The sequence below is a fragment of the Bos indicus genome, chromosome 23, assembly GCF_029378745.1.
Source record: "Bos indicus isolate NIAB-ARS_2022 breed Sahiwal x Tharparkar chromosome 23, NIAB-ARS_B.indTharparkar_mat_pri_1.0, whole genome shotgun sequence".
Lineage (NCBI taxonomy): Eukaryota > Metazoa > Chordata > Mammalia > Artiodactyla > Bovidae > Bos > Bos indicus.
In genome coordinates this window covers 28,610,927-28,681,645 of record NC_091782.1, presented here as the reverse complement: position 1 = coordinate 28,681,645, position 70,719 = coordinate 28,610,927, and the positions used below count along the sequence as shown (strand labels likewise).

Below are 70,719 nucleotides of genomic sequence, written 5' to 3'. Positions count from 1 at the left end.
GATACGCAAATGACATTACCCTTATAGCAGAAAGGGAAGAGAAACAAAAAAGCCTCTTGATGAAGGTGAAAGAGGAGAGTGAAGAAGCTGGCTTAAAACTCAACATTCCAAAAACTAAGATCATGGCATCCGGTCCCATCTCTTCATGGCAAATAGTTGGGGAAACAATGGAAACAGGGACAGGCTTTACTTTGGGGGCCTACAAAATCACTGCACATGGTGACTGCAGCCATGAAATTAACTGCTCCTTGGAAGAAAAGCTATGACCAACCTAGACGGCATATTCAAAAGCAGAGATATTGCTTTGCCAATGGAGGTCCCTCTAGTCAAAGCTATGGTTTTTCCAGTAGTCATGTACGAATGTGAGAGTTGGACTCCAAAGAAAGCTGAGCGCTGAAGAATTGATGCTTTTGAACTGTGGTGTTGGAGAAGACTCTTGAGAGTCCCTTGGACTGCAAGGAGGTCCAACCAGTCCATCTTAAAGGAGATTTCGTTCATTCGTGTCCAACTTAAAGGAGATCAGTCCTGGGTGTTCATTGGAAGGACTGATGCTGAAGCTGAAACTCCAATACTTTGGCCACCTCTTGTGAAGAGTTGACTCATTGGAAAAGACTCTGATGCTGGGAAGGATTGAGGGCAGGAGGAGAAGGGGACAACAGAGGATGAGGTGGTTGAATGGCATCACCAACTCGATGGACATGGGTTTGGGTAGACTCTGGGAGTTGATGATGGACAGGGAGGCCTGGCGTGCTGCAATTCATGGGGTTGCAAAGAGTCGGACACGACTGAGCGACTGAACTGAATTGAAGGTTTTTTAATGTCTCAAAATTATATCATTCTCTGATAATCAGTTCATAACGTATGTAAGTCAAATCAGTGTGCTCTACATCTTAAATATGTACAGTACTACTGTGTGTCAATTATATCTCAATAAAACTGGAAGAAAAATAGATTAAGGTATGAAAATAGATACATTATTCCTTGAATTATTACTACCATTTTAATTGAGTATGTTGTTTTCTTTTAGTTGCATTTTCTTTCTTTACATATCTGTCTTTCATTCATTAAAATGTAAAATAAGGGCACGATTAATCAACATATGAAAGATGTTTTGTCAAGGAAATTGGCTATTTTTATTCTTTTGGTCTAGCTGTGTGACTTGTGGCATCTTAGTTCCCACACCAGAGACCCTAACCAGCCCACAGCAGTGAAGGGGCCAAGTCTTAACCACTGGTGAAAGTGTAAGTGATTTCGTTCATTCGTGTCCGACTCTTTGTGACCCCAGGGACTGTAGCCTGCCAGGCTCCTCTGTCCCTAGAATTCTCCAGGTGAGAATACCGGAGTGGGTAGTCATACCCGACCCAAGTATCAAAGGTGAGTCTCCTGCATTGTAGAGAGATTCTTTACCATCTGAGCCACCAGGGAAGCCCCTTAACCACTGGACTGCCAGGCAATTCCCACTTTAAAAAATTATTATTATTTTTTAATAGTATTTGACAAATTTTTGATTTAAGCAGAAAAGCCCAATCTAGGAGTTTCCCAGGTGGCTCAGTGATAAAGAATCCTCCTGCCAATGTAGGAGACCCCGGTTCAATCCCTGGGTTAGGAAGATCCCCTGGAGGAGGAAATGGCAACCCAAGCCAGTATTCTTGCCTGGGTTCCCACAGACAGAGGAGCCTGGCAGCCTGGCAGCCTCATAAAGAGTGGGACATGACTGAGCATGCTCGCCGAGCCTACAAAGCATTCTTTTGGTGGTTGGACCAACACTTGTAGTTTCAGCAATCTCAGATCGCCCTCTAGCGTCCATGTCAAGATCTCAAAAATTAGATAAATCTCTTTGGTGTTTCTCTGGTGTGCTTAGTCACTCAGTCACGTCCAACTCTTTGCGGCCCATAGACTGTAGCCTGCCCGGCTCCTCTGTTCATGGGAGATTCTCCAGGCAAGAATACTGGAGTGGGTTTCCATGTCCTTCTTCAGGGGATCTTCCCAACCCAGGGATCAAACCTAGGTCTCCTGCATTGCAGGCAGATTCTTTACTGTCCGAGCCATCAGGGAAGCCCACAAGGATGTGGGCTCGATCAGGATTTGAAGCCAGGACCTCTCACACCCGAAGCGAGAGTCACATTCCTAGACCAACGTGACTCTCTGGTGTTTCTCCTAGGACACCTGACTGAAGCCATTCGCCAACACTTTCAGGGCCCTCGTTATTAGCCCATTCTGTTAACCTGTAAGTTTGTCCATGTCTGTCACCTTATGTTCCCCTGTCTGGATCAGAAAGTGTGATCAGAGCTCCTCTGTCATCAGAGGCCTAAACATTTGAGGTAGAGTAAGAGGAAGGCCTGGAAGTCAGTGTCCTGAGGGGTGAGGAAGGACCTGAGGGTGCAGGAGCCAGTCTGTGGAGCTGCAGCAGCCCCAGGTGCTGAGTGTCGAGCTCTGCTTCCGGGGAACCATCTCCGACCTTCACATCTGGTCCCTTCCTGGCTGTTTGCAGCTCCTGTGACCCCAAGGCAATCAAACACTGGGTCACTGGGGTAGGCGTGCAGTGCCAGGGTGGGTCAGGTGTGGTCCGGTTTATTCTATACCTCATAGCTCCCTTCTGATATTAGAAACCAAACTAGATTCATAAACCCTTGCTCTTCCTGCCAGAAAGTAGTTCTAGTATAGTTCTCAAAGTGCAGCCCCAAAACAGGCTACACTGGCATCAGCTGGGATGCAGTTTTCAGGACCTATCCCAGACCTACTGATGAGAACTCCAGGGGTGAGGGCCCAGGGCTTTGCATTTTAACAATCCCTCCAGCACAATTTTCCTGTTCAAATCAAGCCTTGCCCTGCCCACTCCTCGTCTCAGTATTTAGTAACTGTGATTCCTGAGCAGTCAGATGTTAGGGGCATACTTTCTCGCCAGGAAAGAAACTGGCAAAGCTCCCCAGTCAGCTTAGTCTGAGTCCTGTCCTGGCCTAGGCCAAGGAATGCATGTCCTGGATTATGAGTCATGTTCATTTGTCCTGGGTGTCCATTGGGTTCCTACTTATACTCAAAATGCAGCTCATATGCTGTCTCTTTTATAAGGTTTTTGTAACTCCTTGCTCAAAGCTCCCAGTCTACATATATGTCCACAAGGCACCTGTGCAGGTTGCCCTTACCATTTGTGTTAAAACTTCCTTACCCATGTTAGGCTGAGCAAGACTGAGCCAACCTTGAGTGCCAGGAGAGTGAGATTCCATCAGCCCCAGTACCTTCTAAAAGCAGCGGCCATCACATAGTAGATATTTAGTACATGTTTGCCAAATGAATGGTCTGTAATTGAGAAGGAATTGAAACTCGAAAGTATAAGCCAAGGATGGCTAGCAGGTTTTCCAAGTCCTTTTGTTGGAACCCAGAGCTCACTGGGCTTTGCTTTTGAAATCTTCTCACTTGTCTTCTCTCATCAGGCATTTCCATCCCTTCCCAAAGTCCATCTAGAATAAAATATCAACTTTCAGGACTGCCTTCCAGATCAGCCAAGTCCAAATGCCCAAAGAGCTTCTGTCCTGGATCCACATGCTCAACTACAATCCTGAGGGTAGTTTCACTGAAATTTAGATTACCATTTGGGATGAGTCATGGGGTGGAGTGGGGGTAGGGGGACTCGGGTTGGCCTTAATATTAGGGAAGTTATCTTTGCATTTTTAAAGAAAAGCCTGCTTGACATGGAAGGAGGAGAGAGAGAATATAGTTTTAGTATGTGCAGGATTCTTCAGGTGGAAAACTGTAGACACCTCCAAGAACGCTAGGACCCACACTCCATGGCTGAATGACTCACTCATCTGTCACTTAGGTGGTGCCTAGGTGGGCTTCCCAGGAAGTCCAGAGTCATCTAAGTTTCAAGGTCAACATTTCCTGGGAATCCAGGCCACACATTTAGTATCTCAGGGACTCAGATTCTCAAGCTGTGAAAATGAAAGAATCCATTCTACCCTCTCAGGTGTGGTGAGATTAAAATTATGTAACAATCAGTAATCAGTAGTTGATGGTAAGATCTTATGAGTGAGTGAAAATCTCTCAGTCATGTCCAACACTTTGGGACCCCATGGACTATAGCCCCCCAGGCTCCTCTGACCGTAGAATTCTTCAGGCAAGAATACTGGAGTGGTTTGTACCATTTCCTTCTCCAGAGGATCGTCCTGACACAGAGATGGAACCCAGGTCTCCTGCATTGTAGGCAGATTCTTTACCATCTGAGCCACCAGGGAAGCCCAAGAATAGATGGCATTCTTAGTGTTGCCTTCATTGCTCTGCTGACTTCCAAATCTAAGAATGGATCACGGATTGCGGGGGAAGAGTTCAATTCTTTCCCCTGGAGGACCATCAGTAGGGATTTCTGCCCTAGATGTCAGAGGAGAGATGTTCCAAGGTGAGTTGGGAAAGGAGAGTTGAATTTTTTCATTAAAACTTATTTTGCACGTTTTAATACATTATAATAAGTATTCTATCCCATTAGAAAAGTCAGGGGCTTCCTTAGTGGCTCAGTGGTAAAGAATCTGCCTGCTGATGCAGGAGACAGGGCTTTGGTCTCTAATCCAGGCAGATCCCACATGCCTTGGAGCAACTAAGCCCATGCACCACAACTATTGAGCCTGTGCTCTAGAGACCAGGAGCCGAAACTCCTGAGCACCTGTGCCACAAGTACCGAAGCCTGCTCACCCAAGAGCCCTGCTCCCCAAGAAGAGAAGCCGCCACAATGAGAGGCCCGTGCACCACAAGCAGAGAGGAGCCCCAGCTCCCGCAACTAGAGAAAGCCCGTTGAGCAGTGAAGACCCAGCACAGACAACAGTAACTGGCTAACTAACTAATCATATTTAAAAAGTAAACCTTGTGCAGTCACAAACAATATACAAAAATAAATAAAAGCAGAAAGATACGAAACCAGCTAATGTCTCCACAGGGAGGGACATGGTGAGCTCTTTGGCAGATCGTCACTTCTTTGCTACGCTTAGTTGCACAAACTGCTTCCCATGTATTTGCGTTTCTATATAGGACTGCATAGCTGTAGTTATACATTATGAATTATTTTGAATCTTATTTTTGAAAACTTCATTATAATCAATAAATAACTTTATATATTATAAACTCTCCTTAAAAACTTTTACCAGCTGTATACTATTTAAAAAAAAAAAAAGAGTAATCCCACTCTTCTGTATCTTTTTTCTACCTTTACAAATAAAGTTTGATTAATTTACTTTTTATTTTTGGTTGCCCTCATGGCTTGCAGGATCTCAGTTCTCCAACCGGGGACTGAACTCAGGACACAGCAGTGAGAGTGCCTAGTCTTAACCACTGGACCACCAGGGAATTCCTTGATTAATATTCTTACCCTGAGGGTGTTCCTCTGTGGTCTAGTTGGGATTCAGAGCTTTCACTGCAGAGGCTCAGGTTCAATGCCTGGTTGGGGAAGTGAGATACTGCTAAGCCACCTGGCATGGCCAACATTTTTTTAAAATAAAATTTGCATACCTAAACATTATTCTTTATTTTATTTTAAAATGATGGATTTCTTGAGTAAAAATTACTGGGTCAAAGAACATGAACACTTTTTTGTGGGGGCTGCATCAGGTCTCAGTCCTGGCAGGATCTTTTGTTGTGGCACCCTGACTCTTTAGCTCTGGGCGGGTCCAGGAGCTCCAGGGCTCAGTAGCTGCAGTGCACTGGCTTAACTGTGCCCACATGTGGGATACTACTTCCTGGGCCAGGGTCGCCTGGATTACATGGTGGTCTTAACTACTGGATCACCAGGAAAGTTTTGCATGAATATTTTTAAGGCTTGTCATACATGTTTTGGGGGCTTCCCAGGTGATTCAGTGAGTAAAGAATCTACTTGCAGTGCAGGAGACACAGGAGATGCAGGTTCAATCCCTGGATCAGGAAGATCCCCTGGAGGAGGGCGTGGCAACCCACCCAGTGTTCTTGCCTGGAGAATCCCATGGACAGAGAAGCCCGGCAGGCAACAGTCAATAGGGTCAAAAAGAGTCAGACACAGCTGCGGCGACAGAGCACACTGGCAGCCTACATGTTTTCAAATTGCTTTTTGAAAGCACTGTGCCAGCCTATGGTCAACCCCTACTTATTGAACCCCTACTATGCACTGGGACTGTTCTAGATTCAAGAGATAAAAGGCGTGACAAATAGACAAGGTTCCTGTTTTTCGATATATATATAATTTTAACAACTGTGCAGGTTTAAGGACCAACGGTAGAATAGAATTCTGTGATTGGTAACGTGTTGATGAACACCTTGACGTAGGACCCTGAGAATTTGGGATAATCAATATTGAAAGTGAAGTGAAGTCGCTCAGTCGTGTCCGACTCTTAGCGACCCCATGGACTGCAGCCTACTAGGCTGCTCCATCCATGGGATTTTCCAGGCAAGAGTACTGGAGTGGGGTGCCATTGCCTTCTCCAGGAGGTCCAATCAATATTGGGACCTGCTTAATATATGCTACCAATATTGAAAACCCACATCAACCACAACTATATTCCACATAATTCTTGTTAATGAGTTAATGGGAACAGATTCTTAGTTTCATCGGGGGTCAACATTTAGACTCAACTTTTATTTATTACCCTTTCCAGCTCCATCTCACCTTACCCAAGCCTTCTGTGCCTCATCACTTCTGTATTTATTTAGCCTTTTCATTCTCTGTCAGGTATGGTTGTGCCCTGCTGTAACCCACATGACACTTAGCTTTCGAGTATGTTTTCATACTCTGTCCTTCTCAGTAGTATACAGATTTTTCTTTTTCAGTCTTCTCTGCTGTCCCCCACCTGTCATGTTAGTTCACCCTGACAGATTACGCTTGCTCACCCTGACATACCGTGCGAGGCATGCCCTGTATTGGTCCAACTTGCTCAGCTCTTTCTTCTCTGAGGCATCTCTCCCACACCCTATATTTTCCTTCTCTTTCTGAAGTTTACCTCTACCAAAAGTTTACCCTTCGCTGGTCAGCCCGCCCCTCTTGGCCTGTCTCAAATCTTTCTTACCGTACCCTTTGGCTTGAACCCACCCTACATTTTCCAGTGTGTACTACTGTAACAGAGTCCAAGCTCTCTCTGCTTGCCACACAATAGGCCAATAAATCCAAGAGACAAGGTGTCAAGGCAAGGAATCCGACTTTATTTGGAGAGCCGACTGACCAAGAAGATGGCAGACTAATGTCTCTAAATAACCATCTTGTTGAGGCCTGGATGCCAGGTTCTTTTATGGATCAGAGATGGCGGTGCTGTGAGGAAACAAAGTAAAAAGACTACTTAATTCTTGCAAATATCTCTTAGAATGGCAAGCCTCAGGCAGGGGAGGTTGTTAGTTTTGCTTCCTTACAGCTATTTCAGAGGTGGTATGAAATGGAATATCTCCTGCCATATCAGTAAACAAAGATGCCACAGCTATCCGTGATTCCTGCCCCCTCCGCCCCCACCCCCTGCCCCTCATGAACTTCTGAGCCACACCAGTAAGCATCAGACAAGTGGTGCCATTTCCCACACAAAGAACCCAAGAATGTCACAGTCCCTCCACAGATGGGCAGGCTCAGGTTATCTCCCTGTGATGTAAACAAACACACTTTAGTCTAAGGGTCAGGAGGAGGAGGGACAGGGTTCCCTGAGGCAGGCTACTATATATGCCTATAGTAACAGCAATGCAGGAAACCTGGGTTTGATCCCTGGGTTGGGAAGATCCCCTGGAGGAGGGCATGGCAACCCACTCTAGTATTCTTGCCTGGAGAATCCCCACGGACAGAGGAGCCTAGCTGGCTACAGTCCATGGGGTCACAAAGAGTGGGACACAACTGAGCAACTAAGCCCAGCACATATTTCTTTATGGCTGTGCTGGGTCTTTGTTGCTGTGAGCAGGCTTTCTCTAGTGGCAGCAAGTAGGGGCTTCTCCTGCTGTGAGCACAGGCTCTAGGCGCACAGGCTTCAGTAGTTGGACACTCGGGCTCAGTGGCTGAGGCACATGGCTCAGTTGCTGCATTGCCTGAGGAATCTTCTCGGACCAGGGATGAAACCCATGCCCTCTGCATTGGCAAATGGATTCTTATCTACTGGACCATCACGGAAGCCCCAAGGTTCTTCTTTTAAAGAATATATATTTCAATGATACAGATGACAAAAACAAATATTCTGGTATCACTGATAACTGCTCTGGAGAAAATTATGGCTGGGCCAGAAGATTGGTAGTGGCGATGGCAGGGCCAATAATTCAGGGTTTGTCAGACATCGCACTTCTGAGGCCTTGACCTTGGGCCACTGGACCAGAGAACTGAATGGAAGTGGGGTGCCAACCAGGTGAGTTTCTGGAGAAGGGGTGCATTTGGGGAGTCACAGCAGGGCCAGGAGCCTGGGCAGGACCGAGCAGTGTTAGAGGCCTGTGTGTGTAGTCGGAGGAGCTGGGCTGAGACTGGTGGACTGAGGCTAGGGTGACCAGAGGGGCCCTGTCATGAGGGGCTTGGACACAGTGGTGAGGGGGTGGGAGTTCATTCTAAGAAGGGTAGACACTGCAGTGTTCTTTGGGGTGTGGTGGTGAGGACATGCTCTAATTCACAGCTTAACAGATCATGGCGTCTTTTAAAAGGTCAGTTTAAAAGATCATTCCCTGGCAGTCCAGTAGTTAAAAATCTGCCTTCCAATGCAGGAAACTCTCCCTGCTCAGGAAGCTAAGATCCCACGGGGCTGGGAGCAACTAAGCCCACAGGCCACAACTCCTGAGCTGCAGCCGCAGCTCCAGAGAAGCCTCCTGCTGTGAGAGAGCCACAAGCGGTGAAGGGGAGCCAGTGTGCCAAATAGATACTCCAGAGACGCCCTCCTGCTGTGAGAGAGCCACAGGCGGTGAAGGAGGACCGGTGCGACAAGTACATAGACACAGAGGAAGATGCCATTCATTAAAAAGAAAAGAAAATGATCTTGTCTTCTGTTATGTGGGTAATAGACAGCAGGGTAGGGAGCCCACCTGGAAGACTAGCCTGTTACTTCTGAGGAGAGGATGGTTTTCGGATGGAAGCAGCAGAGGTGTGAGAAGTGACTGGATTTCAGTGTTGATACATTTTAAAGACGATGTTAGCAGAAAGCCAGTGAAGAACTACACATCTATTCACTTAATTTTACAGGTAATTTCAGATGGCTTACTGCCCTGTCCAGCACAGTGGGTGAGAAAGACCTGAAATGGGGGCGAGCGCATAATGAAAAGACAGACACATATAATTTGGCAAGCGGGAGAGTCAGGGGGCCTTGCTCTCCATGGCAAGAAGACAAAATGGCTCTTTTCAGCCTGTACTTTTATTGGCAGAAGTCATATCAGATCATTAGGGAATAGCTATACTGGGGAGTTTGATTAGTGGACCATAAAGAGTCAAGTTAAGGCTCTGCACTTGATCAGGAACATCTTGTTTTGTTTCCATGGGGACAGACACAGGGGTAGGCAGTGAAGAGGAGCAGAGAGCACGTCCCGCCATTTGGCATGCTTACTAGGACAATCCTTACTAGGGCACAGTTTGCCGTATCCTTGATTCATGGGGCAGGTTCTGGTCTCTGCTCTGCCAGGCTGCAGCAGTTTACTGCAACAAACTCATTGTAAAATACAGGAATTATTTAAAAATCAGGGCTTCCCTGGTGGCTCAGTGGTAAGGAATCAGCCTTCCAATGCAGGAGACACAGGTTTGATCCTGAATCTGGGAAGATCCCACATGCCTTAGGGAAACAGGCCCATGTACCACATCTATTGAGCCTGTGCCCTAGAGCCTAGGAGCCTCAACTACTGAGCCCATGTGCCAGCAAATACTGAAGCCCGTGCGCCCTAGAACCTGTGCTCTGCAGCAAGAAAATCTACAGCAATGAGAGGCTTGTGCCCTGCCGCTAGAAAGTAGCCCCCATTCACCACAACTAGAGAAAAGCCCATGCAGCAAGGAAGACACAGCACAGCCAAAAATAAATAAATAAACATTTTTTTAAATCAAAATCAAAATCAGTGCCAACAAAAATATAAATTTTAAATGTTAAGTCTGGGGTTCAAGTTAGAACATTACTAGGCAAGCTGAGATATCTGAAATGTGTTGAAAAGGAGAATTTACTGTTTACCGAACCATGGATTTTATTGGCTCAAAAACTGTTAGGATTATTGCATGAGTCATGGGTGGGGTGATGGTTCAAGATCAGTTCCTGGCTTCCTGTTTCCGGTTCTTATTTAGAGTCAAAGCAAATTAATTTCAAAATATTCAAAGATGAAATCAACATCCACAATGTCACTGAGTAAATGTAAAATCCTCAGGAATTCAAGGAGATTCTACTTTTGCCCCAGGAATGACCTCACTGTGGGCAGCTGAAAATCCAGGGTCCTTTCCGAGGCTCCCAGGAGGTAGGGGCTACTGAGCTATAGCCCTAAACAGAGTTATCCTTTCTACCTAACACATCCCACAAAGAATTACAGCCAGCTTCAGAGATCTCATCTGAACTAGGATTTTGGTTTTCTGGTGTTGGTTCTGTTTTAAGCATTTGTGTGGGCTTAAAGTGTCACAAAGATTTTCTCTTAATGATATTTCTTTGAGGGAATTTGACATCCACCCTAGGTGGCTCTGGGACTTCTCTGGTGGTTCAGTGGTGAAGAATCCACTCACCACTGCAGGAGACCCAGGTTCGATCCATGGTTTGGGAAGATCCCCTGGAGAAGGAAATGGTAACCCAATCTGGTATCCTTGTCTGGAAAATCTCATGAACAGAGGAACCTGACAGGCTACTGTCCATGGGGTCGCAAAGAGCTGCACACAACTTAGCGACTAAACAACAGCAGTTCTACATCTTCATCGTGGTAATGGTCACATGGGCATATAAATTGCCAAAACTCAACCAGCTATATGTTTCAAACAGGTGTTTTATGTAAAGTGTGTAATTTCAAAGTTCATTTTTAACATATAAATCTCTTTGGAATGAGTCCTTTGGTTAGGTAAACAAAAGAAATAAGACACCTTGTCTTTTTGCTGAGAGCTATGCCTTGGACATCTGGAGGGAGAGACTGGGCAATTTACTCCCCAGTGGTTAGGCAGGAACAAAAACAGCCGTCTACTTATGCATTTAGAGAGAGATCAAACAGTTATGGCAAACTTTGAATAAAAGACAGATCTAGATAAAGAATAAATATGTTAGAAATCATAACATTACACTGTTAAAAATTCATCTCCCCTGTAGCTTTTTTCTCCCTTTCTCTTATCTTTTTCTTTTTCCACCTTTTCCCCCTTCCCTCCTTCCTTTCCACTCTCACCTTTTCAGTTTATCCCCCCATTTTCAAGCGCATGTCACTCATCTGGGACTGGTCAAGACCCAAGGCCCAAGTCAGAGCTCACTTTGGCATTTTGCCAGCATCTGCACGGCTCTGCAGCTATTGTATCGTTTCAGGAAGTCACTCTGGTCTTTGAAGAAGGTCACACGGGGTCTAGTGTGTATGTTTTCCTGGATCCTCAGTTTTTGCTTTCCTCTGGGGTGGGCGGAATTGGAGAAGGAAATGGCAACCCACGTCAGTGTTATTGCCTGGAGAATCCCAGAGACGGGGGAGCCTGGTGGGCTGCCGTCTATGGGGTCGCACAGAGTCGGACACGACTGAAGCGATTTAGCAGCAGCAGGGGTGGGCGGAAGGGATTCGAAGGCCAGCTCCGAGGCGGGCGCTTTCCTTCCAGAGGCGACGCGAGGCGGTAGGGAATGTACTTGGATCCTAAGAATTCAAGAGCGACCCCGTGGGCTCGGGGGCTCGGAAAAGTATCTCCCTATTCAGAATCGACCCACAGGGTGCTTGAAATCAGTCGGGTTCCGGGATCTCCCTTCGGACCTACGACTGGGAATTTCCGCGGATCCGGGCAGATCTGCGTTTTCACAGCCTGCAGCCTGCAGATGTTGAGCAGTTTGAGAACCAGAAACCTAAATGCAGCTCACTCCTCTCCCAACCTGCCCATAAATTCCTTCATTCTGCTTTTTTTTTTTTTTTTTTTTTTAAATCCACGAACAGCGTTTCTTCCCTTTAAGCCAGAGTTGAAAGAGAGGGGTGATCCACTAAGGGTTCGCCGAGCTCCGCCCTGGATTATGTAAACGCCCAAACCTCGGATCGTTTTCTGTTTCCTTTCCCGACCCTGTAGTGGTACCAGAGGTCAGCGGAGAGAAGGAGGCCCGTGTGCCGGTGAGTCCAGGGGTACAAAAGGAAGAATGGAGAAAAAGTAGTTTATAGAGCAAAGCAGGGGAGTCTGGAGGCCCGGTGGGCGGAGGAAAAGCACTTGGTACGCCGGCCTAGCTGCGACGTGTGATAGGGGAGGAGGCGGCCATGGCTAAATCCAGGCGAGCCCCCCAAATCTGGAGTCTTACTTCCCATGGAGAGTAGTTGGCTTTATCTCTCTTTACAATCATCCCGAAATGCTGGGAAACAAACATAGCATGTTAACGTTAGTATGAAAAGTCTTGGGGGGAGAGGGAGAAGGTTCACCTAAGTGAACCAGTTTGCTAGAGCAGCCACACCCAACAAGTCTTGGAAGGAAGATTGACTTGAAGGAAAGGGCTTGTCTAGCTGTCAGGAGAGCTGGCTTCCATCTATCTGTCTATACCTTCACTACTCATTTCTTTCTTTCTTTTTGGTTGCTCTGAGTCTTTGTTGCTGCACAAGGGGCTTCTCTAGTTGCCTGGAGCCTGTCTAGAGCTGGGAGGCGGGGTTCAGTATTTGTGGTGAACCAGTGAAGTTGCTCAGTCCTGTCCGACTCTTTGGGACCCCGTGGACTGTAGCCTACCAGGCTTCTCCATCCATGGAATTTTCCAGGCAAGAGTACTGGGGTGGGTTGCCATTTCCTTCTTCAGGAGATCTTCCCGACCCAGCGATCGAACCCAGGTCTCCTGCATTACAACAGACACTTTACTGTCTGAGCCACCAGGGAAGCCCAGCTGTGGTACAGGGGCTCAGTTGCTCCTGGGCACGTGGAATCTTCCCAGACCAAGGATGGAACCCATGTTCCCTGCATTGGGAGGCAGACTCCATCTACTACTCTGGGGGACGTCCGCTTTCACTTGTGAACTTTAGCAGTGAAAAAGAATCTCTCTGGGATGGGACAGGACCCAATCTCTGACCTGCTAAATAAATTATGATGGTCAAAGTAATTAACAAAAATGATGTGAAATCTAAGAAATGTTAAAACTTTCTGAGGCATGACATTTGGGTCCACAGCAAAAAGTATTGCATAAGGATCTTAGTGGAATGGTTAGTAATGAGAGGCAGAGAACAACTTTTTAAAAGCATTTGCAGGGACACAAACATGAAATGAACACAGGTCCTGATCCCAGAGTGACTCATTGTCTAATGGGGGGGATGTATAAAATGGTCAGATGGGGTTCAAGGTAGGGCACACTTCGTTCCATCAGGGAGGTTTCAACAAGGGCTAGACCAATTATTCTAAAACTGGAATCACTGAGGCGCTTTAAAGGATAGGAAGCCTAGGCCCAACCCAAGGGATACTAATTCAGTTGGTTTTGGCCATGGCCTAGAGATACGGACAGTAAAAATTCTCCAGGTGGTTCTATAAGCAGTCAAGTTTGAGGACCATGGTGTACATATTCCAAAGACCAAAAGATGTGCTTTGGGGATAAAGCACAGCTTTCAGTAGAAGACTTTCAGGATGGCATTATTGTTATTTTTGAAATATAGTTCATGTATCACTAAATTCACCCTTTTAAAGCAAACAGCTAAAGAAAGAAAAAAAACATAAAAGCAAAAAAAAAAAAAAAAAAGCAAACAGGTAGTTTTTAGTATGATCCCAAGGTTGTGCCACCCTTACCACCATCTAATTGGGATGCTCTTTTAGGATCCGTTGTTCTGATGGGCTGGAAGGCAGAGCAGAGTAACCCATAGGAGAGTGATGTGTAAGCAGTGGCATCCTTATTTCACAGAGAAATGGAAAATGGTGCCACCTAGCTGGTTGTGGCAGCTTCCACTTAAGATGGAGTAGAGACATTGTGTGTTAATTCTGCAGGTGGGGCAGCTGTGGATGGCTTGGGGCATTATGGTAATAACTGGGGACAGACCTGTGTTTAGGAAGCCTTTGCAGTTCTCTAGGCTGAGGTAGATGAAAGCTTGGACTAAGGTAGCTGCTGTGGGATTGAAAAGGGGTTGGAGGAGCGGACTGTGAGTCCATGAGAGGGAGGGGAAAGGGGATCAGAAGGGATCAAGCTGGTGATGCTTAAAGAGAACTAGGAGAGGCTGGTGTGTGGAGTTTGCTTGTAGTCCTGTTGGGTTTGAGGGGAGGATGGGCCCAGAGGTGCAGACATAGTGAGGCAGCTTGAAAAGGGAATCTGGAGAGGCTGATATTGGAGTGGATCATGGGGAGTCATCTCACTGAACCTGTGATTCCCCAGGGGCTGAACCAAGAGTCTCCTTGGGAGAATGCAGATACTTATAGGATGAGGCCACCAGAAGACACATAGCAGTCAGTCAGAGGAGGAGAAGGAGATTAGAGGGAGGGGATGTATGTATATTTATGGCTGAATCATGTTGTTGTACAGCAGAAACTAACCATTGTAAAGCAGGTGTCCTACAAATAAAAATAAATTTTAAAAAATATGAAAGGAGAGAGAGAAGGGTTTGGTTATTCATCTGAAGTAGTGACTTCTGAGAGGCAGAGTTGCTGAAATCTACACATCTGGTCTTAGTAGACTTTTTGTTTGTTTTCTCAGCTGCAGTGATTCTTCCTTGTGGCACCTAATCTGTTCCTTGCTTGGCTGGGCTTTCTTGCCTTGCAGAGGGTGAGGACTGCTCTCTAGTTGGGCTGAATGGGCTTCTCATTTAAGGTGACTTTCCCTTGTGGAGCAGGAGTTCTAGGGCACTCTGGCTTCAGTGGTTGCAGTTCAAGGGTTGAGTTGTTGCTGTGCACCGGCTTAGTTGTCCCAAGGCATGTGGGATCTTCCCAGGCCAGGTATGGAACCCGTGTCCTCTGTTCTGGCAGGCGGATTCTTAACCACTGGACCACCGGGGAAGACCGTGGCTGGTCTCAGTAGACTTTCGCCAGTAACTCTGCTGTGCGAGGTGGAGGGAGGTGGAGGTGGGTTGGGTTGGAAGAGAAGTCGTGACTAAAGGAAGAGCCAGAAACATTGAGATGTCTCTAAAGCTCACCCTCCGTCTCACCTCCCTGGCTTTTCTAGCCTTCAGGCTTTTAAAATCACTGCAGATGGTGACTGCAGCCATGAAATTAAAAGAGGCTTAGTCCTTGGAAGGAAAGTTATGACCAACCTAGACAGCATATTAAAAAGCAGAGACATTACTTTGCCAACAAAGGTCTGTCTAGTCAAGGCTATGATTTTTCCAGTAGTCATGTATGGATGTGAAAGTTGGACCGTGAAGAAAGCTGAGCACCGAAGAAGAATTGATGCTTTTGGACTGTGGTGTTGGAGAAGACTCTTGAGAGTCCCTTGGACTGCAAGGAGATCCAACCAGTCCATCCTAAAGGAGATCAGTCCTGGGTGTTCATTGGAAGGACTGATGCTGAAGCTGAAACTCCAATACTTTGGCTACCTGATGTGAAGTGCTGACTCATTGGAAAAGACTCTGATGCTGGGAAAGATTGAGGGCAGAAGGGGACGACGGGATGAGAGGGTTGGGTGGCATCACCGGCTCAATGGACATGAGTTTGGGTAAACTCCAGGCGTTGGTGATGGACAGGGAAGACTGGCATGCTGCGGTTCATGGAATCGCAAAGAGTCGGACACGACTGAGCGACTGAACTGAACGGAACTGAGAAGTGGACAGAGACCCGCTAACCAAGCAGAGGGGCGGGGGGCGGGGCCGGGGCGGGGCCGTGCGGCCCCGGCCAGGCGGGGGTGGATCTGCTGGCCGACGTCACCAGAGCTCAGTTTTCCGCCGCGGTTCCTGGGGTCCGCCAGCTTTTCTTCGGTCCCGGAGCCTCTGGCAGGGAAAGAAGATCTGGGCCATGGGGCTCTCTCATGTCTGGCTGTTTCTAGCCCACGCTGCCTTTTTTGTGCTCCTGGGTAACGCCGCCGGTGAGTGGGGTTCTTTGAGGTCTCAGTCCGGACGGAGCCCGGGGTGGTTTCAGGGGTTCGGGTGGTTAGTATTCTATGGGATTCGGTGAGCGTCGCGGGGATCGTCTCAATTGCGGCTGGGGGTGAGCGAATAGAGGAGTTGGGGGTGGAGATGGGAGGAAGGTGGGGGGCGGAGAGGTGTAAGGTCTAGGAGCGGCCGGGAACTTCACACGCGTGTGGCGAGCACTGCATCCCGCGTTTCAGTCTTTCCAGTTCCTAGCCTCTGCTCTCCCTGCTCCACCTGCCCTCCCCGGTGTCCTCATCACATGCCTCAGTCCTCAGATTCTCCTGATTGGCAAGGCAGCCTGGTCCCCACCCTGCTCTCTGCCGCTCCCTGCCCCCCCCCCGCCACCGCCCGCCCCCCGCCCCTCCCCCGACCCGCCCCGTTGCTCTCTTGAATGGAGTTTCTTCCAGGTCCCAGGCTCAGGCGATCACTTCTTAGCCGTCTGTGGGGCGCCCTCTTATGCCCCTGAAAGCTGTCCTCTCCTATTCTTAGCTCTGCCGTCTCTTCTCATTTCTGGACGCCAGAAACAAGGAGTTTCCAGGTTGGCGGCGCTCAGGGATCCTCAGCCCCGAGAGTTAGGGCTCTTTTTCTAGTGACCAGGGCCTCTGAGGAGGGGCAAGCTCTATGCACACTCTTCCTACTGCTATGAGCACTGTGGCGGCTCCTGAATCACTGACGGAGGTTGGGTCTGAGGGCTTTGGGACCAAAGGATTCTTCCTGCGATTTCCGTGGTCCCCCCTCCCCCACTAACGTGAACTCTAATTTTCCGCTGTGCCTGTGGTCCCACAACTGAATCTCTCCTTACCTCCTCCCTTGCTGGCCCTCGAGCCCCCTCAGGATTTGCCCTCCCCCCTCGGTGCTGCCCTCTCCCCTCCCTGCTGCCCCCTCCTCTCTACGGCTCTCTGATCTCTTCCTAAGGCGTCCCCACCCTCATCCCTTTTCCCACTACAGGTCCCTCCCCTCCCCTCATGGGTCTTTTCCTGCGAGGATCGGTCACCTGCAAGGCTCCTCCCTCCCCTCAGCTTTCACTAGCCTTACTTTTCTTGGGATGACTTTTACCCATGAATTTTCCTCTCCAGCCTCTGCGCTATTTCACCAGGGGGAGCTCTCCTGCCAATGATCCCTGGGCCTTGAGCACAGTGCCCAGCCCCTGGGGGAGGACCTGTCCCCCACTTGACACCCACCCTCCGCCCCCGTGCAGGCACCTGCTCTTGGCCCTCGTCCAAGAGGAGCCTTTCCCGCAACACGGCCCCTCCCCACTCCTGCATCCTAAACCTCACCCTCTGGATTCCTCCACTCCCCAGGCCACAGGTGCTGGACTCCACTTGCCCTGGTCCCTCTGCAGTTCCCCCCATGGCACCTTGCCCTGCTCCCACCCTTGTCCGACTGCCTTGGGCCCTCACAAAGTTCTCATCAATCACAGGCCCCATGGTGCCCAGAATCTCCACCTCACTCTCATCCTCCCTCACCCAGGGCATCCCTCCTCTTCTGTCTTTACCTTAACCCAAGGCGGGGGGTCACCCCTGAGCCATGCTCCCCCCTTGCCCCTCAATCCCAGGCCCTCACCATATCTTCTCTGCAGTCTCTTCCCTTCCCCCACAGTAGGAATACTGCCCGCGGTCCACTGCCCACCTCCTTAGCCTTCATCACCCTCTCTTTGGTTCCACGACCCCAGTGGACTCTCACTATCTCAATCTTGTATCCGAAATCCTTGTTTGTGCCACTTGGTCAGCAGGCTTTTCCTACAGGGAGTCTTCTCCCAGGCCCCCACCCCCTGCTTGCTGGCTGCCTGACCCGAACCCTCTGTGGAGGTGTGACCTCACTCCCTCCAGCCCCTCCCACCATGTAGGTGCTTCCCAGTGTGCACCTTGGCTTTCAGTTCTATCTTCCCTTGCCACTCCGATATTTTAATTCTCCATGACCCTTATGCACATGGCACTGACTCCTCTCCCAGGGGACACTGGCAGGTGCAGCCACCTCCCCACCTGGGGCCTCACCATGCCTCTTTGCACTCTGCGCCCAGACCCACTCCTTCACCTCCCCCAGGTTACTGGCCCACCTTCATCTCTCTTGGGGCCACAGCCCAGCCCCTCAGGCCCCTCTGCCTCCTACCTCACCCTCCCTGGAGCCCGCCTTGTCCATGATGAGCCTGCACCAGGGGCAGCAGCCCTCGCTCTCCATCTCACCTGGCCCCCCTCTGAGCAGGGATCCCTCTGGTCCTGGGTCTGACACTGCCCTCCCCTCCCTCTGACTCCACCTCCCCTCGCCCTGCTCTTCCTGCCTCTCCCCTTGCCCTCCTGCCTGGACCCTTAGGGAGCCGGTGCCTCCCTGTCCTGGCACTTGTCCTACACGTGTGTCCGTCTCCACCCTCTCCCTCCTCTCCTCGATTCCCCTCTCCCTCCTTCTCTTTCCCATTATCCCGTATGGAAATCCTCATTCTGGTCCCTTGTACACATGCATGTTCTGCATCCTCAGCACCTGGAGCAGGTCAGGACACAGAACTTGTCTGTTAAACATCTGATGTGCACTTGTCTCCAGAAAGCAGCTTCATCTGTGGTTCCTCCTTCCCCAGGATCCCACAGTCTTTTATACAACATGACTGTGCTTTCCCGGGATGGCTTTGTGCAGTCCAGGTTTTTTGCTGAAGGATACTTGGATCGTCAGGCCTTCCTGCACTATGATCACAAAAAAGGCAGGGCAGAGCCCTGGGGACGGTGGGCTGAAAAACTGGCAGCAGAGACGTGGGAGACAGAGACCATGGACTTGAATGAGAGCTGGAAGGAGCTCAGAAAACTTCTAGCAGAAATCCTGTCCCTGCAGGAGGAGAAAGGAGGTGAGAGTGCAGAGGGGGCAAGAGTTCTGTGGGCCATTTTCCTGGAAGGTCTGCGACCCAGAGCATGGGCCGCTTTCCTCTGAATTTGGGGGTGGGGATGAGGAAGTGGGGTCTGTGAGTTCAGCAGCACAGGGAAGACATGGAGGGGAGCAATGGGGAGCCCTCTATCTGGACTTTCTCACTTGGGTGCGAGGACAGAGGCCCTGGGGACCAGAGGAGTCACTGATGGGGGGGTGGGGATGGGGCAGGCTTACATTCCCTCCAGGAGACCGTGGGCTGTGATATCAATGAAGACAGCCACCCCCAGGGCTTCCGGCTTCTCTACTTCAATGGGGAGCTCCTCCTCTCCTGCTACCCGGAGCCCCACGGATGTACCCTGCCCCAGTCCTCGGCTCGGACCTTGGCCATGGAAATGGAGTTAAGCAAGCATTACCAGGCCCACGTGCAGGGAGAACTTTGTAGGAGACTGCGGAGCTACCTAGAATCCTGGCCGGGCTTCACGGAGAGGACAGGTACTGACTCTGGGCCAGGCCCTTCCTCTGCCCCTGTTCTTAAAACTCCCATCCCGACTTGCCCACGGAGACCCTCCCTGTCCTCTGGGCACTATGTGCTCTGTTGGCGCTGTGTCCTGGGGTTTCTTTCCTGTTCTGTTAAATCCACTGTAGAAAGATGGGTGGGTGGTGGGGCATGAACTGCCCCTGTGACAATCGTCCAGGGGAGCAGCGGGTCCTCTGACAGAAACTGTACGAGGCGAGGTGGATGTCAGGCAGCAGAGGAGGGCCTTAGATGGGGGTGGGCCTCTGGCTCCCAGCCTGCCTGATCCAGAAAATTCCCTCTGATCCCCAGGAGCCCACCCTTCACAGCCCCCTCCCAAACATCAACAGTGGACCCAAGAGAGTGAGGCCCATCTCACCCTTCCCCTTCCCCGCCAGAGGACTTGGGCCCCAGGGTGCAGAACTTGGAGCAGGCCTGGGGGGATGAGGGCTCAGCCAGAGGTAGACAGTGAGGAGGAGCAGCTCTGTGCGTTCCGTCTTCCTTCGAGGGAGCAGGGCTTGGCCGCAGGCCTCACTGGCTCTGTGCTTTCTCCCCACAGAGCCCCCAGCCGTGAATGTGACCTGCAGCCAGGACTCAGAGGGCATGGTCCACCTCACAGGCAAGGCTTTTGGCTTCTTTCCCCGCAGTATCTCAGTGGTCTGGTTTCGGGATGAGGAACCCATGAGCTGGGACGCCCAGGAGTCTGGGGATGTCCTGTCTGATGGGAATGGGACCTACTACACCTGGGAAACTGTAAAAATTCCCCAAGGAGAGGAACAGTGGGTCAAGTGCATTGTGGAACACAGCGGGAATCACAGTTCACACCTCGCACCCTTGGGTGAGACTGGGGTGAGGCTGGAGGCAGTTGTGACCCTGGGAGGGTCAGAGGCCAGGGTCAGGGAGAGGAGAGCAGGTTGTGGCTCTGGGGTGCCCGGGTTGAATATAATAAGGTCCTTTTTCAGGAAAGACCCTGGTGCACCAGAGATCACGATGGATCGTGAGCATTCCTGTTGCTGTTGTTTTTATCATCGGATTTTGTGTCTATTGTTATATTAAGAAGAGGAAGACAGCATCAGCTACAGGGAGGCCAGGTGAGAAATCTGGGCAGGGGGTGCTCTGCGTGAGATTCGGCAGCAATGAAGATTTCAGCTCCCTGCTCTGTTCTCAGCTCTCTTTGTTTTCTGTCAGGCTCACCGGGGCTTGTCTGGGGAGCATGTGTTGGATTATGTGCTGATTGGGAGGGTCTAGGTGATCCAGGAATCAATGAGAACCTTTAGTAAAGTGTCTGTACCTGGTGAGGAGGGGATTAAAAACTGAAGAGGAATTCAGAGGAAAGGTGATGATCTAAGTGCCTGTCTGCATTTCTACCCCCTGGGTTTTCAGTCATTATTAAGAATCCAAGTGAAAGTATCATAAGGCTCAAACTAGAGGTCAGTGGATGGTCAGAGCCCTGCCTGTGATGTCCCCTTGCCAGACCCCACTTGGAGATGTCTTGCAACCTCTCAAATTCCTCCGCCACGAACTAGCTTCTGAGTTCAGTTTCTGCTGGGTCACCCCCAGCCTGCACCTTTCTCAAGTTCCCATCAAGTGCCCCCATGCTAGCTGGGCTGTCCTTCCCCATAATATGGAGGACTAGTAGACATCCCTTGACCATTTGAAGAGAGGAGACCAGTCAGTCCTCAGGCAACTGGGGTCACTGATTTTATCCTGTCTCCAGGTTTTTCCTATCTAGCCCCTTGGGATTCTCTTTCGGGCAGGGCAGTGGGTCTGCGCTCTGTGGCCTCACCCTGCCCCCCTGAGTCAGTTCCCTTGCTCATGGTGGTCACTGCCTTGGAGATGTGGAGGAAGGGATGGGCTCTTTGACTACTTTCCCATAATCAAGTGGGTTGAGGGGAGAGGAAAAGAGAAGCAGAGCTTTGTGTGTGGCAAAGAGCAAAGGCAGAACGTGGAACAGTAAAAAGGTGGCAGAGACTCGGCTCCTTCTGTCGAGGCCGCCTCTTCTGTGTCAGCTGCCTTGTTGGGGGCATGGTTTCTTATCCCCAAACCTAATTCCTTTATCAGTTGGCCTTCGGCCTGGGCATATAGGGATGGTTAGTTCTCATAGCAGCAGACTCTGTCCATGTAGCACCCAGAGCAGGGACCCAGCAGATCTGTAGTTTCTCCTGTTCTTATCTGGGGAACATCAGTTCTGGTGCCTCTGGGGCAGAAATGGTTGTCTTGTATGTATTGGGGCATTTGCTGGGAAAACTCTGAAAATCATGTGCTAATTTCTCAAAATCACTTTTGAAGTTTTTAGTGTTCAATAAAATTGTTTATGATTTCAGGTGGCAAACCTTAATAGGATTTCCATGCATACTGAATGAAACAGGAATTCAAATGGGGCGCTCCCGCTGGGAGGTGGAGGATGGGATGGCAGTCCCAGGGTGTAGAGGGGGCCAGGTACAGCCTCATTCTGGGGAAATTCTCAAGAACCCCAATCCACATTGAAAAGCAGATCCCCTGCAGGTAGTGAGGGCGAGTCCTGGTTGACTCCCTGGCTGAGCAATGCAGGAGGGCCTGCTCTGCTTCAGCCCAGCCCAGCACTTGGAGTGGAGCTGGGATTCCCCAGAAGGAGCAGGAAAGGCCAAGTGCAGCCTAGGGGCCTGGGCCGAGAGTGAGGGTTGGGGCGAGGCCAGGGGTACTCCAGGGTCCGGTCAGGGGGAGAGTCAGTGGCAGTCCAGTGTTTCTAGATGGGGCTGCTGTCCCCTGGGGCTCTGGATGGGCTTTCCAGTTCAGAGCTGCTGGCGCAGGGCTGGGTGGGGAGGGGTGGGGCTGCAGGAGGTGGAGGTCAGGGTTGAGGTGGAGCCAAGCGGTGGAGCAGGTGCTTGTGCGGGCGAGGAGGCCGAGAGCTGAGGAGAGAAAGGAACTGTGTGTGTGTCCACTCCCGGGCTAGAGGAACATGGAGCTGGGTCCTGTCTGTGAGGGAGCCTTGCGTTGCATTAGAGAATGGATTTGGGTTCAAGGCGGAAAGGGCTTGGGTTTTCACTCTGGATCTTGTCCTTGTGTCCTGCCATTTCTGTCCCTGTCGTGGAGGGTGGTGGCAGCAGGGACAGGGGATGATGTGGATGGAGTCAGGGGAGGAGTCCAGCAAGAGCTGGGAAAAAGGAGGCAAAAAAGAACAGGTGTGTGTTCCCTCAGAGGAAGGCAGAATCTGACTTTGAAGCAACTGAAGGAGAATCTCTGAGGAAATGAAAAGCATTCTTCTGCACCCAGTTGGTCAGTGATTTATTGGTTTTTCTTTTTCCCCAGAGCCTATTAGCCTACAAGACCTGGATCAATGCCAGACAGAGCCAACTGATCATAATGGCCTCACACACCCAGAATTTCAGTCCTCGTGTCAGACTCCAGCTCCATCAGTTTAACAGGGGAAGCTTAGAATCTGCTGGCAGGAGGCCTGAATTCAGTTCCTAGTTCTGGTCTTAATAGCACTTTTTCTTTTTTGTGTGTTCTGTTATTTATCTTATTATTTTTAAATTATTTGTATTTTATGTTTTATTTTTAACTGGAGAATACTTGCATTATACTGTATTGGTTTCTGCCATACAGCACTGTGAATCAGCCATAAGTGTACATGTATCTCCTCCCTCTGCAACTTCCCTCCCACCTTCCCCATCCCACCCCTCTCGGTCGCTGAGCACCAGGTTGAGTACGTAGTCAGGTCCTGTTCCCTCCCTGCCTGGTGCACAGTAAGGCAATGGGAATAGTGAACTCATTCCATATCTGTGTATCTGAATGGGATGATATATTCTTTCATGGTTTTATTCAAGGTTAACGTCATTCACGCAGTTTGCATGCGTGTTTCGAATGTTCTTGCATTTTAGTAAACTCTCAGGTGTCATTTGTTGCACTCAGCTCTCATTAAGCATAAACTTTCATCCTCATTCATTTTCTTGTGTGATTATGTAATCAAAGGCACACATGTCTGTAAATTAAGAAGTCAAATATCTGTGCATGATCCTGATTCTTCTCAACTTCTGCTTTCCCGTTGGTGACCACTTTGAATACTTTTTAGCTGATTCTTTCGGCTTTTATTTCCAAATCTCTCACCACAATGCCTTATTAGAACTGCTGCTTGATTTTTCTGTCACAGCCACTGTCTGCCGCATCACACAGTGGCTGATGCAATAGTTGATAGTCATTGCTTTCTTTCACGCTTCCCATTCCTTCAGTTCCCACTTTATTTATATATTGATCATACTTAGTTCATTCAGCTTTTTCTTTTCCATTACTAATACACTTGTCAATTAAAAAGATGCTCAACTTAAGACTTGTAAGTTGTTTTATTTGGGGCAAAATGAGGACTGCAGCCTGGGAGACAGCACCTCAGATAGCTCTGAGAAACAGCTCCAGAGAGGTAGGGAGGGAAGGTCAGTATATATGATTTTGGTGAAGGGGGGAGTTCAGTGCAATCAAGCTTATCTTCCAAAGGTTTTCTGCTAGTCACAAGGAGCTGATCTCACCGTGAAAGGATTTAATGCTTTTCTACATATGAGGAAGTGAAGCGAACCAAAGGACTGAAAAAGGTCAGTTTTCATTCCAATCCCTAAGAAGGACAATGCCAAAGAATGTTTAAACTACCATACAATTGTACTCATTTCACATGCTAGCAAAATTAGACTCAGAATTCTTCAAGCTAGGTGTCAGCAGTATGTGAAATGAGAAGTTCCAGATGTACAAGCTGGGTTTAGAAAAGGCAGAGGAACCAGAGATCAAATTGCCAGCATTTGTTGGATCACAGAGAAAGCAAGGGAATTCCAGAAAAACACTTACTTCTGCTTCATTGACTATGCTTAAGCCTTTGACCGTGTGGATCACAACAAACTGTTGAATGGTCTTAAGGAGATGGGAATACCAGACCACCTTACTTGTCTCCTGAAAAGCTGTATGCAAGTCAAGAAGCAACAGGTAGAACCAGACACAGAACTACAGACTGGTTTAAAATTGGGAAAGGAGGATAATAAGGCTGTACATTGCACCCTGCTTATTTAACTGATATGCCGAATACATCAGGCAAAATGCCAGGCTGGATGAATCACAAGTTGGAATCAAGATTGCCAGGAGAAATCAATATCAACAACCTCAGATAAGAACATGATACCACTTTAATGGCAGAAAGGGAAGAACTGAAGAGCCTCTTGATGAGGCTTTGTTTTTGCTGATTATGTTCTATGAAGCTCTCAGGAATTCAGCTCTAATGATTCCCCTGTTTGCATGAATGATTCAAGAAGTGTGGATACTTTGGATATTCCATCAGTTTTTCCTTTTTTGGAAATGTCGTCCTGGACCCTGCTGATGAGCTCCCACCTGGTCTGGATTCTTCTGCATCTGGAGCAGAGCCATCCTCCTAGGATCTCCCTCCACCACCATCTGGGCAGCACTTTAAAGTGCTGTGGATACTGCATAGCACAGGGAACTCTACCCAGCACTCTCTAATGGTGTACATGGGGAAAGAATCTAGAAAAGACTGAATATATTTCGAGCTGATTCACTGTATTGTACAGCAGAAAGTGACACAGCATTGTAAATCAAATACACTCCAATGAAAACAAAACAAACAAACAAGTAAGCAAGCAGATGTCTACCCCGGATGGCATTTATCAGTCGCTTGTTCTTTCAGCCAAACCCGAGTGCCTGCATTGTACCAGGTCAAGTTCCAGTTCCAGATCTTTGCTCTAACAATTGAAATTTGACATTCTTGTCCATCCCTTTCTACCCCTCACCTGATTAGGAGCATTTCCACATTAGGAGATTTCCACACTGAAAGAGTCTTGGTAGGAGGCAGAGACCACCTTCCTCCACTAAAGAAAAAACCCACTTTCCCACATATTCTTGCCAGAGCACACAGCATGATGCTGAAGTCCCAGCACTCAGGTGACCACGTGCCAGACTCTACTCAGGACGCTGTGACACAGAGAAGCTGGAACTATGCAGGATGCATCTGACAAGGGTGTCGAGAGTGGGAGTAACACCACCTCCAGTTGTCAGGAGCCTCAGTGATGTCCGTCCTCAGCTCGGGGTCCACGCCCAGCACGAGGGGCTCACTGTGTGAGGAGTGACGGTGTGCCCCAGCAGGGCCAAAACTTCCTTTGTGGGACCTGGCCTGGAGTGGACACTGTGGATCCTGTCTCCGTGGAGCCATATATATATAGTACTGTATGTCTAACTTTATTTGGATCCCAGGGTTAGCTCCAAGAATAAGTGAGGAGAACTCAACCTGGAGAATAGTTTCAGAGAGCAAGGATTTCATTACGCTGAACTGTGAACCACTGCCTAAGTCTTCAGGGGGAGTAAGAACTACATTATTTCTCAACATCATACCTCATAATTGACAATATGAATTGTCAATATAAATTCCCTTTTCTTTCTGAAGAAAAAATATGCTTTTAAATGTGGATTTAAGACCCCTCTCTGGCCACTCAATGTCATATACCTCAGGGGTTCCCAAATTGGCTGATCATTGAATTGCTTGTGGGGCTTCTTACGAAATGCTCAGCCTCTCCCCAGAACCACCTTCTCAAAGTATTAGGACAAGACCAAGGATTGCTTCTTTAACAACCTCTGTGTGTGAGGCTGATACATAGCATGTGGGAATCCTGGTCTAGGTAAGTTCCTGCTACTAAAAGTGTGATCTGAAGACCAGCAGCATCAGCACCAACCTTATTACAAATGCAGATTATCAGGCTCCAATCCCACTGTCTAGATCTAATGCGGGTCCAGGGGAGCACCAGCATCCCCACCCTGGACACCGCACTAATCCTACAGGCTCTTCCACTGCATCGCTCACCCTTCACCTCATGATTCTGTTCAGCAGTTAGACTAATGCTTCTAACGAGCAGTCATACCAGGTCATCTTCTAGTCAAACCATCTTATGAGTCCACATCTTTCACAGACATCAGACACCTTCTAATATCCTGGAGGTCCACATGATCTGGCCAGACACCAGATCTCATGTCAATTCCTCGCTCCTCCAGCCACACCTGCCTCCTGGCTCTTCCTTGAACACACACACTCTCCTGCCCTCCTGTATTTGCACTGGAGGTTCCTCTGCCTGGAGAGAACTCCCCCCAGACATGCTTATGGACATTCTTTCATGTCCTTCACATCTTTACTCAAAGATCATCTCCTCAACGAGGCCTACACTGACCACCCTAGTAAAACAGCCACATTCCCTGTACCCACACACTTATACTCTGGGTCACCTTCCTCAGAGCACTTGCCAATCTCTAGGCAGACACTTCCCTCACTTATTAGGCTCACTCTGCCCCCCTCACCAGAACACACTGCACGAGGCCAACAAACGGTGTCTGCTGTTAGTTCACTGAGGTTTCACTGATGCAAAAATAGAGCATCCTCTATCAGGCACACAACAAATACCAGCTGAAGGAACGATCAGTGTAGACGCCTCTGTATTCTATCTTTATTAATGTGGACTCAGGCCACTTGCTCTCTCGCGGAAGCTACAGCACATCATCCACTCACACTGACATCAGTGCTGCCTGTGCTTTCCCCACAATAGCTAATCACCCCTCCCTCCCACACCGACCGGTCTGCACTCTACACATAATGATATTTTCTCTTCAGAAAAGATCCCAGGCTGACAGGTCGCATATTCCTCCTGCTGTGACTATTAGGCAGCACTTTTTAAATCCAGGAGTTTGGATTGGAAGAGGTCTGCAGTCTCCCCACATCTTCATGTTATGCTAATAGGAGCACAGACACATTCACACGAAGCTGCGTAAAGTGGGGTCTGGGGATCTGACGTTGCAAAGTGGGACAGAGCATCACTCAGTCCCAACAAGGCAGCTGTCTCACACTGTGGGAGAAAAGAATCAGGAAGCAGTTCAGGTCGGTCATGTAAGGGCTGACATTCTCCACAGCCCCCCACACGCTCACATGTCCCACTCAGAGACCCCTGCCACCCAGTGTGTCCCCTCTGCCCCAACCCCTCTCCCAATCTAGACGCCCCAGGGTCTCACCTTTAAGAACCGTGAGAGGCACACCAGAGCCCTGGGCACCGTCATTGCCTGGAGAACAAAACCAGGACGTGGTCAGAACCCACAGGAGAGAAACTGGAGAAGGCACTTTGAGGAGGGTGAGTCCCGCATGGCCTCCTGTCTGCACCCTCACAAGGGTCTCAGGAATCACCCCCTCCATACTTACTTGCAGCCTGAGCGTAGCCCCTTCCTACTTCACCTGTGAGAAGAAAGTATCACGTGAGCGACCAGGGACAGACCGAGTCATGAGATCTTAGAACTCCCTAGTCCTGGATGACAAAGAACTTTTCAGAACTGTGACCAAAAATCCAGGACAGGCTCAGGAACATGAAGGAAGGAGACATGAGGGGACTGGACCACCTGAGATCTGTCCTCAGCAGGGACATTCCTTCCTGACCTTCAAATGCTGAGTAACAGGCCCCCAGCTGGAATGATGAAGATGAAAAATTTGTCTATCATTTTCACATGTACTTTACAAAAGGGTCAGTCTTAGCATCAGCTCAGATTCCACATGTGTGTGGAGGGTACTTTCCAGTAGTGAGGCAGGCAATCTTCCACCTGGGCCAGAAACCTGCCCAGTGAGACAAGAAAACTCAGATCCTACCCTCCTTTCCCTACCTGAGTGCTTCTTCCTCCAAATCACAGCTTCAGTCACCACAGCTCCAGTGACCATGAGGAGAACCGTCCAACAATGATGCCCATTATGGGAATGGAGGGCTGAGGAGGTTCTATGGAAGAAAGGGAAGGAGCCCAGACTTTAGGCTTCAGTCCTGACCTTGTTGATCATGTCCAGAAGGGCTCCTGCTTTATCTGAGAGGAAGCTCCATTTCGACCCCCTCCTTACCCCATCTCAGGGTGAGGGGTTTCTGTAGCCCCTCATGCTGCACACAGCACGTGTATCTCTGCTCCTCTCCAGAAGGCACCACCAGGGCCACCCACTTCTGGAAGGTTCCATCCCCTGAAGGCCTGGTCTCCACAAACTCCATATCCTGAGTCTGGTCCTCCCTGTCACGCTGCCAGGTCAGTGAGATCTCCTCAGGGTAGAAGCCCAGGGCCCAGCACCTCAGGGTGATGTCATGGTCAGAGATGCGGTGATGGGCCACGTTTGTCTTTGGAGGGTCTGAAGAGGAAGAATCAGAAAATTCACACTCCATGGGCCACTAAAGCGGTACCACGTGACCATGCTGAGAATGGATGAGATAATGGGTTTGAAAGAAGCAGAACAAACACCAGACACCAGCCTGGATTCCCGGATCTGTGACAAGCTCCTAATTCTTGGAAAGTTCTGGAGTCAGGGTGAGTGCCAAGGTAGTAGACTCCGTGCAAGGAGATCCACCAGTCCATTCTGAAGGAGATCAGCCCTGGGATTTCTTTGGAGGGAATGATGCTGAAGCTGAAACTCCAGTACTTTGGCCACTTCATTCGAAGAGTTGACTCATCAGAAAAGACTCTGATGCTGGGAGGGATTGGGGGCAGGAGGAGAAGGGAACGACAGAGGATTAGATGGCTGGATGGCATCACTGACTGGATGGATGTGAGTCTGAGGGAACTCTGGGAGTTGGTGATGGACAGGGAGGCCTGGCTTGCTGCGATTCATGGAGTGGCAAAGAGTCGGACACGACTGAGCGACTGAACTTAACAGAAGGGGAAAATACAGAGTAATGGTCCTGATTTGGGTGGAGGCTGAATGTCTCAGAAAAGCTGGAGTCTGGCCTCCTAAGATGGTCTCAGGGTGAGAACAGGCCTTGAGAGAGAAACTCAAGATTCACAAGATGGCAGTCAGGGTCAAAGGGCACTGCTGACCAGTTATTTCAGGGATGGTTTTCTGTTTCTTATCCAAAAACAATGACTGCTTTAACTGTCCTTCAGAGAAATGGGGCCACTGGTGTGTCACTGTCTTCTACAGAATATGAAAACCTGGGGGGATTCGCCCTTTCCAGACAAGAAGTTGGGGCGGTGTTCCCAGAAGGAGCCCATTTTCCTCTCCTCGTGGAAAGCCGGCTCCAGCCTGAGACGAGATCAGGGAGGCCCGGTGCCCCTCATACCTGCGCGCAGCAGCGTGTCTTTCCCCTTCTCCAGGTGTCTGAGGAGCCACTGCACGCACTTGACCTCCAGGTAGTTCCGTTGGAACTCTGCCTCCCCGGAGGTTTCCCACTTGCGCTTGGTGATCTGAGCCACCGTGTTCGCCGCGGTCCAGGAGCGCAGGTCTTCGTTCAGGCGAGGTAATCCGCACCGTCATAGGCGGTCCGCCAGATCCCGCGGAGGAGGCGCCCGTCCAGCCCCACGTGGCAGCCAAACACAAACTGGAGGGTGTGAGACCCTGACCCGCCCCGACCATCCGCCGTGATTAAATCCAAACTGAAAAAGAAACCGGGTAAAGTCTCCCTCGCCCCGCCCCCGCCTCCTCCCGATTCGGAGGGCGGTGAGGGTCCCGCAATGTCGGGGTGACCCTCGGACCCAGAGATTCGGGACGACACCAGCCGGTCCCTGGGGATGGGGGTCGTGACCTGGACCCGGGCCCGCGTCGCTCACCGGCCTCGCTCTGGTTGTAGTAGCCGCGCAGGTTGTTCAAGGCTAATCGCATTCTCTGTTGAGCTTTCTTGGCATCTCGTGTCATCTCTTCCCAATACTCCGGCCCCTCCTGCTCCATCCAAGGCGCCCGCGGCTCCATTCTCGGATTCGGGGCGTCGCTGTCGAACCGCGCGAACTGTGTGCGGTCCACGTAGCCGACGGCAAAGAAACGCGGCTCCCCGAGGCCGGGCCGGGACACGCAGGTGCAGAAATAGCTCAGGGAGTGGGAGCCTGGGGGCGGGGAGGGGTGAGACCCGGCCCGATGTTCCTCCTGGAGCGGGTCCCGGGTCAGAGGTGATGGAGCCGGGAGTGGGGAGGGGCCTAGGGGCCCGTGAGACCGAAAAGGTCGGAGAAGGACCGGGACTTGTTGGGGGAGAGAAAGAGGGGCGGGAAGCAGGGGAGGGACGGGACGGGACCAGGTGGGAGAGGACGGGTCTGGGCGAGGGCTGCGGCGTGTCTCCTTCTCTGGGGATCCTGCCCCCGCCACTACCCCCGCCCCGAGTCCTGGGCAGTCCCCTCGGCCCTCCGCGCAGAGGCCGGTCTGTACCCAGGTCTCGGTCAGTACCAGAACCCCCGAGAGCAGCAGGAGGAGGGTTCGCGGCCCCATGACCTGTATCCCTGGGATCTGGGGAGAAGCTGAGTCCCGGCGGAGGGTGGGGGTGGGGGTGGGGTATCGGTGGAGACTATAACCTGGAACCTTGGGGCCGCTGTTTGGCTTCTAGAAACCAGACACCCAATGGGAGTGAGAACTAGGCTCAAGACACGAGTGTCGGGGCAGAAAGGCACAACACAGTTTGCGAAGAGAAAGTGAAACTCGAGGAGACTAGGGATCCCCAACACAGTCGCTGCCCCAAACAAGGCCCTTGACTCTGAGAACCTGAGACCCTGAGAACCAGATCCGGTACCTGGGACTTTGCCCTGATCCCTCCTCTCCTGCACCGAGAATTGTGTAGTCACACTGTCCCCGAGTCCTGACCCAGTGACTGTGTAGTCAAAGATTATCAGAACATTTTGGTCAGGATATTTATACAGTCCTGCAAATTAGTGAGGACCCCAAGGATAATTTTGTTTATGTGGTTACTTCTATCGCTATTTCCGGTAATAGAAATAACAGTTTAAACATTTTCAACTAATTTATTTAGAACAATGTTAATAACCCATGATTTTTATATGAAAAATAACTATTTCTCCAAATAAACTCTATAGTGGCAACAGTGAAAGTTTTTTCATTATTATATTTTTGCAAGTCTTTTCCTTGTCTGTCTCACTGGATTTTATGTTTGCTTTTGCACCGAATCCATTATTTTGATTGAAATCTATGAAAATAAAAAGGACCACACATATTAGGAGTAATATTTTTAATAACCTTTCCTGTTATTTGTGGATGTTTATCTTTGATACAAAGCTAAAACTATGCAAGTGATAGTTTCTTAAAGGTTATTTGCTCAGTGGACCTGAAACAATATCACTATTGCCTATTCTGTTCCATTAAAATCCATAAGCCTGTTTTGCACACTGGGTGTCACTTGTACTAATGTAAGATTTTTTTTTAAGTAATTCATTGTTTCTCTAAGTTTTATAGATCTTCCAGTGTCATTCCTTCTTTCAAATAAAAATTGGCTTAAAGCTCAACATTCAGAAAACTAAGATCATGGCATCTGGTCCCATCACTTCATGGCAAATAGATGGGAAAACAATGGAAACAGAGACTTTTATTTTCTTCGGCTCCAAAATAACTACAGATTATTGGTGTTATTATTGGTGTTATTATCATGGTGACTGAAGCCATGAAATTAAAAGATGCTTGCCCCTTGGAAGAAAAGCTATGACCAACCAAGACAGCATATTAAAAAGCAGATACATTACTTTGCCAACAAAGAGCATCTAGTCAATGCTATGGTTTTTCTAGTAGTCATGTATGGATGTGAGAGTTGGACTATAAAAGCTGAGCACCAAAGAATTGAATGTTTTGAACTGTGGTCTTGGAGAAGACTCTTGAGAGTCCATTGGACTGCAAGGAGATCAAACCAGTCTATCCTACAGGAAATCAGTCCTGAATATTCATTGGAAGGACTGATGCTGAAACTGAAGTTCCAATTCTTTGGCCACCTGATGCCAAGAGCCAACTCATTAGAAAAGACCCTGCTGCTGGGAAAGATTGAAGGCAGGAGGAGAAGGGGACAACAGAGGATGAGATGATTGGATGGCAAAACTGATTCAGTGGACATGAGTTTGAGCAAGCTCCTGGAGATGGTGCAGGACAGGGAAGCCTGGCGTGCTGCAGTGCATGGTGTCGCAGAGTTGGACACGACTGAGCAACTGAACAACAAAAAGAATGTTAACTAAGTTCCTTTCAGAAGAACAAAGAAATTTGGAAGTTTGAAGACACGCTGAGAATAATTACTGTTCTCAGATGATGTTCAGACTTCTAAAGGTCCCTAAAAAGACAGTTTATTGTTGCTACTTTTATCACCTTTCATTTGTGTTTTTTCATCTTCATTTTGTTCTGTAATTCATTTTCTCCCCAGGAAAATGTGCACGACTACTCTGAAATGTCACAATAAGATTTCATTTCAATAATTCAACATCAAATGCTGTACAGTTAGGATAAACATGAATAAACAGAAAGCACCAGATCCAAAACTGTAGGAGTGCTCTGCTTTACTTGGTCTTCGTGACTGGAAGTTTAAAGGGCAATGACTTAAGTTTGTAATGATTAAACACTGATCATCCTCTTTCACTTCTGACCTACCACCTTGAAGCTATTATACATTTATACTAAATGGACAAAACACTCTAACATTATCTTCTTTGACAGTTTCCTAGGAGAAATGTTTAAATCTAAACTGAACGTGTTTGTGAATACTGGTGGTAGCTGGAATACCTTTACAATGCAGACTGCAAGGAAGAAATTGCCCTTTCTGTCTTGAATCACAGCTAACTTCGGTTTATAAGTAGCATTAAGGGATGTTATACTAGTTTCATCACAATGTCAGACAAATCTGAGTTCGGTTCTAACACTTACCACTGCTGTACATCTGTCTATCTACCTATCAATCTACTGGTCACAGTCTTCATCTACCTTTCAACCTACTGTAAATATTCAATACTGATCATGACAATCACAATAAAAATATCTAGCTGTATCTCTTTATTCACAAATGAGACGAATTCGATGACATGGCCACATTCATAGGCCTAGCTTATTGGTGATAATCCATAGCCTTCTTGTTCTTGTTGTCCGACTCTTTGCTACCCCATGGACTGCAGCACACAGGCTTCCCTGTCCTTCACTCTTGCCTGAAGTTTGCCCAAACTCATGTCCATCGAGTCGGTGATGCCACCCAACCATCTCATCCTCTGTCGTCCCCTTCAACTCCTGCCTAAAATCTTTCCCAGCAGCAGGGTCTTTTCCAATGAGTTCATTCTTCAAATCAAGTGGTCAAAGTATTAAGTCTTCACCTTCAACATCAGTCCTCCCAGTAAAAATTCGGGGTTGATTTCCTTTAAGATTGGCTGGTTTTATCTCCTTGCAGTCCAAGGGACTCTCAAGAGTCTTCTCCAACACCACGGTTCAAAAGCGTCAGTCCTTTGGTGCTCTGCTTTCTCTATAGTCCAACTCTCACATCCATACATGAATCCTGGAAAAACCATAGCTTTGACTAGATGGCCCTTTGTTGGCAAAGTAATGTCTCTGCTTTTTAATATGCTGTCTAGGTTGTTCATAGCTTTTCTTCCAAAGAGCAAGCATCTTTTAATTTCATGGCTGCAGTCACAAAAATAAAGTCTCTGACTGTTTCCATTGTTTTCCCGTCTATTTGCCATGAAGTGATAGAACTGTATGCCATGATCTTAGTTTTTTGAATGTTGAGTTTTAAGCCAGCTTCTTCAGTCTCATTTTTCAACTTCCTCAAGAGGCTCTTTAGTTCCTCTTTACTTTCTGCCATTAGGGTGGTATCATCTGCCTATGTGAGGTTTCTCTCAGCAGTCTTGATTCCAGCTTGTGCTTTATCTAGCCTGGCATTTCACATGAGGTATTCTGCACATAAGTTAAATAAACAGAATGACAATATACAGCCTTGATGTACTCTTTCCCCAATTTGGAACCAGTCAGTTGTTCCATATCTGGTTCTAACTGTTGCTTCCTGACCTGCATACAGATTTGGCAGGAGGCAGGACAGGTGGTCTGGTATTCCTATCTCTTTAAGAATTTCCCACAGTTTGTTGTAATCCACACAGTCAAAGGCTTTGGAGAAGTCAATAAAGCAGAAGTAGATGTTTTTCTGGAATTCTCTTGCTTTTTTGATGATCCAACGGATGTTGGCAATTTGATCTCTGGTTCCTCTGCCTTTTCTAAATCCAGCTTGAACAGCTGAAAGTCCTCAGTTCACATACTGCTAAAGCATAGCTTGAAGGATTTGGAGCGTAATCTTGCTAGCTTGTGAAATGAGAGCAATTGTCTGGTAGTTTGAAGATTCTTTGGCATTGCCTTTCCTTTGGATTGGAATGAAAGCTTACCTTTCCCAGTCCTGTGGCCACTGCTGAGTTTTCCAAATTCGCTGACATATTGACTGAAGCACTTTTACAGCGTCATTTTTTATGATTTGAAATAGCTCAGCTGGAATCCCATCACCTCCATTAGCTTTGTTCATAGTGATGCTTCCTAAGACCCACTTGACTTCACATTCCCGGATGTCTGGCTCTACGTGAGTGATCACACTGTCGTGGTTATCTGGGTCATTAAGATCATTTCTGTATAGTTCTTCTGGAAGTATTATTGCCACCTCTTCTTATTATCTTCTGCTTCTGTTATGTCCCTACTGTTTCTGCCCTTTATTGTGCCCATCTTTGCATGAAATGTTCCATTGGTATCTCTAATTTTCTTGTAGAGATTTCTGGTCATTCTACTGTTTTCCTCTATTTCTTTGCATTGATCATTTAGCAAGGCTTTCTTATCTCTTCTTGCTCTTCTATGGAACCCTACTCTAAGATGGTATATCTTTCCTTTTCTCCTTTGCCTTTTACTTCTCTTCCTTTCTCAGCTATTTGTCAGGCCTCCTCAGACAACCATTTTGCCTTTTTGCATGTCTTTCTCTTCGGGATGGTTTTGATCAGCACCTCCTGTACAATGTCATGAAACTCTGTTCATAGTTTTTCAGGCACTCTGTCTATCATATCTAATGCCTTGAATCTATTTGTCACTTCCACTGTATAATCATAAGGGATTTGATTTAGGTCATACCTGAATGGCCTAGTGGTTTGCCCTACTTTCTTCAATTTAACTCTAAACTTGGCAATAAGGACTTCATGATCTGAGCTACAGTCAGCTCCTGGTCTTGTTTTGCTGACTGTGTAGAGCTTCTCCACCTTTGGCTGCAAAGAATACAATCAATCTGATTTCACTATTGATCATCTGGTGATGTCCTTGTGTAGAGTCATTTCTTGTGTTGTTGGTAGATGGAGTTTGCTGTGACCAGTGTGTTCTCTTGGCAAAACTCTGTTAGCCTGCTTCATTTTGTACTTCGGGGCCAAACTTGCCTGTTACTCAAGGTATCTCTTGACTTCTTACTTTTGCATTCCAGTCCCCTGTGATAAAAAGGACACCCTTCTTTTGGCATTAGTTCTAGAGGATCTTATAGGTCTTCAAGAACTGTTCAACCTCAGCTTCTTCTTTGGCATTAGTGTTTGGGGCATAGACTTGGAATACTGTGTTATTGAATGGTTTGCCTTAGAAATGAATGGAGATCATTCTGTCGTTGTTGAGATTGCACCCAAGGTCTGCATTTTGGACTCTTCTGTTGACTCTGAGTGTTGCTCCATTTTTCTAAGAGATCCTCACTCACAGTAGTAGATATAATGGTCATCTGAATTAAATTCACCCATCCAGTCCTGGTTAGTTCACTGATTCCTAAACTGTCAGGGTTTACTCTTGCCATCTCCTGTTTGAGCACTTCCAATTTACCTTGATTCATGGACCTAACATTCCAGGTTCCTATGCAATATTATTCTTTGCAGCATCAGACTTTATTTTCACCACCAGCCACAACTGGGCATTGTTTCCACTTTGGTTCCGCCTCTTCATTCCTTCTGGAGCTATTTCTCCATTCTTCTCAGGTAGCATATTGGACACCTACCAACCTGGAGGTTCACCTTTCTGTGTCCTATATTTTTGCTTTTTCATACTGTTCATGGGTTCTCAAGGCAAGGATAATGAAGTGGTTTGCCATTCTGTTCTCCAGTGGACCACATTTTGTCAGAACTCTCCATCATGACCTGTCTGTCTTGGATGGCCCTACATGGCATGGCACATAGTTTCACTGAGTTAGAATGAAATTGGGTTGTGGTCCATGGGAACAGTTTGGTTAGTTTTCTGTGATTGTGGTTTTCATTCCGTCTGCCCTCTGATGGATGAGAATAAGAGGCTTGTGCAAGTTTCCTGATGCAAAGGACTGGCCGTGGGGAAAAGCTTTGCCCATCTTGTTCTGGTGGGCAAGGCCATTCCCAGTAAGTCTTTAATCCAGTTTTCTGCTGATGGGTGGGCCCGTGTTCTCTTCCTGTAGTTAGACCTGAAGCCAAACTATGGTAGGGGGAACAGCAACCTCCTCCAAAAGGACTTATGCCAGCACGCCACGCCTCCCAGGACTGTTGCAGTCAAGTGGCCCTGACCCCAAGGCAGGCCACTGTTGACCCATGCCTCCGCCGGAGACTCCCTAACACTCACAGGCAAGTCTGGCTCGGTCTCTAGTGCCGACACTGCTCCTTTCTCCTGGGGCCTGGTGCACACAAGGTTTTGTTTGTGCCCTCCAAGGGCCTCTGTTTCCTCAATCCTGCCAAAGTTCTGTAACTAAATCCCAGTGACCTTCAAAGTCACTTTCCCTGAGGTTACTCTTATTTTCAGGGCTTCCATTCACAAATGTATCAAGCTAGTCTGATGACTAGCTGGCTTAAAACTCAACATTCAGAAAACTAAGACCATGGCATCTGGTTCTATCACTTCATGGCTAATAGATGGGAAACAATGGAAACAGTGACAGACTTGATTTCCTTTGGCTCCAAACTCACTGCAGATGGTGACTGCAGTCATGAAATTAAAAGATGCTTGCTCCTTGGAAGAAAAGCTATGACCAACCTAGAGAGCATATTAAAAAGCAGAGACGTGGCTTTGCCATCAAAGGTCTGTCTAGTCAAAACTATGGTTTTTCCAGGATTCATGTATGGATGTGAGAGTTGGACCAGAAGGAAAGCTGAGCAGTGAAGAATTGATGCTTTTGAGCTGTGGTTTTGGAGAAGACTCTTGAGAGTCCCTTGGACTGCAAGGAGATCAAACCAGTCTAACCTAAAGGAAATCAGTCCTGAATATTCATTGGAAGGACTGATGCTGAAGTTGAAACTCCAATACTTTGGCCTCCAGATGTGAAGAACTGACTCATTGGAAAAGACCCTGATTCTGGGATTGAAGGCAGAAGGAAAAGGGAACGACAGAGGATGAGATGGTCGGATGGCATCACCGACTTGATGGATGTGAGTTTGAGCAAACTCTGGGAGTTGGTGATGGACAGGGAAACCTGGCGTGCTGCAGTCCATGGGGTTGCAAAGAGTTGGACACGACTGAGCACCTGAACTGACTGAACTGATCTTAATGGTGCTGTTTTCCTTGATTGATGAATGTTAATCTTGATGACATAAACATCTGTGTTTTCTTTGAAGTGAGCATGCTTGGTGAATGTCATCCTTTCTCTAATGATGATCTAAAAGACCTGATACCCTCAAGAGGAATGGAAGAAAATTACCATGTTATAAAGCAGTATAAAATGGTATGATAGTTCTATAAACTGCTATTAATATTATCCACTTGTGCTAGAGTAATTTTTAAAAACCTAGTGTGATCTGAATCTTACCAAGTCTCTTGTTTAACAAGAGGAAAATACAGAGAAGTGCTAAAGTGTATCCTGAGGCTTAAATGAGTAAAATTCAGATAGTGTAGTAACAAGCTGATTTCTTCAACAAAATCTTTCAAGAAAGCAAAACAAATAACAGATGAGGCAAAGAATTAATAGTCCATAGACGTACAGATTGGGCTTCCCTGGTGGTTCAGTGGTAAAGGCAGTCATCAGACACATTTCAGTTCTGTTCAGTTGCACTGTTGTGTCCGACTCCCTGCAAGTTGGGAGAGAGATGGGAATACCAGACCACCTCACCTGCCTCTTAAGAATCCTGTATGCAGGTCAGGAAGCAACAGCTAGAACTGGACATGGAACAACAGACTGGTTCCAAATAGGAAAAGGAGTACATCAAGGCTGTAAATTGTCACCCTGCTTATTTAACTTCTGTGCAGAGTACATCATGAGAAACACTGGGCTGGATGAATCACAAGCTGGAATCAAGAATGCTGGGAGAAATATCAATAATGTCAGATATGCAGATGACACCACCCTTATGGCAGAAAGTGAAGAAGAACTAAAGAGCCTCTTGGTGAAAGTGAAAGAGGAGAGTGAATAGGTTGGCTTAAAGCTCAACATTCAGAAAACGAAGATCATGCCATCTGGTCCCATCACTTCATGGCAAATAGATGGGGAACCAGTGGAAACAGTGCTGACTTTATTTTTGGGGGCTCCAAAATCACTGCAGATGGTGACTGCAGCCATGAAATTAAAAGATGCTTACTCCTTGGAAGAAAAGTTATGACCAACCTAAACAGCATATTAAGAAGCAAGACATTACTTTGCCGACAAAGATCTGTCTAGTCAAGGCTATGGTTTTTCCAGTAGTCATGGTTGGATGGCATCACCGACTCAATGGACTTGAGTTTCGGTAAACTCCGGAGTTAGTGATGGACAGGGAGGCCTGGCGTGCTGCAGTTCATGGGGTCGCAAAGAATCGGACATGACTTAGCTACTGAACTAAACTGAACTGAAGAGGGAGAGTGTACGGAACAGAGATGGACAGATGGGGGACTGGACATGTAAGTTTACACGTCTGTGTATCACAGTGTCAGCTTCTGTCAGGGCCTCACCTCATATTTGTTACTTACAGTGGACTTCCACTAGCGTCCAAATGAGATTAAAGACAAAAAGCAAATCAATGTACTTTAAAGAAATCCTCTAACTTTAAAACATGTTTTGACAAGGCTACCTTGGAAAGGATATTTGAATGGGGCTGGTTTGTCTTAAGCAGCTGCACACCGCCCTCTGGTGGCCTTGTGAGAAATGGCATGAGTGCTGCAGGGCTCCCTGGCTTGTCAGTAAAAGAGTCAACACTCACACTTGCACCGTCACAGTCCTGCTGTTAGAGCAAACCCACTTCTGTAAGATTCAGTGTTTGGGCGGTGCCTTCTAGAGGAAATCACTCTCTTGACTAGGACACAAGAGGCCACTTCCCAAGGGTAGCACTTCAGGGAGTGTTGACTGAGCCCCTGAGTCAGGCGCTGGGTCCACAGGGAGACTAGAGAAGAGGTCGCTCCCTCAGGGGACCTGCAGGGAGAGGCTGGGGACGTGCTGGGTTCACTTGTCTACACCCCAGTTCTGAGTGTCTGTTGTGGAGAAGTTAGTCTATCCAAGCAAAGCAGTTGGTGGCACTTTTCTCTTTATATTAACAATAAAACAGTTTGAAAATTAGAAAACTTTGACTCAACGTGTCTGTGTGGTTTCATCTAAATTTATATAGCTTTCTAAAATATGGGATGAATTCATCTTACTGATATCTTTTTCACTTAATATAATGAGTCATTATTCCATCCATTTATAACTTTAGAATGTATGGATTCAACGAATTCAATATCATAGTATTTCTTATGACAACTTGTACTTACAGGCCCCGCTTCTAAGCTCCAGTTCCAGCTTCCCCCACTGGTATCCTGTTCTTCTCTGCAAGTGGAGTCCAAATCCTATCATCTCCAGGCACCTTCCAATCTAGAATCACTCTATGAACTTCCAGAAGATGTTTTCTTTATCCTTTCTCCTGGGGTGGCAGGCACTTCCCAACAGGTCTTCTGTGCTGTGGATTCCGTTTCTCCCAGACCAAGGTGCTGCTCAGTCAAGTTTCAGGCTGCTGTTCGCACAGAGCTTGGCGTGTGGTAAAGAGTCAATAAATATCTGAACACTAAATAAATTGAAATGGGTACTCACTGTTGCTGATAACTTCAACTGTTCTCCCCTCTTGGGAGGGGACTTCCCAGCCTCTCTGTGGTCACAGGACCACGCTGCTGCTGCATTAGTGGGACCCGGAGTGTGTCCTTTCAGACCTGGCCCATCACTCCTCCTCACACGCATTTCTCCAAGGTCTCGCTCCTTCTGCTGATGGAAGCAGATGGGGATTAACATCCAAAACACCTGGGAATCCGAGAAGCAGGAGGGCTCCAAGGGCCCATGCTTGTCCCTAGCACAGGTTTGGGGGTGGACTCCAGGTGTCCCCTGGGGTGTCTTCAGACTATTCAAAGAATAATGCTTTCACCACCGTCTTTGTGCTGCTCCCCCCAGGGAGCGCTGCATAGTGGGGGAACCATTCAGTCTCCAACTTCCCTTTCCTCAGGGTGGGGGGCTTCCAGCAGCTCCAGCAGCTCAGTGGTTACAGAAGATACTTTAAAACGCGGATTTAAGGATGATGAATTCAGGAGACATAAGACTTTTATTCATTTATTTTTAAAATGTATTTTACTGAAGTATAGTCGATTTACATTGTTGTGTTAATTTGTGCTGTACAGCAGTGTGACTCAGTTATACGTATATTTTTTTTTCATATCTTTTCCATTATGGTTTATGAAGGAAAGATAAGAACTTTTAATACGTCAACCTGGACGTTATAAGAAAACTTTCCTTTTTTTTCCTGCAAGTAAACTGTAGTGAAAATAATTACTAGTGAAGTTTGCTGACGTAATCTCTGTTATTGCTCTTTTACCTCAAAGCAAATGTCCATGTAGTGAACAGTCAAAGTATCTCAGTGATCCCAGGGGCTCCAGAGACCACACTCTGAGAACTGCGGTCCTGAGTAAACCAGGGTGTCTCCCAACTGATCCCTGTCTTTCCCTCCTCTTTGTTTTGGAGATCTCCTCCTTGAACTGGACTCCCTGCCTCCTTAAACCCAGTGGAAGGCCTTCTTCTGGGCTCCTCTCCAAGAGAACTGACCCCCTAGGAACTGATACCAGGGAGTCGCCTCAGTCTGGGAAGGGGAATCGGGGGACAGGTGTTTCCCCTTTGGAAATGGGAGCAGTTTGTTCCTAGAGGCCCTGCACACACTTATGACCTGGGTTGGTTTGGTTACACGCCAGCTTGATCTGTCTTCATATCCTGGACAGAAATCTGACATAGTGTCTAAGAGAAATACTAGTGACTCTTTCACCTCACGTGGTCTGATGCATCTGACTTAGGTCCACAAAGCATGAAGGCAGGCCTGTCCAACGGAATGTTCTGTGATGAAGGAATTGTTCTATATCTGTGCTCTCTATTCAGGGAGACACTGGCTACATGTGGCTATTTCAGCACCTCAAACATGAGTGTTGTGATGAGTACTTTACTTTTATTTAATGAATCAGGTGTTCACATATTTGTATTTATTTGGTTGAAGTCTAGTTGATTTACAATGTTGTGTTAGTTTCTGCTGTATGGCAAAGTGACTCAGTTACACACGTTTATAGGTTCTTCTTTAGATCCTTTTCCATTATGATTCATTCCAGGATGTTGAATAGGTTACCTGTGCTACCATTGTTTATCCATTTTATTTTTTAAAAATATTTATTTATTTACTTGGCTGCGTTGGGTCTTAGTTGCAACATACAGGATGTTCAGTGCATCATGAGGGATCTTTTTCATCCTGGTATGCGGGTTCAGTTACTCCAAGGCATGTGGGATCTTAGTGCCCTGCCCAGAGATTGAACCCTTTTGCCTTGCCTTGCAAGATGGATTCTTAACCACTGGATCACCAGGGAAGTCCCCTGTTCATCCGTTCTTTATGTAATGGTTTGCAGCTAACTAACCCCCAACCCCCACACCCCTCCCTCTTGGCAACCACAAGTCTGTTCTGTATCTGTGAGTCTGTGTCTCTTTTAATTTTATTTCATTCAAATATGACTAGTCGCCAGCATATCGGACAGTGTGTGTCTAGAATGTCCTTAACTTTCAGTCTCTCCCTCCCAAAAGTTATTCTGTGACTCATAGATTGATGCATATTAAAATACAGTCTTTATATGAGTATAGTGGGTTTGTCTATTTAAGGTACAGCCTTAAAATGCAGCATGCACAGAAAGTTCCATTAATATGTGTTTTGGCAACTAGAATGTTAAGCAGACATTAAGCAGACCATGGTATACCACCTTCAGATTATAAGTGTTCAAAACTGCCCATCACTGGAGCTAATTCTTGGCTCTATTCTACTGAGCTCTTGGTGATTTCCTTAACCTGGTAAGCATAAGTAGACACAGAAGTGTTCACTCAACCCAAGAGAAAGTGTTTGTTGAACACAACATAAATCAAGTAACTTGTAGGACTTGTACATACTTGCAACATTATGAAGCAGAAGATGTAACCTAAGGATCCACCACCTTAAAATTCTTTTTTAAAAATATAATTTTATTTATTTATTTTTGGCTGTGCTGGGCATTGCTCTGTGGGCTTTTCTCTAGTTGTGGTGAGTGGGGGCTACTCTCAAGCTGTGGCACACAGCTTCTCGTTTCAGGGGTTTCTCTAGCTGGAAAGAACGGTTTCTATGGTATTCTTCTCCTTCTACACTTCCCCCTCAAATTCAAGCAATTCTTTTTTCCTTCACCTCTGGACTCTTGTCTCCTAGACAAAATATATATGACTATTTTACACTTGGGAAATGAAGAGTTGTATGACCCAAAGATGAAAACTCATAAAAATCCATAACTCTTCTCTGTGTTAATCAAACACTCACAAAGACACAAACATGTGCACCTATTCAAACTCAAAGACACAGAAACAATTTGACAGGACTTCCTGCTGGTCCAGTGGTTAAGAACTCGCCTGCCAGTGCAAGGTCCGCACCTTCAATCCCGGGTCAGGGAACTACGGTCCCACAGGACACTGAGCAGCTAAGCTGGCGTGGTGCGGCTATTGAAGTTCCGCTGCTCTGGAGCCCGTGTGCCACAGTCCATGTACGGCAAAGGAGAAGGAAGCTCCCTCGTGCTGCGACTAAGACCCAACGCAGCCAAACAAATACATATATTTAAAAAAAAAAGAGTAAAGACGAGGGAAGGAGGTACAAGAGGGGACTGACAAGGGAGGAGGAAGTGAGCTGACTCAGGAAGTGGCTTCTGGAGAGTACAGAGGGGAGCCCCTGAGATCTGAGCTCAACAGTTTAGAGAAGGTCCCAGCACCTGGGCAGCAGCCGGAAGACGAAAGTAAAGTAAAAGTAAATGCAACTAAATATCTCCTGTGTGAGGATTACAGTTCTTTTAACTTTGTCCTTTATCACTTTCAACCCTTTGTAACTTATTTTACAGTGAACCTTTATCATATCATGTGTTATACATATACATCATAATCAGAATTATAAAGCTTCCTTTAAATTTTGAAGAAAGAAGGCAGGTGGGTAGAAAAGTGAAGAGCTGGGGACATGAGGCTGGACGTCCTGGGCTCCGTGCCTGGGCTCCGGGCAGCGACTCACAGGGGCGTCTCTTCTCTTCTCAGGATGGAATTCTCTGTGGAGGCCAAGCAGAATCTTAACCTTCTTCTCAGAGGTGTGGTCGTCTGTTAGGACGTTGTCCCCTCTTTGATGCTTTTAAGACAGTTTTTGTATTTTCCATGGCATTTTCAGCTATTTTCTGTGGGAAGAACTGTCCGTACAAGTCAGCCCATCTTTTCCAGTGGTGGAATTTCTATGGCAGAACAGCTCAGTCAACATATGATGGGTCCTGGGCAGAGAATGCGTGTGCTAACACGTGGCCTGAAGGGGACTGGTCAAGGGTTTTACAAGGGCCAGGTATGTTCAGCTCACTTTTCAAAAGCATTCTTTAACTCCACACAAGAGGATTGAGAAGATGCTCCAGCATAAACAAAGTAACTAATTCACGTTCTCCCTCCACCCCAGTCACCCAAGTCCTCTATTTAGAAACCACTGCAGTTAGGAATTCCTGATTTCTCTCCTCAGAAATGTACATCTAGACGTTAATGAATACTGTTCTGTCAGGGAAAGAGCTCAGGGCACAGACAGGAACAAATTATTTGCAAATTCACATATATGGAAAAGAACTCGCTTTAGAATATACATAGAACCATTACATTCAACAATATAAAAATAAACACCAATTTAATGAAAGAAAAGTCTGAACAGACACCTCCTCAAGATGATATGGAAATACATCCAAAAGGTGCTCAACATCACATGTTATGAAGACATGCAGATAAACACAGCAATGATACATCCTCACACACCTAGTAGAGTAGCTAGAAGCCAGGAACCGGTGATGCCAAGTGCTGACCAGGACATGGAGCAGCAGAAACCCTGGCTGGGGTTTCTGGGGCAGGAATTCCTGGGGCAGGAATAGGAAGCAGGGCAGTCGCTAGTAATGAGTCAGCAGTTTCTTATGAAGCTACACAGAGACTCTCCATCCCATCTGCTCATCAGTCTAGTACTTCTCCATCTCACTGGAAAACTTATATTTGCACAACCCCCTGCACAGCAGAGTTTATATCAGAGCGCCCCTTAAGTGTGGACTGCACATGGTACCTTCCTTCCATATTTCAAAGACTACAGTGTGGACAGTGAGGAAGTAAAAATAGAACTTCACAAGGAGAAACCGAGGAAATATATCTTAGGTGGGTGCTGAAGTGAATTTATTAGTGATATTCCAGTGGACAGTATAAACCCTTGATGTGTGGAGAATGTCACTTCATCCCTGTGGTCTTCTTTGCAAAAACCCAACTCAACTAGAGAGACATTCCACACTATCCCTGAGCAATTCTCAAAAACATCCAGGTCATCACACAAAAAGGGAAGTCTGAGAGACTGTCTCGGCCAGAGGAGCCTGATTCAGTTTCAGTTCAGTTCAGTCCCTCATTTGTGTCCGACTCTTTGCGACCCCATGAATCGCAGCACGCCAGGCCTCCCTGTCCATCATCAACTCCCGGAGTTCACTCAGACTCACGTCCATCGAGTCGGTGATGCCATCCAGACATGATTAGAACCTAATTTATATCATTTATCTTTGATAGGATCTTGGGTCAGCAAAAAGAAAATCCCACCAGGCAAGGAGGGCTTCCAGGGCCCAGCCTCCATCCTCAGCCTCCCGCTCTCTCCCACCTCGGTTCCCTCCAGCCACCAGAGCAAACGAGGCTTGAGCATCCAGTACGTGCCAGGCTCTGTCCTGAGTACCTCCCATATCAACTCAACCAGCCCTCACCACATCCCTGAAACGTCGCCCGTTTTGCAGATGCGGATGAGCACAGAGGGAAAATAACTTGTCTGGAGTAACACAGCTAGGAGGGTGGGGGAGGACATGCTGGGGTGAAGACTGCCCAGCTGGAGCCCCCACTCTCCAGTCTCCAGGGACTTGGTCCGTCCTGTGACACCACCACCCCGTCCAATATACACGCACGACTCCTTATCAGCAGTTTCCCTCTATATAGACCACAGGGGCCCCGTCAACTCCTGTTCATCCTCAAGGCTGCTTTCAAATGTCCTCTCCTCAGGAAGGAGGTCTTGAGCTATTCCCAGACTACAGTGATGCCCTTGCTCTCTATCCCAAATGCCTATTTCCCAGCTGGACTATTTAGCATCAAAACACCCAGGGCAAGTTCTTGGACTACCCTAGTGGCTCAGCTGGTAAAAATTCTGCCTGCAATGTGGGAGACCTGGGTTCGATCCCTGGGTTGGGAAGATCCCCTAGAGAAGGGAAAGGCTACCCCCTCAATAGTCTGGAGAATTCCTGGACTATACAGTCCATGGGGTCGCAAAGAGTCAGACACAACTGAGCGACTTTCGCTTTCACCTAATGCATCCCCAGGGCCTGGCAGAGAGCATGTGCTAAATAAATATCATTTCAGTTAAAGAATTAATAAACGTCCTCAAAACATCATTGGGATTCCCACGTGTCCCTAGTGGTAAAGAACTCGCTGGCCAATGCAGGAGGCGTTAAGAGACGTGGGTTTAATCTCTGGATTGGGAAGATCCCCTGGAGGAGGGCAAGGCAACCCACTCCAGTGTTCTGGAGAAGCCCGTGGACAGAGGAGCCTGGCAGGCTACAGTCTATGGGGTTGCAAAGATTCGGACATGACTGTGTGACATAGCGTGCACGCACACAAAGAGTCATTAGGGAGAACTTCATGTTTATAGTATTGCTTGGCTGAAATATTTGGACCAACCTTCCCACTTAATAGCCTTTTTTTCCCCCCCTGATGAGATATAATTTGCTTAAAAATAGACTCTTCATATTTGAAGAGTGTTATCTGAAGGCTTAAAAATTCTGTCTGACCACAGAATTCAAAAATTGGTCATTTCCATAGAAGCATCAGAGAGACAGAATTGGGTTCATCATAAGGTATTGTTTTTATTAACAATTACAATTACACAGGAATCAGCTTCTTTGGTAGCAGCTGAATTCTCCATCACTAAAGGACTTCAACTATTCCCTCTGGATGTTGTATAGAGAAGGGTGATGTTGTGAGAGGATCAACCCCATGATCTGAGGCCCCCTTCCTCTCTGAAGGTGCCATAGCGATGGAACACTGAGCTGGTTGTCTCAGGACCTGGCTTCCACCAGCTGTGTGATCCTGGGCTGGGCACTTCTGAGTCTCATTCCAAACACTTGATACTTAAGCTGTGATTATATCTGACTGACTTCAGAGTAATAAATGGAATAAATTGGATAGTACATGTACATTTTTGTTTTCTTTTCTTCTTTTTTTGCATCATGACAGCCAAAATCAGCTCTTTTCCTTCTTTCTTTTCTGATTGCACACCACATACCAACAACAACAGCAAATAATTTTTTAAATGGAAAAAATTCACCCGCAGTCTCACTACCTAATATGATAATAGTACCTTCTCCATTCTCTTCCAGTGTGACTGATCTCCGTTCGTCTCCAAGGCAAACCATTCAATATCACAGTAATCCAAGTCTATGCCCCAACCAGTAACGCTGAAGTAGCTGAAGTTGAACGGTTCTATGAAGACCTACAAGACCTTTTAGAACCAAAAAAGATGTCCTTTTCATTATAGGGGACTGGAACGCAAAAGTAGGAAGTCAAGAAACACCTGGAGTAACAGGTAAATTTGGCCTTGGAATACAGAATGAAGCAGGGCAAAGACTAATAGAGTTTTGCCAAGAAAATGCACCGGTCATAGCAAACACCCTCTTCCAACAACACAAGAGAAGACTCTACACATGAACATCACCAGATGGTCAACACCGAAATCAGATTGATTATATTCTTGGCAGCCAAAGATGGAGAAGCTCTATACAGTCAGCAAAAACAAGACCAGGAGCTGACTGTGGCTCAGACCATGAACTCCTTACTGCCAAATTCAGACTGAAATTGAAGAAAGTAGGGAAAACCACTAGACCATTCCTGTATGACCTAAATCAAATCCCTTATGTTTATACAGTGGAAGTCAGAAATAGATTTAAGGGACTAGATCTGATAGATTGCCTGATGAACTATGGACTGAGGTTCATGACACTGTACAGGAGACAGGGATCAAGACCATCCCCATGGAAAAGAAATGCAAAAAAGAAAATGGCTGTCTGGGGAGGCCTTACAAATAGCTATGAAAAGAAGAGAAGTGAAAAGCAAAGGAGAAAAGGAAAGATATAAGCATCTGAATGCAGAGTTCCAAAGAATAGCAAGAAGAGATAAGAAAGCCTTCCTCAGCGATCAATGCAAAGAAATAGAGGAAAACAACAGAATGGGAAAGACTAGAGATCTCTTCAAGAAAATTAGAGATACCAAGGGAACATTTCATGCAAAGATGGGCTCGATAAAGGACAGAAATGGTATGGACCTAACAGAAGCAGAAGATATGAAGAAGAGGTGGCAAGAATACAGAGGAACTGTACCAAAAAAGATCTTCACAACCCAGATAATCATGATGGTGTGATCACTCATCTAGAGCCAGACATCCTGGAATGTGAAGTCAAGTGGGCCTTAGAAAGCATCACTATTAACAAAGCTAGTGGCAGTGATGGAATTCCAGTTGGGCTATTCCAAACCCTGAAAGATGATGCTGTGAAAGTGTTGCACTCAATATGCCAGCAAATTTGGAGAACTCAGCAGTGGCCACAGGACTGGAAAAGGTCAGTTTTCACTGTAGTCCCAAAGAAAGGCAATGCCAAAGGATGCTCATACTACTGCACAATTGCACTCATCTCACATGCTAGTAAAGTAATGCTCAAAATTCTCCAAGCCAGGCTTCAGCAATACGTGAACCGTGAACTTGCAGATGTTCAAGCTGGTTTTAGAAAAGGCAGAGGAACCAGAGACCAAATTGCCAACATCCGCTGGATCATTGAAAAGCAAGAGAGTTCCAGAAAAACATCTATTTCTGCTTTATTGACTATGCCAAAGCCTTTGACTGCGTGGATCACAATAAACTGTGGAAAATTCTTCAAGAGATGGGAATACCAGACCACCTGACCTGCCTCTTGAGAAATTTGTATGCAGGTCAGGAAGCAACAGTTAGAACTGGACATGGAACAACAGACTGGTTCCAAATAGGAAAAGGAGTTCGTCAAGGCTGTATATTGTCACCCTGCTTATTTACCTTATATGCAGAGTACATCATGAGAAACGCTGGGCTGGAAGAAGCACAAGCTGGATCAAGACTGCCGGGAGAAATATCAATAACGTCAGATATGCAGATGACACCACCCTTATGGCAGGTTCCATATAGATGTATTTATTATTATTATTATTTTGAAGTTAGTTGATTTAAAATATAACACATCCTTCTTGCAGTCTCCATTTCTTCATCTATGAAGTGAGAAATCTAGTGTTTCTTTCCAGTCGTGTTTGGGATGATTAAAAGTGTTAACATATTTGAGGTGGTTGCAGCTGCACCACCTTTTTAATTATAATACAGCACATGGATAATAAATTATTACCAATAAGCATTTTCTGCCAGTTAAGCATTAACTTTCATCCTCATTCATTTTCTTGTGTGATTGTTTAATCAAAGGCATACTTGTCTGTAAATTAAGAAGTCAAATATCTGTGCATGATTTCTCATGATACAGACTCTTATTATAATCCTGATTCTTCTCAATTTCTGCTTTCCCGTTGGTGACCACTTTGAATACTTTTTAGCTGATTCTTTTGGCTTTTATTTCCAAATCTCTAAACACGATGCCTTGTTAGAACTGCTGCTTGATTTTTCCATCACAGCCACTGTCTGCCACATCACACAGTGGCTGATGCAATAGTTGATGGTCATTGTTTTTTGCACGCTTCCCATTCCTTCAGCTCCCACTTTATTTACATATTGATCATACTTAGTTCATTCAGCTTTTTCTTTCCCATGACTATTATACTTGTCAAGTAAAAAGATGCTCAACTTAAGATGTGAGTTAAGTTTTATTTGGGGCAAAATGAGGACTGAAGCCTGGGAGACAGCACCTCAGATAGCTCTGAGAAACAGCTCCAAAGAGGTAGGGAAGGAAGGTCAGTATATATGATTTTGGTGAAGGGGGGAGTTCAGTGCAATCAAGCTTATCTTCCAAAGGTTTTCTGCTAGTCACAAGGAGCTGATCTCACCATGAAAGGATTTAATGCTTTTCTACATATGAGGAAGTGAAGCGAACCAAAGGACTAGAAAAGGTCAGTTTTCATTCCAATCCCTAAGAAGGACAATGCCAAAGAATGTTTAAACTACCATACAATTGTACTCATTTCACATGCTAGCAAAATTAGGCTCAGAATTCTTCAAGCTAGGTGTCAGCAGTATGTGAACTGAGAACTTCCAGATGTACAAGCTGGGTTTAGAAAAGGCAGAGGAACCAGAGATCAAATTGCCAGCATTTGTTGGATCACAGAGAAAGCAAGGGAATTCCAGAAAAACATCTACTTCTGCTTCATTGACTACGCTAAAGCCTTTGACTGTGTGGATCACAACAAACCGTGGAATGGTCTCAAAGAGATGGGAACACCAGACCATATTACTTGTCTCCTGAAAACCTGTATGCAAGTCAAGAAGCAACAGGTAGAACCTGATACAGAACTACAGACTGGCTTAAAATTGGGAAAGGAGGATAATTAGGTTGTACATTGTCACCCTGCTTATTTAACTTATATGCAGAATACATCAGGCAAAATGCCAGGCTGGATGAACCACAAGTTGGAATCAAGATTGCCAGGAGAAATAAATATCAACAACCTTAGATAAGGAGATGATACCATTTTAATGGCAGGAAGTGAAGAAGAGGAACTAAAGAGGCAGGAAGAACTAAAGAGCCTCTTGATGAGTGTGAAAGAGAAGAGTGAAAAAGCTGGCTTAAAACTCAGCATTTAAAAAACTAAGATCATGGCATCCAGTCTCATCACTTCTAGGCAAATAGAAGGGGGAAAAGTGGAAGCAGTGACAGATTTTATTTTCTTGGGCTCCAAAATCACTGCAGACAGACTGCAGTCATGAAATTAAAAGACGCTTGCTCCTTGGAAGGGAAACCATGACTAACTTTGACAGCGTATTAAAAAAGCAGAGACATCACTTAGCCAACAAAGATCCATATTGTCATAGTTATGGTTTTTGCAGTAGTCATGTACAAATGGAGAGTTGGACCACGAAGAAACCTAAGGGCGAAGGAATTGATGCTTTCAAATTGTGGTTCTGGATAAGACTCTTGAGAGTCTCTTGGACAGCAAGGAGATCAAACAAGTCAATTCTAAAGGAAATCAACCCTGAATACTCATGGGAAGGACTGATGGTAAAGTTGAAACTCTGATACCTTGGCCACCTGAAGAGAAGAGCCAAATCTTTGGAAAAGACCCTGATGCTGGGAAAGATAGAAGGTAAAAGGAAAAGGTGGAGACAGAGGATGAGATGATTAGATAGCATCACTGAGCCAATGGACAGGATCTTGAGCAAACTCCAGGAGATAGCGAAGGACAGGGATGCCCAGCACACTGCAGTACATATGGTCACAAAGAGTCAGAAACGACTTAGAGACTGAACAACAGGAACGGATATGAGATGCAGGAACTGAGATCACAAAATCAGTTCTTGAAAATAATCTCTCTAAAGACCCATTCCACTAGCTTCTCTGGAGCACAAAGGGCCTCATTCTCCTCCCTGTGTGTCAAAGGTCAACAGCTGTAGCAGCCCGGGAGTCAGTCTCTGGAGAGGCAGATGGCAGACGCCCTCAGCAAGTGCCGATTCTAGCTGACACACTCATGTGTAAACTCTCTTACCTCTCACTTTCCGCACAACCTCTTGTTCTCCCTGAGTTAACACTTGCCTTTGTGCTTGCTGATTATGTTCTATGAAGCTCTCAGGAATTCAGCTCTAATGACTCCCCTGTTTGCATGACTCTTTCAAGAAGCGTGGATACTTTGGATATTCCATCACTTTTTCCTTTTTTGGAAATGTCGTCCTGGACCCTGCTGACGTGCTCCCACCTGGTCTGGATTCTTCTGCATCTGGAGCAAGCCATCCTCCTAGGATCTCCCTCCACCACCATCTGGGCAGCACTTTAAAGTGCTGTGGATACTGCATAGCACAGGGAACTCTACCCAGCACTCTCAACAATCATCATCTCAACAATCATCACTGGATTGTACAGCAGGAAGTGACACAGCATTGTAAATCAATTACACTCCATTGAAAACAAAACAAACAAGTAAGCAAGCAGACATCTACCCCGGATGGCATTTATTAGTCACTTGTTCTTTCAGCCAAACCCGAGTGCCTGCATTGTCCCAGGTCAAGTTCCAGTTCCAGATCTTTGCTCTAACAATTGAAATTTGACATTCTTGTCCATCCCTCTCTCCCCCTCACCTGATTAGGAGCATTTCCACATTAGGAGAATTCCACACTGAAAGAGTCTTGGTAGGAGGCAGAGACCACCTTCCTCCATTAAAGAAGAAAACCCACTTTCCCACATATTCTTGCCAGAGCACACAGATTGATGCTGAGGTGACCACATGTCAGACTCTACTCAGGATGTTGTGACACAGAGAAGCTGGAACTATGCAGGATGCATCTGACAAGGGTGTCGAGAGTGGGAGTCACACCACCTCCAGTTGTCAGGAGCCTCAGTGATGGCCGTCCTCAGCGCGGGGTCCACGCCCAGCACGAGGGGCTCACTGTGTGAGCAGTGACACTGTGCCCCAGCAGGGCCGAAAGTTCCTTTGTGGGACCTGGCCTAGAGTGGACACTGTGGATCCTGTCCCCGTGGAGCCATATATATATAGTACTGTATGTCTAACTTTATTTGGACCCCATTGTTAGCTCCAAGAATAAGTGAGGAGAACTCAACCTGGAGAATAGTTTCAGAGAGCAAGGATTTCATTACGCTGAACTGTGAACCACTGCCTAAGTCTTCAGGTGGAATAAGAACTACATTATTTCTCAACATCACACCTCATAATTGACAATATAGGTATTCCCTTTTCTTTCGGAAGGAAAAAAAAAGCTTTTAAATGTGGATTTAAGACCCCTCTCTGGCCACTCGATGTCATATACCTCAGGAGTTCCCAAATTGGCTAATCACCAGAATTGCTTGTGGGGCTTCTTATGAAATAAATGCTCAGCCTCTCCCCAGAACCACCTTCTCAGAGTATTAGGACAAGACCAAGGGATTGCTTCTTTAACAACCTCTGTGTGTGAGGCTGATACACAACATCTGGGAATCCTGGTCTACGTTCATTCTTGCTACTAAAAGTGTGATCTGAAGACCAGCAGCATCAGCACCAACCTTATTACAAATGCAGATTCTCAGGCTCTACTCCCGACTGTCTAGATTTAATACGGGTCCAGGGGAGCACCGTCATCCCCACCCTGGACACCACACTAATCCTACAGGCTCCTCCACTGCATCACTCACCCTTCACCTCCTGATTCTGCTCAGCAGTTAGACTGATGCTTCTAACGAGCAGTCATACCAGGTCATCTTCTAGTCAAACCATCTTATGAGTCCACATCTTTCACAGACATAAGACACCTTCTAATATGCTGGAGGCCCACATGATCTGGCCAGACACCAGATCTCATGTCAATTCCTCGCTCCTCCAGCCACACCTGCCTCCTGGCTCTTCCTTGAACACACACACTCTCCTGCCCTCCTGCATTTGCACTGGAGGCTCCTCTGCCTGGAGAGGACTCCCCCCAGACATGCTTATGGACATTCTTTCATGTCCTTCACATCTTTACTCAAAGGTCATCTCCTCAATGAGGCCGATACTGAACACTCTAGTAAAACAGCCACATTTCCTGTACCCACATACTTATACTCTGGGTCACCTTCCTCAGAGCACTTGCCAAATCTCTAGGCAGACACTTCCCTCACTTATTAGGCTCACTCTGCTCCCCTCACCAGAACACACTGCCCGAGGCCAACAAAGGGTGTCTGCTGTTAGTTCACTGAGGTTTCACTGATGCAAAAATAGAGCATCCTCTATCTGGCACACAACAAATACCAGATGAAGGAACGATCAGTGTAGACGCCTCTGTATTCTATCTTCATTAATGTGGACTCAGGCCACTTGCTCTCTCGCGGCAGCTACAGCACATCATCCACTCACACTGACATCAGTGCTGCCTGTGCTTTCCCCAGAGCTGATCAGCCCTCCCTCCCACACCCACGAGTCTGCACTCTACACATAATGATATTTTCTCTTCAGAAAAGATCCCAGGGGCACAGGTCGCATATTCTTCCTGCTGTGACTATTAGGCAGCACTTTTTAATTCCAGAAGTTTGTTCTGGAAGAGGTCAGCAGTCTCCCCACCTCTTCATGTTACACTAATAGGAGCACAGACACCTTCAGATGCAGCTGCAGAAAGAGGGGTCTGGGGATCTGACGTCGCAAAGTGGGACCAAGCATCACTCAGTCCCCACAAGGCAGCTGTCTCACACTGTGAGAGAAAAGAATCAGGAAGCAGTTCAGTCAGTCATGTAAGGGCTGACATTCTCCACAGCCCCCCACACGCTCACATGTCCCACTCAGAGACCCCCGCCATCCAGTGTGTCCCCTCTGCCCTAACCCCTCTCCCAATCTAGACGCCCCAGGGTCTCACCTTTAGGAACCATGAGAGACACATCAGAGCCCTGGGCACTGTCACTGCCTGGGGAGAACAAGACCAGAGTGTGGTCAGAACCCATAGGAGAGAAACTGGAGAAGGCACTTTGAGGAGGGTGAGTCCCGCATGGCCTCCTGTTTGCACCCGCACAAGGGTCTCAGGATTCACACCCTCCGTACTTACTTGCAGCCTGGGTGTAGCCCCTTCCTGTTTGACCTGTGAGAAGAAAGTATCATGTGAGCGACCAGGGAGACGACTGAGTCATGAGATCCTAGAACTCCCTAGTCCTGGACAACAAAGAACTTTTCAGAACCGTGATTAAAAATCCAGGACAGTCTCAGGAACATGAAGGAAGGAGACCTGGGGGGACTGGACTAGCTGCCCTCCTGGAGGTCTGTCCTCAGCAGGGACATTCCCTCCTGACCTTCAAATGCTGAGAAACAGGCCTGCAACTGGAATTATGAAGATGAAAAATGTGTCTTTCATTTTCACATGTACTTTACAAAAGGGTCAGTCTTAGCATCAGCTCAGATTCCACAAGTGTGTGGAGGATACTTTCCAGTAAAGAGGCAGGGAACTTCCACCTGGGCCAGAATCTTGCTCAGTGAGAAAAAAAAAAAAACAGATCCCTCCCTCCTTTCCCTACCTGAGTGCTTCTTCCTCCAAATCACAGCTCCAGTCACCACAGCTCCAGTGACCATGAGGAGAACCAGGCCAACAATGATGCCCATGATGGGGATGGAGGGCTGAGGAGGTTCTGTGGAAGAAAGGGAAGGGGCCCAGACTTCAGGCTTCAGTCCTGACCTTGCTGATCGTGTCCAGAAGGGCTCCTGCCTTATCTGAGAGGAAACTCCATTCCGACCCCGTCCTTACTCCATCTCAGGGAGAGGGGCTCCTGAAGCCCCTCGTGCTGCACGTGGCACGTGTATCTCTGCTCTTCTCCAGAAGGCACCACCAGGGCCGCCCACTTCTGGAAGGTTCCATCCCCTGAAGGCCTGGTCTCCACAAGCTCCATGTCCTGAGTCTGGTCCTCCCCGTCACGCTGCCAGGTCAGTGAGATCTCCTCAGGGTAGAAGCCCAGGGCCCAGCACCTCAGGGTGACCTCACGGTCAGAGATGGGGTGATGGGCCACATGTGCCTTTGGAGGGTCTGAAGAGGAAGAATCAGAAAATTCACATTCCTTGGGCCACTGAAGCAGTACCACATGATCATGCTGAGAATGGACGAGATAATGGGTTTGAACAGAAGCAGCAGAAACACCAGACACCAACCTGGACTCCCGGATTGGGAAAAACTCCTAGTTCTTGGAAAGTTCTGGAGTCAGGGTGAGTGCCAAGGTAGGGGACTCCATGGAAGGGGAAATGACAGAGTAATGGTCCTGATTTGGATGGAGGCTGAATGCCTCAGAAAAGTTGGAGTCTGGCCTCCTGAGATGGTCTCAGGGTGAGAACAGGCCTTGAGAGATAAAGTCATGGTTCACAAGATGACAGTCAGGGTCAAAGGGCACCACTGACCAGTTACTTCAGGGGTGGTTTTCTGCTTCTCCAAAAACACTGACTGCTTTAACTGTCCTTCAGAGAAATGGGGCCACTGGTGTGTCACTGTCTTCTACAGAATATGAAAACCTGGGGGGATTCCCCCTCTCCAGACAAGAAGTTGGGGCGGTGTTTCCAGAAGGAGCCCATTTTCCTCTCCTCGTGGAAAGCCGGCTCCAGCCTGAGACGAGATCAGGGAGGCCCGGTGCCCCTCATACCTGCGCGCAGCAACGTGTCCTTTCCTGTCTCCAGGTGTCTAAGGAGCCACTGCACGCACTTGACCTCCAGGTAGTTCCGTTGGAACTCTGCCTCCCCGGAGGTTTCCCACTTGCGCTTGGTGATCTGAGCCACCGTGTTCGCCGCGGTCCAGGAGCGCAGGTCTTCGTTCAGGGCGAGGTAATCCGCACCGTCATAGGCGTTCTGCCAGATCCCGCGGAGGAGGCGCCCCTCCGGCCCCACGTCGCAGCCAAGCACCCACTGGAGGGTGTGAGACCCTGACCCGCCCCGACCACCCGCGGTGATTAAACTCAAACTGAAAATGAAACCGGGTCAAGTCCCCGCCCCCCACTTCCCCAGGCTCCTTCCTCGGACCCAGAGATTCGGGGCGACCCCAGCCAGTCCCTGGGGATGGGGGTCGTGACTTGGACCCGGGCCCATCTCGCTCACCGGCCTCGCTCTGGTTGTAGAAACCGCGTATGGTGTTCAAGCCCGTTCGCAATCTCTGTTGAGCTTTCTTGGCATCTCTTGTCATCGCTTCCCAATATTCCGGCCCCTCCTGCTCCATCCAAGGCGCCCGCGGCTCCATTCTCGGATTCGGGGCGTCGCTGTCGAACCGCGCGAACTGTGTGTCGTCCACGTAGCCGACGGCAAAGAAACGCGGCTCCCCGAGGCCGGGCCGGGACACGCACGTGCAGAAATAGCTCAGGGAGTGGGAGCCTGGGAGCGGGGAGGGGTGAGACCCGGCCCGATGTTCCTCCTGGAGCGGGTCCCGGGTCAGAGGTGATGGGGCCGGGAGTGGGGAGGGGGCTGAGGGGCACGTGAGACCGAAAAGGTCGGAGAAGGACCGGGACTTCTTAGGGGAGAGAAAAGGGGGCGGGAAGCAGGGGAGGGATAGGACGGGACCAGGTGAGAGAGGACGGGCCTGGGCGAGGGCGGCGGCGTGGCTCCTTCCCTGGGGGTTCTGCCCATCCCACTCCCCCGGGCCCCCTGGCGGTCCCCTCGCCCTTTCCCGCAGAGGCCGTTCCCTCCCGACTCCGCACTCACCCGCCCAGGTCTCGGTCAGGACCAGGACCTCCGAGAGCAGCAGGAGGAGGGTTCGCGGCCCCATGACCCGTATCCTCCGGGTCTGGGGAGAAACCGAGTCCCGGCGGAGGAGGTGTGGGTAACGTTGGAGACTATAACCTGGAATCGCGGGGCCGCTGATTGGCTTCTAGAAACCAGACACCCAATGGAAGTGAGAACTAGGGCCGCGACACGAGTGTCCGACCGGAAAGGCACAACACAGTTCGCGAAAAGAAAGTGAAACTCGAGGAGACTAGGGATTCCCCAACACAGTCCCGCCCCAAACAAGGCCCTTGACTCTGGGACGCTGAGGCCTTGAGAACCGCATCCGGTACCTGGGACTTTGCCCTGATCCCTCCTCTCCTGCACCGAGAACTCGGCAATCACACTCTCCCGAGTCCTCGCCCAGCGACTCTGTAGTCAGATATTTTCAGAACATTTTGGTCAGGATATTTATACAGTCCTACAAATTAGTGAGGACCCCTAGGATAATTTTGTTTATGTAGTTACTTCTGTCGATATTTTCCGTAGTAGAAATAACAGTTTAAACATTTTAAACTAATTTATTTAGAATAATGTTAATAACCCATGATTTTTACATGAAAAATAACTATTTCTCCAAATAAACTCTGTAGTGGGAACAGTGGAAGTTTTTTCATTATTATATTTTTGCAAGTCTTTTCCTTGTCTCTCTCACTGGATTTTATATTTGTTTTGCGTTGAATCCGTTATTTTGATTGAAAATCTATGGAAATAAAAAGGACCATATATATGTAGGAGTAATATTTTTAATAACCTTTCCTGTTATTTATGGATGTTTATCTTTGATACAAAGCTAAAACTATGCAAGTGATAGTTTCTTAAAGGTTATTTTTTCAGTGGACCTGAAACAATATCACTATTTCCTATTCTGTTATATTAACATCCATAAGCCTATTTTGCGGAGTGGATGTCACTTGTACTATGTAAGATTTTTTAAAAGTAATTCATTGTTTCACTAAGTTTTAAAACTCTTCCAGTGTCATTCCTTCTTTCAAATAAAAATTGCATTCCATGAAAAAGAGAGTAGTTCAGCTCATACAAATGATTTTCCTTGGGACATAGGACTGTGGAATGTAGCAGAAATGCTTGATGTATACTTCCCATGTCATCATAGAAGATAGTTCTTTTTAAGAAAAGTAACTATTTGCTAGCATTTTGAGATACGACCATAAGCCTATTATTTTCCTAAAAGAAGCAGCTCATTTTGACAGTAGGGAAAACAACAGAGCAATATTTGTGCAAGGCATATATTAAGATTAGAACACCATTTTCTGAATTTTGCTTAAGCATGAAAAACTTGAAAGGCCGATATTCACACCAGTTTTTTTTTTTTTAAGCATTGATAGTTTTTGATACTTTGAAATAGCAAACCAGGGAAACAGGAGAGCAACCTGTATTAAGTATTAGCAGTCAATAAAGTCTCAAGTGATGGTAAGACACTAGATACCAGGTAATCCAGAAAGATCGTTCTGAGGGAAAGAATTGCAAATGCAACATTTCTGAAGGAAGCATTAAAAATGGTTACAGCATATATGTCATTAAAATGTTATATCTCAAAATGAGAAAGCTGACATTCAGTTGACACAAAATAATTCTAGAAAAGAATGGAAGATTCATCAATATTAAATCTCATTAATAACATTAATAAGAAGATTATTAAGAAGAAGTGTCAAGAATATACTGAAGAACTCTACAAAACAGATCTTAAAGACCCATATAACCACGATGGACTATGGACGGAGGTTCATGTCATTGTACAGGAGACAGGGATCAAGACCATCCACATGGAAAAGAAATGCAAAAAAGCAAAATGCCTGTCTGGGGAGGCCTTACAAATAGCTGTGAAAAGAAGAGAAGTGAAATGCAAAGGAGAAAAGGAAAGATATAAGATATAAGACATGCAAATAAACACAGCAATGATACATCCTCACACACCTAGTAGAGTAGCTAGAATCCAAGAACCAGTGATGCCAAGTGCTGACCAGGACACGGAGCAGCAGAAACCCTGGCTCAATGGGGCAGGAATAGGAAGCAGCACAGTCGCTAGAAATGAGAGTCAGCAGTTTCTTATGAAGCTACACAGAGACTCTCCATCGCATCTGCTCATCAGTCTAGTACTTCTCCATCTCATTGGAAAACATATTTGCACAAACCCCTGCACAGCAGAGTTTATATCAGAGTGCCCCTTAAGTGTGGACTGCACATGGTACCTTCCTTCCAAAGACTACAGTGTGGACAGTGAGGAAGTAAAATAGAACTTCACAAGGAGAAACCGAGGAAATATATCTTAGGTGGGTGCTGAAGTGAATTTATTAGTGATATTCCAGTGGACAGTATAAATAAACCCTTGATGTATGGAGAATGTCACTTCATCCCTGTGGTCTTCTTTGCAAAAACCCAAGTCAACTAGAGAGACATTCCACACTATCCCTGAGCAATTCTCAAAAACATCCAGGTCATCAAACAAAAATGGAAGTCTGAGAGACTGTCATGGCCAGAGGAGCCTGAAGGAGATATGATTCAGTTTCAGTTCAGTTCAGTCGCTCAGTCGTGTCCGACTCTTTGCGACCCCATGAATCGAAGCATGCCAGGCCTCCCTGTCCATCATCAACTCCCGGAGTTCACTCAGACTCACGTCCATCAAGTCAGTGATGCCATCCAGACATGACTAGAACCTAATTTATATCATTTGTCTTTGATACGATCTTGGGTCAGCAAAAAGAAAATCCCACCAGGCAAGAAGGGCTTCCAGGGCCCAGCCTCCATCCTCAGGCTCCCGCTCTCTCCCACCTCGGTTCCCTCCAGCCACCAGAGCAAACAAGGCTTGAGCATCCAGTACATGCCAGGCACTGTCCTGAGCACTTCCCATATCAACTCAACCAGCCCTCACCACATCCCTAAAACGTCAGCCGTTTTGCAGATGCAGATGAGCACAGAGGGAAAATAACTTGTCTGGAGTAACACAGCTAAGAGGGTGGGGAAGGACATTCTGGGCTCCAGACTGCCCAGGTGGAGCGCCCACTCTCCAGTCTCCAGGGACTTGGTCCATCCTGTGACACCACCACACCATCCAATATACACACACGACTCCTTATCAGCGGTTTCCCTCTATATAGACCACAGCTGCCCCGTCAACTCCTCTTCATCCTCAAGGCTGCTTTCAAACGTCCCCTCCTCAGGAAGGAGGTCCTGAGCTGCTCCCAGACTACAGTGGCGCCCTTGCTCTCTATTCCAAATGCCTATTTCCCAGCTGGACTATTTAGCATAGAAACACACAGGGCAAGTTCTTGGGCTACCCTTGTGGCTCAGCTGGTAAAGATTCTGCCTGCAATGAGGGAGACCTGGGTTGGATCCCTGGGTTGGGAAGATCCCCTAGAGAAGGGAAGGGCTGCTGCTGCTGCTGCTAAATCACTTCAGTCATGTCCGACTCTGTGCCACGACTCAGCAGCTTTTGCTTTCACCTAATGTATCCCCACGGCCTGGCAGAAAGCACGTGCTAAACAAATATCATTTCAGTTAAAGAATTAATAAACTTCCTCAAAGCGTCATTGGGATTCCCAGGTGTCCCTAGTGATAAAGAACTCGCCGGCCAATGCAGGAGGCGTTAGAGACGCGGGTTCGATCCCTGGGTTGGGAAGACCCCCTGGAGGAGGGCAAGGCAACCCACTCCAGTATTCTCACCTGGAGAATCCCATGGACAGAGGAGCCTGGCGGGCTACAGTCTATGGAGTTGCAAAGAGTAGGACACGATTGTGCGACTTAGCACGCACGCACATAAAGCGTCATTAGGGAGAACTTCATGTTTATACTATTGGTTGGCTGAAATATTTGGACCAACCTTCCCACTGATAATAGCTGTTTTTGTTTTTTCGTTTTGCCTGATGAGATATAATTTGCTAAAGAATAGACTCTTCAAATATTGAAGAGTGTTATGTGAAGGCTTAAAAATTCTGTCTGACAACAGAATTCAAAAATTGGTCATTTCTGTAGAAGCATCAAAGAGACAGAATTGGGTTCATTGTAAGGTTTTGTTTTTATTAACAATTACGATTACACAGGAATCAGCTTCTTTAGTAGCAGCTGAATTCTCCATCACTAAAGCAGTTCAACTGTTCCCTCTGGATGTTGTATAGAGAAGGGTGATGTTGTGAGAAGATCAACCGCATGGTCTCTGAAGCCTTCTTCCTCTCTGAAGTTGCCATAGCCATGGAACACTGGGCTGGTTGTCTCAGGACCTGGCTTCCACCAGCTGTGTGATCCTGGGCTGGGCACTTCTGAGTCTCATTCCAAACACTTGATACTTAAGCTGTGATTATATCTGACTGACTTCAGAGTAATAAACGGAATAAATTGGATAGTACATGTACATTTTTGTTTTCTTTTGTTTTGTTTTTTTGCATCATAACAGCCAAAATCAGCTCTTTTCCTTCTTTCATTTTTTTCTGATTGTACACCACATATCAACAACAATAGCAAATAAATATTTAAATGGAAAAAAATTCACCCACAGTCTAACTACCTAATATGATAACAGTACCTTCTCCATTCTCTTCCAGTGTGACTATGAATTTATTTATTCTTAGTAATCTATTGTAAGTTCTTTAAAAAAATTTTTTTTTTCTTTTTTATTTTTTTCACCATGCCCTGAAGCTTGTGGGATCCAGGTTCCCCCGACCCCGACTGATCCCTAGTTCTGCAACCCTGCATTGGAAGTGCAGTCTTAACCACTGAACCTTCATGAACCTATTGTAAGTTCATGAATTTACAGAAGTCATAACATTGCACAACTATTCTTTCCACAAATATAGCAGCACACTAACAATAAGAACAAAGGCAAAGCCAAACACACAGGCCTTTTAAATGTTGTGCAATATGAGGGTGATGATAAACTCACGATTTTCCTAAATCTCAGAGGGAAGAGAGTCAGGCCAGCCACACTATTGTCCAGACCACCCTGGACTCTGTTTGTAACATCACTCCTTCCCTGAGTCTCCTGCCTGCTTGCCAGCCCTGCACCTTTGGACGCACGAGACCCCCAGGCTCATGAGCCAAGTTTTAAAATCAATCTCTCTCTCTCTTTCACACACACACAACACAATATTTCTCACACACTGGGAAGGGATCATTACTCATAAATAGTAGTGTTTACTTTCGATCCACTGGTTCTGAGCTCAGGATCAAGCTCTGCAGTATTTCTGCACGGCTGTGTCTGAACCAGGTCCAGGAGTCCCTACACTTACTGCCTCTGGTTTGTGGATGGACACTTTCATCAGGAACTTTCATCCTCCAGAACTGCTAGGCGGGGAGGGCAGAGACTTGCGTGGTTGATGGAGAAGCCAAACTTCTTTGTCGATGAGACCAAGCTCTTGATGAGTCAGGTGAGGATTTCCCATAAATCTGAGAAACCTGCAGTAATATCACAGCCAAACCAGGAGACTGGTCTGAACAAAGAGCACCCATTGATGAAAGCAGGCAGGAGCCCGGGAGAAAGAGGGGGAGCGGTGCTCTCCACCTCTCCCCAGTCCTCAGGAGCGAGAGGCCCTCTGGATGGGCTTCCCGTAGCATCAGGTGAGGCAGGTGAGGGAACACAAGTCATCGCCTGAGAATGAAGGCTGGGGTCTGGGTGCTATTAATTAATTATTAATTCAGCAATCTTACTGCTCAAGGATGCATGCTTAGCAAATAATCTGGGGGCTCTGGATATGGGAAACCAGATTATAACCTCGTGTTGGTCATTAGAGGGCTGACAATGACTGTGTGGATGATACTCCCCTACTTCTGGGAACTCCTGAGGGACAGTCTGATGCATGTGCAGAGATGTCCCAGACCAGAACCTCCTTCAAGGCTACAAGCAAAGCAGAGGAATAGTTCCTAAAGTTCATAGGCCAGACACCCCAGCAGTTAGAGAGAGTTTAATGAATGAGGTGAAACTTTGGATAGAACTTCACCCATGTGGATGATTAGGATAATCATAAAAGACAAAAAGGAAAAGACAATAAAGACATTGCAAGCAGTTGGGAGTTAGTGTGCAGCAAGGTGTGGGGTGCAATCAGGCACAGTGGGTTCAGGGAAGACGTTGTAGTTTAAATAATTTCTCGTTAAAGTCACTTGAGGGGTCAGCTGTGTTGAAACAGTGTGTGGAAGGCCTTGAAACCAAGTGAAGACATAAACCAGAGGTACAATCAAAGCTGAATGGTGAGGCTGCTCAGCTCTTATCTGTTGAGCCTTACAGGAGCAAGAATTCAACCAAGGTTTCTCTAGTGGTCACATCCAGTTACCTGCACAGACCCACCTTCTAAGGGCTCACAGTGTGAGAGGTGGGGGGACATGCAGTGATGCTGGGAGTGTGTCAGAGCTGGTCTAGGATCTGGAGCTGGAGACTCTGGAGCCCAAGTAGGATGTGTTGAATCCAGGCTGGGGCAACCCCAGAGTTACTTGTATTTGATTCTGAAATTCATTCAGGAATTTTCTCAGCACCAGGTTGGTGCTTGTTAGTGCCGAGCTGTTGTATCTCAGCACCTGGAGGACGAGTGTACTGAGCGGGGTGTCCTCCTCCGTGAATGCTGTGCCCTGTGACTCTCTGCTCAGGATCGTGTGCTCAGAATACCAGACCGTTGGCTCAGAAGAGACCTGCAGGGTCATAATCTAAATCTAATCTAAATGTAAATCTTCCATTTAGGGGAAATAAACAGAACTGTGGGAGTTGAATAACTTGCCCAGTTAACACAGTTCACGCAAAGTCCAGGTCTGAAAGTCTCCATCCAGGGCTTTTTCAAAACAGTCTGTACCCAAGTGTAGACCACTCCTCATTGCAGAGCTGACAGCAAGTAAAAGAAATCAGAATCAGGGAACCATATTAGTTTGTCCTAAAACTCAGCAGTGGCCACAGCACTGGAAAAGTTCCGTTCCATTCCAATCCAAAGAAGGGCAATGCCAAAGAATGTTCAAACTACCACACAGTTGCACTCATCTCACATGCTAGCAAAGTCATGCTCAAAATCTCCAAGCCAGGCTTAAACAGTATGTGAACCGTGGATTTCTAGATGTTCAAGCTGGATTTAGAAAAGGCAGAGAAACCAGAGATCAAATTGCCAACATCTGTTGGATCATAGAAAAAGCAAGATAATTCTTGCTTCTGCTTCCTTTGATTACACCAAAGTTTTTGATGTGGAGCACAACACACTGTAGAAAACTGTTCAAGAGATGGGAATACCAGACCACCTGACCTGCCTCTTGAGAAATCTGTATGCAGGTCAAGAAGCAACAGTTAGAACTGGACATGGAAAAAGAGACGGGTTTCAAATTGGGAAAGGAGTACATCAAGCCTGTATGTTATCATCCTGCTTAGTTAATTAATATTCAGAGCACATTATGTGAAATGCCAGGCTGGATGAAGCACAAGCCGGAATCAAGACTGCCAGGAGAAATATCAATAACCTCAGATACGCAAATGACATTACCCTTATAGCAGAAAGGGAAGAGAAACAAAAAAGCCTCTTGATGAAAGTGAAAGAGGAGAGTGAAGAAGCTGGCTTAAACCTCAACATTCCAAAAACTAAGATCATGGCATCCGGTCCCATCTCTTCATGGCAAATAGATGGGGAAACAATGGAAACAGTGGAAAGCTTTACTTTGGGGGGCTACAAAATCACTGCCCATGGTGACTGCAGCCATGAAATTAACTGCTCCTTGGAAGAAAAGCTATGACCAACCTAGACAGCATATTCAAAAGCAGAGATATTGCTTTGCCAACAGAGGTCCCTCTAGTCAAAGCTATGGTTTTTCCAGTAGTCAAGTACGAATGTGAGAGTTGGACTCCAAAGAAAGCTGAGCGCTGAAGAATTGATGCTTTTGAACTGTGGTGTTGGAGAAGACTCTTGAGAGTCCCTTGGACTGCAAGGAGATCCAACCAGTCCATCTTAAAGGAGATCAGTCCTGGGTGTTCATTGGAAGGACTGATGCTGAAGCTGAAACTCCAATACTTTGGCCACCTCTTGCGAAGAGTTGACTCATTGGAAAAGACTCTGATGCTGGGAGGGATTGGGGGCAGGAAGAGAAGGGGACGACAGAGGATGAGGTGGTTGGATGGCATCACCGACTCGATGGACATGGGTTTGGGTAGACTCTGGGAGTTGGTGATGGACAGGGAGGCCTGGCGTCCTGCAACTCATGGGTTCGCAAAGAGTCAGACACGACTGAGCGACTGAAGTGAAGTGAACTGAAGGTTTACTAATGTCTCAAAATTATATCATTCTCTGATAATCATTTCATAATGTATGTAAGTCAAATCAGTATGCTCTACATCTTAAATGTGTACAGTTCTACTGTATGTCAATTATATCTCAATAAAACTGGAAGAAAAATAGATTAAGGTATGAAAATAGATATATGATTCCTTGAATTATTATTCCCATTTTTATTGAGTATGTTGTTTTTCTTTTAGTTGCATTTTCTTTCTTTACATATCTGTCTTTCATTCACTAAAAGGTAAAATAAGGGCACGATTAATCAACATATGAAAGTTGTTTGGTCAAGGAAATTGGCTATTTTTATTCTTTTGGTCTAGCTGTGTGACTTGTGGCATCTTAGTTCCCACACCAGAGACCCTAACCAGCCCACAGCAGTGAAAGCGCCAAGTCTTAACCAATGGTGAAAGTGTAAGTGATTTCGCTCATTTGTGTCCGACTCTTTGTGACCCCAAGGACTGTAGCCTGCCAGGCTCCACTGTCCCTAGAATTCTCCAGGTGAGAATACCAGTGTGGGTAGTCATACCCGACCCAACTATCAGACGTGAGTCTCCTGCATTGTAGGCAGATTATTTACCATCTGAGCCACCAGTGAAGCCCCTTAACCACTGGACTGCCAGGCAATTCCCACTTTAAAACATTGTTATTATTTTTTTATAGTATTTGACAAATTTTTGATTTAAGCAGAAAAGCCCAATCTAGGAGTTTCCCAGGTGGCTCTGTGATAAAGAATCCTCCTGCCAATGTAGGAGACCCCAGTTCAATCCCTGGGTTAGGCAGATCCCCTGAGGGAGGAAATGGCAACCCAATCCAGAATTCTTGCCTGGGTTCCCACAGACAGAGGAGCCTGGCAGCCTGGCAGCCTCATAAAGAGTGGGACATGACTGAGCATGCTCGCCGAGCTTACAAAGCATTCTTTTGGTGGTTGGACCAACACTTGTAGTTTCAGCAATCTCAGATCGCCCTCTAGCGTCCATGTCAAAGTCTCAAAAGTTAGATAAATAACTTTGGTGTTTCTCTTGTGTGCTTAGTCGCTCAGTCATGTCCAACTCTTTGTGGCCCATGGACTGTATGCAGCCTGCCAGACTCCTCAGTTCAAGGGGGATTCTCCAGGCAAGAATACTGCAGTGGGTTTCCATGTCCTTCAGGGGATCTTCCCAACCCAGGGATCAAACCTAGGTCTCCTGCATTGCAGGCAGATTCTTTACTGTCCGAGCCATCAGTGAAGCCCAAAAGGATGTGGGCTCGATCAGGATTTGAAGCCAGGACCTCTCACACCCGAAGCGAGAGTCACACTCCTAGACCAACGTGACTCTCTGGTGTTTCTCCTAGGACACCTGACTGAAGCCATTTGCCCACACTTTCAGGGCCCTCATTATTAGCCCATTCTGTTAACCTGTAAGTTTGTCCATGTCTGTCACCTTATGTTCCCCTGTCTGGATCAGAAAGATCCAGACAGAGCTCCTCTGTCATCAGAGGCCCAAACATTTGAGGTAGAGTAAGAGGAAGGCCTGGAAGTCAGCGTCCTGAGGGGTGAGGAAGGACCTGAGGGCGCAGGAGCCAGTCTGTGGAGCTGCAGCAGCCCCAGGTGCTGAGTGTCAAGCTCTGCTTCCCGGGCACCCTCTCCTACCTTCACATCTGGTCCCTTCCTGGCTGTTTGCAGCTCCTGTGACCCCAAGGCAATCAAACACTGGGTCACTGGGGTAGGCGTGCGGTGCCAGGGTGGATCAGGTGTGGTCTGGTTTATTCCATACCTCATAGCTCCCTTCTGATATTAGAAACCAAACTAGACTCATAAACCCTTGCTCTTCTTGCCAGAAAGTGGTTCTAATATAGTTCTCAAAGTGCAGCCCCAAAACAGGCTACACTGGCATCAGCTGGGATGGTTTCCAGGACCTATCCCAGACCTACTGATGAGAACTCCAGGGGTGAGGGCCCAGGGCTATGCATTTTAACAATCCCTCCAGGGGAAATTTCCTGTTCAAATCCAGCCCCGCCCTGCCCACTCCTCATCTCAGTATTTAGTAACTGTGATTCCTGAGCAGTCAGATGTTGGGGGCATACTTTCTCGCCAGGAAAGAAACTGGCAAAGCTCCCCAGTCAGCTTAGTCTGAGTCCTGTCCTGGCCTAGGCCAAGGAATGCATGTCCTGGATTATGAGGCGTGTTCATTTGTCCTGGGTGTCCATTGGGTTCCTACTTATACTCAAAATGCAGCTCATATGCTGTCTCTTTTATAAGGTTTTTGTAACTCCTTGCTCAAAGCTGCCAGTCTACATATATGTCCACAAGGCACCTGTGCAGGTTGCACTTACCATTTGTGTTAAAACTTCCTTACCCGTGTTAGGCTGAGCAAGACTGAGCCAACCTTGAGTGCCAGGAGAGTGAGGTTCCATCAGCCCCAGTTCCTTCTAAAAGCAGCGGCCAACATATAGTAGATATTTAGTACATGTTTGCCAAATGAATCGTCTATAATTGAGAAGGAATTGAAACTCGAAACTATAAGCCCAGAATGGCTGGCAGGTTTTCCAAGTCCTTTTGTTGGAACCCAGAGCTCACTGGCCTTTGCTTTTGGAATCTTCTTACCTGTCTTCTCTCATCAGGCATTTCCATCCCTTCCCAAAATCCATCTAGAATAAAATTTCAACTTTCAGGACTGCCTTCCAGATCAGCCAAGTCCAAATGCCCAAATAACTTCTGTCCTGGATCCACATGCTCAACTACAACCCTGAGGGTAGTTTCACTGAAATTTAGATTAGCAATTGGGATGAGTCATGGGGTGGAGTGGGGGTAAGGGGACTAGAGTTGGCCTTAATATTAGGGAAGTTATCTTTGCATTTTTAAAGAAAAGCCTGCTTGACATGGAAGGAAGAGAGAGAGAATATAGTCTTAGTATGTGCAGGATTCTTCAGGTGGAAAACTGTAGACCCCTCCAAGAATGCTAGGACCCACACTCCATGGCTGAATGACTCACTCATCTGTCACCCAGGTGGTGCCTAGGTGGGCTTCCCAGGAAGTCCAGAGTCATCTAAGTTTCAAGGTCAACATTTTCTGGGAATCCAGGCCACACATTTAGTATCTCAGGGACTCAGATCCTCAAGCTGTGAAAATGAAAGAATCCATTCTACCGTCTCAGGTGTGGTGAGATTAAAATTAGGTAACAATCAGTAATCAATAGTTGATGGTAAGATCTTACGAGTGAGTGAAAATCTCTCAGTCATGTCCAACACTTTGGGACCCCATCGACTATAGCCCCCCAGGCTCCTCTGACCGTAGAATTCTTCAGGCAAGAATACTGGAGTACTTTGTGCCATTTCCTTCTCCAGAGGATCATCCTGACACAGAGATCGAACCCAGGTCTCCTGCATTGTAGGCAGATTCTTTACCATCTGAGCCACCAGGGAAGCCCAAGAATAGATGGCATTCTTAGTGTTGCCTTCATTGCTCAGCTGACTTCCAAATCCAAGAATGGATCACGGATTGTGGAGGAAGAGTTCAATTCTTTCCCCTGGAGGACCATCAGTACGGATTTCTGCCCCGTGATGTCAGAGGAGAGATGTTTCAATGTGAGTTGGGAAAGGAGAGTTGAATTTTTTCATTAAAACTTCATTTTGCACATTTTAATACATTATAAGTATTTTATCCCATTAGAAAAGTCAAGGGCTTCCTTAGTGGCTCAGTGGTAAAGAATCTGCCTGCTAATGCAGGAGACAGGGCTTTGGTCTCTAAGCCAGGAAGATCCCACATGCCTTGGAGCAACTAAGCCCATGCACCACAACTATTGAGCCTGTGCTCTAGAGACCAGGAGCCGAAACTCCTGAGCACCTGTGCCACAAGTACCGAAGCCTGCTCACCCAAGAGCCCTGCTCCCCAAGAAGAGAAGCCGCCACAATGAGAGGCCTGTGCACCACAAGCAGAGAGGGGCCCGTGCACCACAAGCAGAGAGGAGCCCCAGCTCCCGCAACTAGAGAAAGCCCGTTGAGCAGTGAAGACCCAGCACAGACAACAGTAACTGGCTAACTAACTAATCATATTTAAAAAGTAAACCTTGTGCAGTCACAAACAATATACAAAAATAAATAAAAGCAGAAAGATACGAAACCATCTAATGTCTCCACAGGGAGGGACATGGTGAGCTCTTTGGCCGATCGTCACTTCTTAGCTACGCTCAGTTGCACAAACTGCTTCCCATGTATTTGCATGTCTATACAGGACTGCATAGCTGTAGTTATGCATTATGAATTATTTTGAATCTTATTTTTGAAAACTTCATTATAATCAATAAATAACTTTATATATTATAAACTCTCCTTAAAAACTTTTTTTTACCAGCTGTATACTATTTCCTAAAAAAAAAAAATACCCACTTTTCTGTATCTTTTTTCTACCTTTACAAATAAAGTTTGATTAATTTATTTTTTATTTTTGGTTGCCCTCATGTCTTGCAGAATCTCAGTTCCCCAAACTGGGACTGAACTCAGGACACAGTACTGAGAGTGCCTAGTCTTAACCACTGGACCACCAGGGAATTCCTTGATTAATATTCTTATCCTGAGGGTGTTCCTCTGTGGTCTAGTTGGGATTCAGAGCTTTCACTGCACAGGCCCAGTTTCGATGCCTTGTTGGGGAACTGAGATACTGCTAAGCCACCTGGCATGGCCAACATTTTTTTAAAATAAAATTTGCATACTTAAACATTATTCTGTATTTTATTTTAAAATGATGGATTTCTTGAGTAAAAATTACTGGGTCAAAGAACATGAACATTTTTTTGTGGGGGCTGCATCAGGTCTCAGTCCTGGCAGGATCTTTTGTTGTGGCACCCTGACTCTCTAGCAGTGGGCAGGTCCAGGAGCTCCAGGGCTCAGTAGCTGCAGTGCACTGGCTTAACTGTGCCCGCATGTGGGATACTACTTCCTGGGCCAGGGTCGCCTGGATTACATGGTGGTCTTAACCACTGGATCACCAGGAAAGTTTTGCATGAATATTTTTAAGGCTTGTCATACATGTTTGGGGGGCTTCCCAGGTGATTCAGTGAGTAAAGAATCTACTTGCAGTGCAGGAGACACAGGAGATGCAGGTTCAATCCCTGGATCAGGAAGATCCCCTGGAGGAGGGTGTGGCAACCCACTCAGGTGTTCTTGCCTGGAGAATCCCATGGACAGAGAAGCCCGGCAGGCAACAGTCAATAGGGTCAAAAAGAGTCAGACACAGCTGCGGCGACAGAGCACACTGGCAGCCTACATGTTTTCAAATTGCTTTTTGAAAGCACTGTGCCAGCCTATGGTCAACCCCTACTTATTGAACCCCTACTATGCACTGGGACTGTTCTAGATTCGAGAGATACAAGGGGTGACAAATAGACAAGGTTCCTGTTTTTTAATA

At 47.0% G+C, this 70,719-nt stretch overlaps 2 protein-coding genes and 1 pseudogene across 4 annotated transcripts; 1 reads left to right on the top strand and 2 right to left on the bottom strand.

Annotated features, from left to right (window-relative positions):
• Window positions 1–15,866: 15,866 nt before the first annotated feature.
• Window positions 15,867–23,751, top strand: LOC139178995 (MHC class I polypeptide-related sequence B-like). Of its 3 annotated transcripts, none has more exons than XM_070778236.1 (6): window positions 15,867–16,037; window positions 18,653–18,913; window positions 19,162–19,425; window positions 20,007–20,066; window positions 20,410–20,538; window positions 22,736–23,751. In XM_070778236.1, the coding sequence occupies exons 1-6, from the start codon at window positions 15,968–15,970 to the stop codon at window positions 22,846–22,848; spliced, it is 897 nt and encodes a 298-aa protein (XP_070634337.1). In that variant the 5' UTR covers window positions 15,867–15,967; the 3' UTR covers window positions 22,849–23,751. The 3 variants fall into 3 exon arrangements, with proteins under 3 accessions (XP_070634337.1, XP_070634338.1, XP_070634336.1); XM_070778237.1 differs by having other exon boundaries at window positions 20,007–20,285; XM_070778235.1 differs by lacking the exon at window positions 15,867–16,037 and having other exon boundaries at window positions 16,079–18,913.
• An 819-nt stretch (window positions 23,752–24,570) lies between these two features.
• Window positions 24,571–30,710, bottom strand: LOC109577113 (BOLA class I histocompatibility antigen, alpha chain BL3-7-like; annotated as a pseudogene).
• Window positions 30,711–51,848: 21,138 nt separating this feature from the next.
• Window positions 51,849–57,241, bottom strand: LOC139178991 (BOLA class I histocompatibility antigen, alpha chain BL3-6-like). Its single transcript, XM_070778231.1, has 8 exons — window positions 57,031–57,241; window positions 56,434–56,703; window positions 55,986–56,261; window positions 55,106–55,381; window positions 54,879–54,989; window positions 54,416–54,448; window positions 54,230–54,277; window positions 51,849–54,067 (listed from the first exon to the last, which is right to left on the bottom strand). The coding sequence occupies exons 1-8, from the start codon at window positions 57,092–57,094 to the stop codon at window positions 54,063–54,065; spliced, it is 1,083 nt and encodes a 360-aa protein (XP_070634332.1). The 5' UTR covers window positions 57,095–57,241; the 3' UTR covers window positions 51,849–54,062.
• Window positions 57,242–70,719: the final 13,478 nt, after the last annotated feature.

Coding starts and splice junctions, on each gene's coding strand:
- LOC139178995 (XM_070778237.1), top strand. CDS start 15,968: ATGGGGCTCTCTCATGTCTGGCTGTTTCTAGCCCACGCTGCCTTTTTT. Junction 18,914..19,161: donor CCTGCAGGAGGAGAAAGGAG/GTGAGAGTGCAG, acceptor GGGATGGGGCAG/GCTTACATTCCCTCCAGGAG. Junction 20,539..22,735: donor ATCAGCTACAGGGAGGCCAG/GTGAGAAATCTG, acceptor CTTTTTCCCCAG/AGCCTATTAGCCTACAAGAC.
- LOC139178991 (XM_070778231.1), bottom strand. CDS start 57,094: ATGGGGCCGCGAACCCTCCTCCTGCTGCTCTCGGAGGTCCTGGTCCTG. Junction 56,704..57,030: donor CCTGACCGAGACCTGGGCGG/GTGAGTGCGGAG, acceptor CCCCGCTCCCAG/GCTCCCACTCCCTGAGCTAT. Junction 56,262..56,433: donor CTACAACCAGAGCGAGGCCG/GTGAGCGAGATG, acceptor GGGGCGGGTCAG/GGTCTCACACCCTCCAGTGG.